This window comes from Notolabrus celidotus, chromosome 16 (genome assembly GCF_009762535.1).
Source record: "Notolabrus celidotus isolate fNotCel1 chromosome 16, fNotCel1.pri, whole genome shotgun sequence".
In the NCBI taxonomy this organism is placed as follows: domain Eukaryota; kingdom Metazoa; phylum Chordata; class Actinopteri; order Labriformes; family Labridae; genus Notolabrus; species Notolabrus celidotus.
This window is the reverse complement of record NC_048287.1, coordinates 21,887,860-21,954,030: the sequence shown is the minus strand read 5'-3', so window position 1 is coordinate 21,954,030 and position 66,171 is coordinate 21,887,860. Positions and strand designations below refer to the sequence as shown.

Below are 66,171 nucleotides of genomic sequence, written 5' to 3'. Positions count from 1 at the left end.
GTAATGGCCTCAATTTGGGTCGGGGATCATCCAGTGTCTTGATGGACCACCAATCGGATCCTCCAGCTCAGCGCCGGTGAATTTTTTTTGGGTCTACCACTTGACTTTTTTGTTCCATACCCCTCAGGATCTTTTAAGAAATTAAAAATGACTGTTTTACCGACCTCAGCAGCAATGGCGCACTGCAAGAGGCCTTGCTAATGTGGCTCAACATCCGACCATGTTCAACGAGAGAAAGCTTTTTTGCCTTTGCCATCAGGAGGTCATGACAGCGTGAATACCTGACAGAAACTGACATTGAATCCATATTTTTGCTCATGTTTATGCTTTTAAAGGCTGCGGTCTTAAACTTTTGATCTGCTGATGAACAGCCTATTTCAGTTGAATTGTTGTTTTCAATAAATTGCTTACTCAAATTTTTTTTTTCTCCCTCCCATTTCTTCTTTTTGTATTTTGAAGCTCTACTTAGAACCTTCTTAAGATCCAACAGTGCATAAATTCATGCAATTTTTCAACTGGTCTTACATTTTTGACCAGCACTGTATATGTATATGCTGGACAGGGTGCACAAGACCCCTCTGCTTTGCGTCCGGGTATTATCTCACCCTGTTGGGATTCTATTTCCCACAACTACCTGCTAACCATACATTATGTCTTACATGATATTCTGGAGTAATGAGACACACATATGTGTGTCTCATTACAACACATGTTAACTAGATTTAGCACCAAGCTCGCTGCTGTCAGGCTTAACTTTTAAATAGTAAGAGGTAATCTGAGCTCAATGCTAATTTCAGTATGCTTACATGCTTGCAACTCTGCTTACACACTTGCATTTTTATAATTGGTTAAAAAACAATTAGCTGATTTGCAACAAATACAGCTGAGTCCTAGATCTCATCAGTTTGTCAGGTAATTTGTTAATAGATTCCAGCACAGGACAACATAAATGGACGACCATGTGTGTTCAAGACAAAAAAGTTATGGTATCTTGAAAGGGCTTACAATACATACCCAGAAATACATAATCTATATCTGTATAACTGATCTATTTTTTACATGTTTGATGATGTATTAAAGAGTGAACACTTTGACTTGCTGGTGGGGCTAAATAAAAAGTTTAGGAATAATCAAAGTCATTTGAGTTTTTCCACTGGGGTGTATGAATGCCAGGAAAATGTTTAAGCATCATAAATGTAGGACATTTAAGGACTCAACACTAGAGAGCGATGCAAAGGCCATGTCCAAGTATTATTTTCTATTCATAAAATGCAGTCGGTATGCAGTCTGTCTGTTGACTCACTCACTTATGAATACTTTGAGCCTTTGTGCAGGTTCCCTCTGATTTTATTGTACAAAATGTCCAATACACTTCAACATTAAATCCATCTACATTCCATCAAAGTTAGTCATTAGCCGTCGTCTGTCCAGTCAACCCCTGCAGTTGGCATATAGACTGAAAGTAAGACAAGTGGAAATACCCTACTGGGAACCACTCTCAAGAGACCGCTGGCAATTAGCTATGACGCACAAACACAGCTGTAAGCTACCACATCTGGCTTTCTTTTTCATTCATAGCCCGTTTCTCATGGTAAAGGATCTTCCATCAACCCCAATCAGGAAGGAAAGGTGTTTGTGAAGGGAGATATCTGAAATCTACAGTCCTCCTCACCACTCCTGCTCCCTGTGCTGATTCCCTGAGTGGTCTGTGATTGCTTTAAATATATATTTATATTCAAGAGACGCTTGCCTCCCAGAAACAGACAAGCTGGTGGTTTCAACGTCTTAGAGTTTTGCTTTCAGATCTGCTACGCTCTGGAAAACAAGAGTATCGTTTAAGCTGAAGGACATGCTGTGCCACAGCTGAAAGCGCTGGATGGAGCTAATCTTTACTGCAGAAGTTTTGCTTCTCAGTTATGAGTTGAAACAAAGCACAACACATAAACTTAAACTGGGACCAATGCTATCAGGAAGACAAAAAAGATATATGCACATTTTGGGTTTGCAAGTTATTTAAATATTAAAAATCCTATGATTCAAATTTAGCTGGTTATGGAAAAGAATGCAATTTATACAGATAACTGTACACTACCTGCAAACTAACCAGAACATCAAAGAGAGAATAATTATTTATAGTATTTCTTATTGTCTGTTACTCCTGCCTCCTGCCTCAGGTTGGTGTCAGATGAGGTGAGAACACGCTGCCAAAATGTTCTGAATTCATTTTCCACAGTGAAAAATCCCTGGTAAGTGGGGTGCTAGTTTGGCTCAAAAGCCTACTTTTCTCTCTCCCTCTTCTGCCCTCTTAACAGGAACCAAGGGCTGAACCAGAGATTTGTCAAGATGTGTCCCCGTCATGAGTCTTGACCCCTCTATTTCTGACTTTTCAGGTACCTCAACCCCCTAATCCCTCCTTCCCTCGACCCCTACTCATTCCTCCTTTCCTCGACCCCTACTCATCCCTTCTTCCCTCGACCCCTACTCATCCCCCCTTCCCTTGACCCCTACTCATCCTTCCTTCCATCAACCCCTACTCACCCATCCTCATCTGCACCCCTACTCATCCCTCCTTCCATTGACCCCTACTCATCCCTCCTTCCATTGACCCCTACTCATTCATCCTTCCCTGGACCTCTACTCATCCCTCCTTTCCTCGACCCCTACTAATCCCCTCCTCCCTCAACGCCTTCTCATCCCTCCTTCTCTTGACCCCTACTCATCCCTCCTTCCCTAAACCCCTACTCATCCCTCCTTACCTGCACCCCTACTCATCCCTCCTTCCCTTAAACCCTACTCATTCATCCTTACTGCAACCCCTACTCATTCCTCCTTACCTCTACACCTACTCATCCCTCCTTCCCTAAACCTCTACTCATCCCTCCTTCCCTTAAACCCTACTAATCCATCCTTCCCTTAAACCCTACTCATCCCCTCCTTACTGCAACCACTACTCATTCCTCCTTACCTCGACCCCTACTCATCCTTCTTTCCCTTGACCCCTACTCATCCCTCCTTCCCTCAACCCCTACTCATTCCTCCTTACCTCGACCCCTACTTATCCCCATTCCCTCCACCCCCACTCATCCCTCCTTCCCTCAACCCCTACTCATTCCTCCTTACCTCGACCCCTACTTATCCCCATTCCCTCCACCCCTACTCATCCCTCCTTCCCTTAAACCCTACACATCCATCCTTCCCTTAAAACCTACTCATCCATCCTTCCTGCAACCCCTACTCATCCGTCCTTACCTTAACCTCTAAAAACTGTAATGTTGTGTTGTTTTGTTTTAGATGTTCAATGATGTGGTTTTTGTATATGTACTACAGTGGGTTCTGTTACAAATATAATTATATCGTAAGATGGCATGGTCTTGTTGGTGAATTAGATATAAAAGGCCCATTCTAAGCTTATAAAAACAAAAATATTGTTATGATAAGGTGATTTTACACTCTTTAAGCATACTTCTGAATTTTATATTCCATTTCCAACAAGTCTGTTCTGTTAAAAGCTGCTAAACACTACACACTGTACCTTTCAGCCCAACAACTTAATAATCAATGTTTTAAATTAAACACTATTATGTAAGGGAATTGGGGTACCTACGAAAATAAGTTCAGTCTGATGCACAAAAGTAAGTTGAAGTTTTCAGTTCAGTGTAACTCTCTTTTTATATCTCAGAATAAGTAACTTTCTGTTTAACTTGTGTGTAAAACCTGCTACTGTTTGTCTTGTCTCTGGTAGCTGATAAAAGTAAAGGTCAGCTTGCTGCAAGCATAGCTCATTGCCATTGGGGCCTCTAAAGAAAACAAAAACTTTGAGGTTGTTACTCCTAAAAAAACGGCCTCCACTGATTGTTGATTTATGAGCAGTTCTTTGAGTTCTTTCTGATGACATCTTGTTCTGTAGACACAGTCATCCTTGTTTATGTTTGGATTCATCCTCAAACTGATGTGATTGAAAGCCCTGAAACAGATACCAAACAAACCTCGAGATGAGACTGTTCTCTCTGTTTGGAAGCATCACTGCTGAAAGCTTGAGCTGTTTGTGGTGCACTGTACAGAACTTTGCTTTTATGGTGTCCACACCTGCATGTTAATGACAACATTACATAACAGTGCACAGGCATGGGACTGATGTTTCTCTTCCTCCAGTGAGTGAGCTGGCTGTACTTCAGTGTCGTTTTGCACAGTATGCTGCAGCTGAAAGACACCGACTAGTTCCAGATTTATCCATAAATCAATCCTGTAATTGTCAAACAGCCACTCTTTTCCATGCTCCTTTCTAGTTTCTCAGATGAAATGTCACCTTACACTGTCATACACATTTTAGGTGACAGCATGTCGTTAGCTTCAGCAAAGACAGACAGACTTTACTTCTGCTGCTCTCCTCAGTCTTTTCTTTGTTCTTTCTTGTATAATATTATGTGCTCAGCAGTGACTGCTTTTTCTGCAGAATTACTGTCAGTGTCAGGGCATCAGATGCAAGTTTCGCTGTACTCAGTAAAGCTTGTGTTAGTATTACAATGATCATGGAAATATCTTGTCAACAACAGGGCTGGGTCAATCAATCCATCAATCAATCAATCTTTATGTATAAAGCGCCAAATCACAATAAATGACCCAACATCAAGACAGGATAAGATCCAGTCCCATCTTACAGACAGGACTCAGTCTGATCTCATCTTAATCCACCATGAGCAGAGCACTTTGTAGCATTTAACGAGTTACAGCGACAAGGACAAACAGGCAGGAACCTCGACAAACCAGACTTATATTAGACAGACATCAGCTGGGGTTGGATAGAGGGAAAGAGGGAGATGAAGAGAGACATGATAGTGGTTGGATAGATAGTAGTTGTTGTAGTAGTTGGAGTCTGACACATCTACAGCAGCAGGCTATCTAAGGTAGGGATCCATAGGAACCTACGAGACAAGGGCGCTCATGTACTCGAGAAATGTCTATGGTTAGTAACTTTAATAGTACAGGAAGACTGAAAGTAAGTGAGAGAGTGGTGAAAGATAGGATCCCAGTGTGTCAGTTCCCCCAGCAGTCCAAGCCTACAGCAGCATAACTAAGAGCTGGTCCAAGTCTGAGCCAGCTCTAACTATGAGCTTTATCAAAAAGGAAAGTTTGAAGTCTACTCTTAAAAGTATAGAAGATGTCTGCTTCCCGGACTGTGACTGGTAGGTGATTCCAAAGGATGGGTGCCTGATAGCTGAAGGTTCGGCCTCCCATACCATTTTCAGAGACTTTTGGTAAGACGAGCAGGCCTGCTTGTTGGGAGCGTAGAGTTCTAAATAGCTTATTTGAAACAGGCTCCAAAATAGACTCTATTATAAAACATCCATCCCAACAGCAAGAAATAAAATGTTATCTCTTAAACTAATGTCCCTATTTGTTACAACTGAACAGCAGAAGTTATCTACCCTAACTCACTCGTTTAAATATTAAGGTTAAGAGTTATGAATAATTAAAGGCTTGGTCTCTTTGAATGAGGTGGATGCTATTTGCTGTCCTCTGGGTGTCACCTCAGCTGTTTCAAGTCACTGAACTCAACGTCTCTGTCGTCCTGCCTCTGGCTATTAATAGTATGTTTGTATTATCAGTAATATTGCACATTCTTGAGCTAATGTTACATATATTTCTGCTTTGTACCTCTAACTGTATCCTCTAATATTGATGTTGCTGCTGTTCTGTTTCATTGTCTCTTTCTGTTTCTCCCTCTATCTCACTTTTTTGTACCATCACCATGAGTCTGGGTCTACTCGAGGTTTTTGCCTCTTAAAAGTGAGTATATTCTTGTTGCTATTGCCATGGTGTATTAATGGTGAGTCTCTTTAAATAATAAGACAAAGATAATGGTCTACCTCTGCTGCTTTTGTGATGTGTCCTCAGATAACTTTGGTTCAGACTTGTTGCAGTGTTTATGGACACTGATGGGCTGGTTGATTGGTCTAAATATGGTTCCAAAAAAAAAAAGTCTGGGGTGCTGTGTTCACAACTTTTTGTCCTACCCTTAAGTAAAAAAAAAAAAAAAATCCTAGCAAAAGTAACATTGTAAGTTTCTTATACACAGTAAGCATCTGATGAGCATTAAATCCATATACCCGCTATTTAGACTTGAACACAGCAAAGTAAGAACACTTCTCTGTCTAGTATATTTTCCTGATGCTTTTTAAAATTTGAAAACTAACCTTGATGCTGTTTTACACTTTAAATTGTGTGTACTGCTGAAAACTATGAAGCAAACATTACTGCCTGTTCTTTCACTTCTCTTTGCAGCTCTCCAGGATTAGCATCCGTTGTTTCTATAGCAACGGCCTCCAATTAAGACACAGCTAGGACCTCGGTGTTACCGCCAGCAAGGTGCTAATTGAGACTGGGTTTCTCGTCTGAAAGGGTGGGGGTGCTGAGATGAGAAATTAACTATGTGTGTGTGTGTTAGAGGGTGGGGAGGGGTTCGTCATCGACTGCTTCAAGATGTTATTAGCATTGGGATGTGTTTTTAACAAACACACACATCAACATGTATTAATTATTCTGTGTATAATTGGATTTACTTTGTTAGAGGCTGATGTAGAGGAAGAAGCTGCATGCTTATAGATATGAGTTAATGTTTAATGATTGCAGCACCTTTATTGCTGCATAAAAACAGTTCTTTACGTGGGTGTATATTGTTTGTGTAATTGGTTGCTACTTGCAGTTTTTTAGTAAAGTTTGCAACGTTCATGTTGCAACTGATGTTAGTGTAAACGTTTGTGCATTCACACACGAGGAAAGTCTTGCACATTCTCTCATATTTTGCATTCTTAGTTTTATTCTGTGTCCCTCTCTGTAGCTGTCCATCCATTTTACAGACAATCTGTCTTCTTGCTCACTGATTGCATCCAACTGCAGGTCAAGACATGAAGAGAAACACAAATAATGAGGGGCCACAGTGACTCAGTAGTATATTTTTGGAGTCACATTTCAGAAGCTGCCAAATTAGATCCAACATTTGTGCTTGAATTGTCAACTGGGCAGACGTTGCAAAGATGACGTCTGATGCAATAAAGAAAATTAGCACAAAATGTCCCACAAAGTTATTATCTGAGGAGAAAAGAGAAAATGGTGCATATCTCATGAAGTAGTAAAAAAAAACAACATTTAATGCTGGGAAAAAATGGCATCGACAGTGAAGCACCATTTGCACACAAGCCAGTCTGCTCCTCCAGCTGACCCCACCAAATGAGCAGCGCTCCACAAATGGAGGATGTAAATCTTCTTTGCTTATAGCTTGCAGCTGAATTACAGCAGGCTGGTCCAATTAAAACAAAAAAGAGGTGATTTTATGGAGGAGAGAGAAAGCGTGAGAGCTTGCTTTGCAGACCGAGCAGGCAAAACTAAATTTAAACTGTTGAAACATTTGTCCTATTTTTAAAAGAGGCCATAATCATATTTTGGCCCTTGTCAAATGTGTTTGTTTTCTCATTACTCAACTTCATAGATCTCCTTTTTTTCTGTAATGATTCGCCTCCCTGAAAAGCATGAAAATAGAACAGAGGAGAATTGCACTTTTATCATCTTTAGAGATTGCTTTTTTTTGAACCTGCAAATCACGTCTATATTTAGAGAGTGAAATGTTGGCCTGAGGCTTTAATGTGGCGCAGGCTCTAAATCCATTACTCCATGTTTTGTTTCACTTTCTGCACATAGCAGTTTGTCTGATAGGAATTTTACTTTTGAACTTTTGTTTTGGAGGTCTTTTTTTTCCGTCTGTCTTTAGATAACGCTATCAGACGACATATACGTCTGACTCTGCAGGGGAAGTTTGAATCAGCCGATGGTAAAGATTATGAGATTTAAAGTTGTGTTTCACAGCCGATAAAAATAACCAAGGAGCACAGTCTTAATGTAATATAGATGTGTTTTATTAGAAATAAGTCACATTCATTTTGTGCTGTGAAAACTGTACATTTAAAGGAGGTCAAACAGAACAATAGAAACAAAGCTGTGACAAGAGAATACAAATGGGTCTTTGATACGATTAACTCGAGGTGTGAATCGGGTGGGACAGGGGAATTGGCTGGTAGCACATACTACTGAGTTATTGACAAGGTTATCAAAAACACACCATAACAGAAGACATGAGGTTCAATTACCCCTCGCTACACAGCGAAGAGTAATCACAAATATCCTGAAGCACAGATTAGAGATACCATTCATTCTATATAACGTCTGCTTTATAGAAGTACAATAATCTAACTGTCACATAGAGCTCCAAATATGGAGTCTTGTGCTAACAAATCTCTAGTGAATAAATTCCTTGAATTACTAATACAGATTTGTCATACAATATTCTCATAAAGCATCTATATGCTCCGTAAATATGAGGAAGATGGTACAAAAGTTTGGAAACATTTGTAAGAAAAAATACTGCCAAAATCATAGCATCAGTCTTGCTTGAGCATCAAGCGCCCATCATATTGCACTATTTCACACTGATGGCTGAAACACAAATGTGTTGAAGTCTCGAGGACCTGGCGCCGCTCTGGAAGTCACATCGGCGCCAGGAAGCCTCTGCTCGGTCCAAGAGTCCTGCAAGGCTGAGCAAAACATAAGGGCGATAATGACAAGGTCTCGCTGAACCCTTGAATCCTCATGTACAACATGGAAGAGCCTGCATCTTGTGCCAGCTAAGAGGAGGCACACACTCTTTGCACATTTCCAACCCAGCGTTTGTTTGTTTTTTTACCCAGAGTGCACTGCTCTTTCTGTGTGAGAGTCTGTGTTTTCCTGGTGCTGGTGTTTTGGTATCAAAGAGAAACCAGGTCATGTTTGTACGAGCGATCACCTCCATCATCACTCTGTGTGTTTGTCCCGATGCAGTCCATCGCAACACATTACAGACGCAGTCATTCCTCTTTCTGGAGCCTAATGTTGTTGTTGGCTGAAAAATAAACAATTTATCTTGTGCCTGACAGCAGAATGAAAATAAAGATTCATAATGACAATAACAATAATAATAATAATCATTGTAATAATAATAATAATAATAATAATAATAACCAGGGTGATAAAAGAAGTGAGAAGCACGATCAGCGTGATTTAGCCTGCACTCAGAGAGTGGAGTTATATTCTCAGAGTCTCATCAAAGAGTCTTTTTTAAGGCTTTTTGAAGCAGTTCCAAGTGAGAAGCAGAAAAATTAAAATAACCCACGGCTCGAAAAGCAAAAGCGTGTGTGCTCATCTAAAAGTGCAGAGTATCGGACTTCAAGCATGAAACTGACCCCCTTTTTTTTGTTCCTTTGCCTTGTCTTAGTTTGGAAGTGAACTTGGCCGTTCAAGGAGCAGCAAAGAGTTCCGGCTGCTCCTCCCAAAAAAGCAGGGAGGACACACCGTTAGTATATTATTTGATTTTTTCTCCACAGTTGAGTTGAAGGAAAAAAAGAAGCACAGACATGTCGACCACATCTTCTGAACCCGGCTGAAGGGTTCAGGAAACTCCCAGTGGAGCGTGAATGGAACCATTAACCAGTCCTGGTCCATGGAAACCACTATTTGCTCCACCAACCCATAGACCTTCAGAGCACTCAGACATGAGGTGCTTTAAGTCCACACAGAGAAGCTACATTAAACATTCCTTTAACACCACCTCACTCCTCCATCTTTCCTTCCCTTCCTGCTCTGGCTGAGGGTGTGAAGACATCGATTCTGGGACCAACTTCCTCCCTTTCTTGGTTTTCCCTTTCTTTTATCCATAACGGATCAAATTCTCCAACCAAAAACGGTGATCAAGGTGAAATCAGGTGGCTTCTCTAGCCCCCCTCCTCCCCCTCAGACCTCCGTCTGCAGGTCAATAATGTCCTGCCCCACCAAAGGGATGGTGGTGCTGCTCTTCTCCCACTCCACAGAGTGCAGCTCCAGAGGTGAAGCAGCCAGGGGTTCCAGGTCTTTCCGCACCCATGCAGGGGGCGACTGCGGGATCCCCCGGACTCCCTCCCAAGGTCTCTCCATCGGTGCCTGCTGCTTGTCCTGTGGGATGAAAAAGAGGAGCCACTTTAGCTCTGGTGCCACCCATCAGCCCTGAGCAATTCTGATTTAATCAAAATGAAATGGGTTTCATTACATCAGGGGTGATTTTCTAATAATGAAAGTCATTTTGTCATTCAGGGACATTAGTCCTCCTTGAGGCAAGTGTAATATCTGATGGTGTGTGTCGTCTACAGGCAGTAAAATTTGAGACTGTGAGGTTGTATATAAACACTCACACTGTGGTTCGTTTTGTCACTTCCTCCTGATGACACACTCCATCTCACAGACTGTAAGAAGGAAGGAAGAGAATACATCCTTATTCAAATGACCTCCAGGTTAACACAACCACAGCTCAATACACAGACCACTGGTTGTTTCATAAGGTCATTCTTACATCCCGGAAGCTGCCTCTGTTACATTTACCTTTTACTCTTTATCTTTTTAGCTCCTTTGAAACTCTCAGCTACTGAAATGGATGATGAGCAGATTATGACAAAAAGCTACCTTGCTGTCAGATGCAGGAGACTCTCTGTCTTTCTCAGCATGATGTAGCTTCCTGTTCAGGTCCTGGAACATGTTCTGGTGGCGTTTCTTTGTGTGCATGATTTTCTGGAGAAGACAGAAAAAAATTACTTTCAAGAAATGCTTGCAGGAATGCTTTTGATATCAATCATAATGCTTTGTAATGTTTGAAGTGGAGCGTATCAAAGTAATATTTACCTCAAAGTCCAACTCAGCATAACGAGACTTCTGTCTCTGCAAGAAAAACAAGGAAAGAAAGACAAAGAAGTCAGTTTAGGTGTAAGAAATAATGCATCAGAACGTGTGAGGTAAGTTTTCTGCAAAGGCTCCACTATTCTATCCCCTCTTACCTCCAAGGAGCTCATGGACAGGGTGGAGATGGTCTCACTCTTGGACATCATGGAGTTCATGGACTCAAAGGTGTTCTCCAGGCTGCTGTGTGTGATATGGGACTCGCTGGACATATTGTGGATGTTCTGGATGGGGGAGTCTCTCTCAGAGTACGACATGCTGACCTGATCAGCAGGGATTGACTTCATCCCGAATGCAGCCTGGGGTTCGGCGAAGGGTCCGCTGAGGTGCATCAGCCTGGCCTGTGGCAGCTGCTCCACGCTAATGTTGTATTTAGTGGGGTCGTCTTTGGGCTTGGTCCTCAGGGTGGAGGTGGTGTTGGGCATGAGGACGTAGCCGCTGCCGTCGGAGAGGCCGGCCTCTGCCTGTGCCCGAGCGAGATCGACGTCCAGCTGCTGGAAGAGCTCGCCCTCACAGACGTACACAGGTTTCCCGCAGGTTGGGTCGACTCCTACAGCCATACGGCTCTTCTCTCTCTTCAGGGTGAGGGTGTGGCTGGAGTACTCAGGGACGGCCTGCATGTGGCTCTTGTTGGGGTTGGATGGGAGGGTGTGGAAGTTGGAGCCCATGGGGAGAGGCAGCTGGGGAGGAGGCATCTTCTCTTCAGAGGAGCTCTTCATTCCTTTGGTGAAAAAATGTTACAAAGGGGGGTTAAAAAAATCAACAAAGAACTAGGCCATGCTCAAACATCGTTTTATATAAATGTTTTTGTGATTAGATGTTAACATGAGGCTGAGAAATTCAAATGAAAATGGAAAAATGGTTAAGAGTAAAAGTAAGAGGACCTTACCTTGTCTGTTTGAATCTCCATCTTTTTCATTATCAGACGGCTTATGAAAGAATAAAAAAACATTCTATTAGTACTTAATTTATGCACGTATTCATTCAGGGATATAATGCAGGAGGCACTCAAGACATTAAAACGGCAATAAGCCAAGAAATTTACCATATGCTGGGAGTGGCCATTGTGATGGGAGCTGCCAGAGTCTCCATTGCCGTCATCTTTGCGATCAACTACTCTACACTTTACTGCTTCTTGAACCTGAAATGCAAAGAAGAGGGAAAAATCAGCTCTTGTAACACGATTAAGAAAAAATGGCTCCCTTTTTAAGTTAACTTCCTGCTACTTTTAAGTCCTTTTCTTACCTCTCTACGCAGGATGCAGTGAACCATGACGATGATGAAGCCCTCCAGAGAGTCAAAGACGGCGAAGAGGATCTGGAAGAGGGCGGATCTGCGGTCAGTGATGGCGAGCACGGCAGACATCCAGGTGAGTGCTAGGAGGGGCAGAACCACGCAGGAGCTCCACAGCGACGCTCTGAGAGGAAAAAACACCAAAAGATTAGAGACAGGAAGCTCACAAAGGCCAAAATAGATTCTTATTCTCCACTGTTTTGACTCCTGTTGTTTGATTGTGAGGCTTGATATCACATCATCAGTACACCTGTAACAGCACTGATGCAGGCGATAAGCACAATACTCGGGAAGATCAATAAGACCTACCCGGCTCTCTCCTTCAGCTTCACGTCGGTGATGCCGTCCTTGGACACCAGTTTGTTGAAGACCAGAATACCAATGACCATATTCACCTGTTAGCAAGAAATACAATTAAAAAATGGATAAGACAATCTAATAACAGCTAATGCATTTACAAACAGACAAAGCACTGTGATGGATTGGGATGTCAAAGTACCAGAACAACAGCTGCAGCCGGGCCAACAAAGGAGTAGAGGAGTCCGCCCTCCAGAGACAGCCAGCAGCTACGAAAGAGAGAAAAAGGAATATTAATGCACAGGCTCAGAGAGGAGCTGTTCTGGATGATTGCAGGGAGAAAAAGAAGGTTTAAAAAAATGGCAGCAGGAGAGGAAACTTACTAGTTGACAGTGCCGTATCCCTTTGCTTTAGTGAAACCAACAGCCACAGCCACCACCAGTGCAGGGAGACCTGAAAGATGTGCAAGAAGGAGGGAAATGTTAGAAGCATAATAAGATGCATGAGAGGGGAGAAAGTGATGAAACAAAGGTGGGAAAAAAAAGGATAGAAATGAAGCAAAGTAAGGTGCTCTTACCCCAGCCCAAGCACAGGAAACGCTTGCGGATGATGCGGTTGCGCAGACGACCAGTGACAGCCATGTAGGACTGCCAAGCTTCAGTCAGCACCCAACAGAAAGAGGAGAGGAAAAAGAAGTGCAGGAGAGCGGCTACAAGAGTGCACACCACCTGTCAGAGCCCAGAAGGAAGCAAGGAAGAAGAGGAAAGAGGAGGTGTCAGTGGTGCTGCTGCCCTTAAATCCCCAAAAAGCAGTGAGTAAAGAGAGGTTGCACAGAGAAGCTATAAGAGAGGGGCTTACCTTGTTGCGAGCCTGAGTTTGTCCCACAAGAATGAGGGCATTGGAGCAGATGATGGAGAGGCAGAAGTTGATGAGGATGACGGAACGCTCTGAGCGGATGTACCTGGAAATGTGAAGAGTACGAAAAGATTTAGAGATGAACAGGTCGAGAAAAGAGAACACTTACTCTGATATCAAAGCCAGACACGGTTAGACTTTGCTGGTAGGGTTACTTACTTCCAAACAGAGACGTAGATGATGATAAGGAGCAGCAGGGTGAGCGAGGAGACCCCACAGCCGACGATGAGGGTCACAGACGGGAGCAGTGCCTTGTCCATGATCTACAGAGAGGACACAAGACCAAACATGCCTTTTAGAACCGACAACAAACATATCCATACGTATTCCTACACACACACAATCTCACATATGCGCGCACTCGCTAAAGCCTCCGGGCTCTGTGTGTGCTATCTGGAACAGCAGACAGCTCCCCGCAGGCGAACAGTTGAATGGCACAATCAGGCCACGGCTGAGGCAAGGTGACCCCACGGTGAGCGTGTCAGAAAGATGGAGCGGCAAACCAAACAAACGGTCAGGGTCAGTGCGTTTCTCCATCGAGCTTTAGAGTCAGCAAATGAGGCGAGGAGGATACAGCACATATATCTCCCTCACTGGAGCGAGGAGGGAGGGCTGTTCGATTCCCAGGAGCAGCTCAGGCTGTGTTCTGTCATTACTCTGAGCTTTAAATCATTGACAGACATCCTGAGCTCTATATTTTCTCTCTCTTTTTTTTTGTCCCGGCTGCTTTTTCTCTCTATGCTGGTGTTTTTGCAGCCCCTCGTCCATCCCTGCAGCGCCGAACAGGTGGACCATTATCACCTGTGCATTAATCTGCCGCCACCTGCCCTTCTGATCTTTTGACAGCAGCTTAGCGCCTGACACTGCCAGCGGCGCCAACCGTCCCCATGTTTCAAACCTGCCCTGGCACCGAACCTCAGGTGGAGGAAACAGAGAGAGGATCGTCTTTCCTGCTGCTCGTTCACCTGCAGGGCCTATGGGTCACTGCTGCACACACTAATCTCACCTCCTTGAGGTGTCACAAAGATGCCTGGTTAATAATGTGGGTTTTTCTTTCGTCTCACACCTTCCCATTAAATAAGATTCTGGAGTTATTCTCACATGTTAGATCAAGTCGTTATCATGGTAAAATGTGTGAGCTGGAGGAAAAGAGTTTGGGCTCAGCGTTAATGAATGGGGGATATTTTTGATAATGTGTTGAGGGGGAAATGGCGAGAAAGGGCTCCAACATGAGAGTGAGAAAAAGGCCTGAAATATAATCAATCTGCAGGGATTGAATTAGCGCAGGTAGAGGAGGAAGAACAGGCTCCACATTGGCCTTCATTTGATTTACGATGGTCGTAAATTCTCATATTGCAATCCTATGAGAAGCATGTGATTGCTATTGTGGATAGAGTCTCAGATTTTAAACAGTAGCCTTGAAGGATTGTTCCTGTGCGCTCCACATAAGCTTCTCTGGAATCAAAGCACAGCTGGTGGAGTCCGGGCCTACGGCAGCCAAACACTAATTCAGTGTGGCAAATTTGTTTCAAAATCTCTCCAACTACATCAGAAGCGCCGCAAAACAGATGGCAGATAACAGAACGGTGAGCTGTCTTTTCACTTTAGCATACACTGAATCAGGGGAGAGCAAAAAATAACAAGTGATACAGTATGTTCTGTTCCCTCGCTACCCCAATCTCAAGATCTGGGTTGATGCTTGCACCCCGGGGCCTCAGAGTGAGATCCAGACTGCCACTTTGACCTACATATGACGCCTGTCTTCTGCCCGTCCTCGATAAAATCACTTGTTCTCATTTTGAATGCATTAAATTAAGAAAAGATGCAGAGAAAGCCTGAACAATGACACCTTTTCTGCTGTTTGCAAAGCACTATTCTACCAAGGGCATCTGCTGCTCTGACTCTATGAGCATCCGCTGGATCATCATGCTTCTGACACACATGATGCTAAAGTACTCCTGAAATCAGACCACATCGAACCAGTGCTGCAGTATCTCTGTTTTTTTTTTTTCACATCTGCTGTCTCTCTCCCTCTCGCACAGCGAGCAGAGAGACGTTATTGAAAATGTCCACGGCACACATCAAAGGATGGATGCAGAGATGGACAAGGAGGAAGAGGAGGAGAAGGAGGGGGGACTGAGGTTTTTTTTTTGGGGGGGGGGCATCAATGCATGACCAGACGTCTGTCTCTCATTGGTCCACCTCGTTCTCTCTCGTTCTCTCTCTCTGGCATTTTCAGACTGGCTACTGTGGCCAAAGAGGAAAAGAAAAAGGAGAGAGAGGAGGAGGAAGAGGAATATGAGGAGGGGGGGGGGGTGGATGTAATCGAGAATTCAGAGATATTGGCAGACGGGATGATTGCCGCAGCTGCTTTTTTTTTTTTACTGTCGCGGGAGGTTGAAAGCAGCCTGTAACAAATCTATTAAGGAGCTGTTTAGACTGGCAACAGCAGGACGAATCAAATATGGGACGTAAACAACAGGTTGACTGGAAAGAGAAGAACCAGAGGCAGCAAAAAAAACACTGCAGTTATAAGCTGCTTTACTTGTGCACCATACACTAATTAAGATGTAAAAAAATGCACATTTTAAACACAAAATTCCTCCCACGAATCTTCATCTGTTGATTGCTTTTGTGTGCAGCAGTGATCAGACGAACAGCAGAGATAGACAGGCCATTTCCTCTGTCCTGAGGGGGGCTGCACAGAGAACAGAGGAAGGAGGAAGAGGAGGAGGAGGAGGAGGAAGGGGCTGTGTGTGTGTGCGCGCATCTATGTGTGTGTGTGTGTGTGTGCGTTTTCCCCTAAGCATCTCAGTTATCAAAAATCACACAGGCCGAGCTCGCGCTGCAGAAGCCGTTGCCACGGCAACTGGAGAGCGAGCAGCTTTGGAGGCAACACAGTCTACAGGGAGGAAAATTACACATTGTCTTTTGCGCATGAAATAGAGCGATGCGTTATGACAGATTTCGGTTATCAAAGCATCCGGAGCGTTCACAAGTTCCCCTGCACTCACTCTGCTCACTTAGATTGATATGCATTATTTAAAACATCAGGCACGATCGGAAATCTGCCGTAAAACCAGGTTACACAACGATTAGAAAGACACGATGAGTGATCGGGTTAACAAATTATAGTTAATGCTTTTGCATGAAGTTTAAATCATGCATAAACTGCACCAGCTCTGTTATATTGCTGCAATAATATTTATTTTGTCAATTACGCAAGCAAGTAAGCGTCCAATTAACACGCGCGTGCACGACCGTGTCATTTCAGAATCTAGTCGAAATTCCTTCACATCAACACGTTACTCGGTTATTCCACCATCAATAATAACATGTAGTCTGCCTGCAACCCTCCGATCACCTGCACGGAGACAAAGAGGTGCAGGCAGCAATCCGCTCGACAACAACAAGTACGATACGTCCACACTGCACCGCATTCACACACACACACACACACACACACACACACACACACACACACACTGCACGAAACATTAACGAAGAATGGTGCACAAAAAAAAAACCATACAATGTGAAAAGACAGAAGACTTACCGAATCAAAGTTGACGCGCGATAAAATGGCGAAGGTGGAGAGGCTGTCACACACGCATTTGGTTCTGAATGAATGAACGGGCACCGCTCTGCAGCTCCGCGCAGACCACGAGCCGAGCAGAGAGGAACTGCACGAGGAAGGAGGAGAGAAGAAGGCAGCGATGGGTTAGGAGAGGAGAGATCTGACAAATGTCTCATGTGCATGCCTCCTAATGAGATTTTTCTCACATAGCCGGAACCTCGTGCTGAAAAGAATAGATTCAGATGTATATGAATGCTTTAGACAGCATTAAGGTTTATATTTAAAACAGCATAGCACAAAAAACTGCACTACTTTTTTTTCACATTTTATATAACATTCAAATATTAGTTCTATGGTCACGTGTGTAAGAATAAATATTAGACTAGTTTATATCACCTGAAGGGCTCAGTATCACCTCAGAAAAGCCTTAATGATGCGTCACATGAGTGTGATTAACAGCCATCTGTGCCATGATTAATAGTCAGTGGCATTAATAAATCTTAGTATTGGCTTAATCTTTATCATTTCCACTAATGGCCAATCTTTCACTAATAAAACAAAAGCACAGGCAACATTTTTTCAGGGCGCTGGGGACAAAAGGACAAAGTGTTCCTTTCTTTGGAAAACAGGGAAGGAAGGGAATTTCAGGACAATCTGGAATTGGGATAGTGAGGATTGACGCCTAAAACTGAATCCTCTTTGTATTCATGCAATATAAAGCAACATCAAAGTGACCATATATGGGAGGATACAGGGTTGTGTTATGTTTTTTAGTGATTTATACTGTTCCAAGCTTGATCAGACAAAAACTGAACCAACAACAAACACAAAGTAAGATCAATAATGAGGCAGTCTTTCAAATGAGATGCATGCTACATGATAAATCAACTTCTTGAAATCTGGAAGAGCTAAGCTCATATTTTGTTTTGAGATAAAGAAATGGAAGATGTTTGTGTCTGAGCAGCATCAGCAGCAGATGCCAGAGAGCTCAGGGGAGGTTCGTGCAATGAGCAGCACCCTCAGGCTCTGACTGATGGGTGTATTCAGAGGGTTCATCATAGCCAGCAGGTCCAGGCTGGTGCTAGTCATGTCACAGAGGGAATGGCTGCTGGGCAAAATCAGCTGGGATGGTGCACATGATTGAGTTGTCATATCATGCAGATTGGTGTAATGTTGCAAACTAAGCAAATCAAGGATGCTTGGTCCTATTAATTATGAGCTGCACATGTGTCTGCATCCATCTGAAAGCTCATTGGTGGAAAGAAAATGTGGCACTTCCTGTCATTAGACATATGCAGCTCTGCAAACACACTTTAAACCCAAACTGCACTGTCTCCTTCTTGTGCAGATAGTACATCAACCGTCAGGAAACAGATCTCATTTGACTAGATTACATTTTCTCCTCCTCTTTTCGCTTATGCAATGACTCTACATGTTTGTGGCTAATGTGAAAGTGCATTTTCATTTCTTATCTGCCCTCCACCAGTGTACAAATCTATCTAAATGCAAATGGTCCACCTGCGTGTTCCTCAGGAGGAGCAGAGCGGGCCTGAGGCTGATTGATCCAGTAGGAGCTCTTTTCATAAGTCATTCAACAGCATCTTTAAAAAGTCCCACGCGCCGCAGCCATTAACCTCGACGCTGACATGTGAACATGACTTAAGAGGCGAGGGAGCAGGAGATGTCATTGTCTCTAGATTGACACTTTGAGGTGTGACCTAAAGGGAGGCTGCGGTGAATCTACTCACCGATGTATGTAATGAGGTTTGAAGCTTGGCCTGCGTGTTTTCCTGTCCTCGCAGTGAAGTGTCACTCAGCTAGAACAACTGACGCTCACTGAGACTGTCATTTCTTTACTCTGAGTACAGTTAAGTGTGTCAGACAGCAGAGCCAGGCCTGCTGCTTCTGGCTGGAGGACATTATTAGTCTCTCTTTTGTTGAGTGCGGGTTTAAGGGGGAGTTTGAATGTTCATATGCAGTGACAGATACATAACTGAAAGCGCTACAAGACTACAAGCAAAGAGATAAACAACAACAAGGCCACCCAGGACAGAAGAAATAGATGTGAGTGATGGCTGGAGAAGAGAGACAACTGTGGTCAACACTTACGTTTCGCTCTCGTCCCATGAGAGGCATGTCTCATTCATGGTGCCCTGCAAATAGAGAGAGAGAGAGGCAGATGGACGAGTCAGTAAGAGGAATCTCTGCAGAAAAAAGGGGGAAATGTGTAGGCTGGGATGGTGTACTGTAAACGTGTGAGATGCAACAGCTTGCTGACAGCCACCTACCCACATTTTCTCGCTCCCCTCCCCTGGAATACATGCGCAACCCCCCCCACCTAAAAACAGCTTCTTCTCAGCTGCAGAGACTTAATTACTGCGCATGACTCCTCATCAGCGTTGACTGACCGCTTGGTTCAGCAGCTGTGATCTTTTGCAACTCACACACGTTTTAGTAAAAGTCACAGTGTCGCTGGAAATGTCAACAAAATGTCAGGCTCTGTGCACCGGCCTTGCTGAGTAAACACCCGGAGGGGGAGCTGATGTATTTTTGTAAGGCTCCATTAGATTGGTTACCATTAGGGACTTACATTGTGGAGGTGGGGGAACTCGATCTCGACGGGGGATGACAGGAGGGTCGGGTTGGGCGAGACGATGACTGACACAACCTTAGAGTTAAGGAGGGTGGTGTTACTGTGGAGAGGGAGAAAATGTCACGGTCAGAGGCATTGTAGTTGAGTAGTCAAGGTTTTAAATTAGGTATTTATTGTCTTTTAATGATCAAAAATGAAGCTATCATATAGAGAAAGGGAGGATACATAAGCAGGGAGCCTTCTAATTAGGGGCGCCATCTTGTGGCAGCAACACAAAAATCCTGAAAGGCCATTTACATGCATATAAAAGACTTTTTTTTTTTCATACCTCTGAAAGGACAACAGAGAAGCAAGGTTTCTGTAGAGGACGATGCCAGTCACAAAAGCATCATTGCCATCTGGAAAGAACAACAAACCTGCTTAAATTCAAATTCACAAAAAACACTGGACACTGGTTTATCTTTAGAAATACGTCTGACTGATCTTACCAGCCTGCTCGATGGCAAGAGCATCCCGGGACACAGAGATCCTCTCCTCAGAGCTCCTGACCCAGTCCAGCATGCCCCTCCAGCCCTTCACAGGGAAGGTGAAGTTGGAGCTCGTGGTTGTGGGGCGCTTGTGGATGCTCAGGACTGAGAAGGACAGAGGTAAAAGAGGAGTTTCTGTTACTGAAAAGTCACTTTGCTTTCCTACTTTCTTTAGGGGTTGTTGAGGAAGTAACTAATGCCAAGGACATTTTGGTTGCATGTGTCATATATGTGTGTGACCAGAGTGATCATTCTGCACAAATTTCTGTGAGAATGTCACCATACTGTGCCCAAACAGTCAGAGAAGTCACAGAGAGTGATTCATTGTGAAGATTACAGTTACTCCCACACTATTTGGCTGATTGATAAGTTTGTGTGAAAGCCCTGTATGTGTTGTGCCAAATATACTTGCTTGAAGATGGCACATGTCACCGTACTTGACACTCTGTCAAAGTGATAAATTCTAGTGCTGCTGCTTATATGGACTCGGATTCACAACAAGATAAAGATTGATGCACTCTGGCTGGAGAGAGGACAAATCATCCCTGACTACTCGACATGAGCAGGGAGCAGCTGGCAGAGGAAATTAGGACTCACCTAAATTCTCGGTGACTTCATAAATGTCCTGGAAGCCGCTCATTTGCATACCGATCATGTTCACAAAGTCCTCAACGAGGCGGAGGAATGTCTTGATGTTGTCACCCATCTGGATGAAAACAAAAAGAGGAAAAAAAAGGTCAGAGGAGGGATAATAGGAAGAAAGGAGCAAGGGCACTAAATGCATTTTCATCATATGTACTTCACACTTTCATACATTTACGCCAATGCACAGTTTCCTGCTTTTATGTCAGTCCAGTTCATATTAAGTGCAATACAAGCAGAGAACACACTTCTTGCTGCTATGCAACCCCAGAACTTCCTTAAGGCCATAAATGGGCAGGCTGTTGATTCATACTCATGTTTTTTTGTCCTCCATCTCTCGCTGGGTGGAAGAGAGGGAGGGCTTGCGTGTCTCTGACGCAGAACTGCAGCGATGTGGGCGCAAAGGTGTGTGCTTGTATGCAATGTGTTGTCACTGTCCCCTTACAACTGCTGTCGGTATGTAGGATGGCAGGGAGACTCACAGATTGCAAAGTGGGCGGCAGTGATTCTCCCTGATTCCATCGCACACTCTCTCTTTCTCTTTCTCTTTCTCTCTCTCTCTCTCTCTCTCTCTCTCTCTCTCTCTCTCTCTCTCTCTCTCTCTCTCTCTCTCTTTTGCTGTCACCTTGAAGTGTTCACTTTGTCTTGTCGCAGTGGCCTTGGTAATTCACAATCTAGTTTTCAATTTGTGCACAAACATGTTGTTTACTCTCTGCGGTGATGGTCTGACTTTCCTATCTTTCTTAGGGAGCCAATTCTTCAGTCAATTTTGCAGGAATAATCCGTTTGTTTGTCATCAAATTGGGAAAAGATGCGACAACAGGTGCTCCAATGAATCAAATTTGTTCAAACCTGCCAATTAGTGCTGGAATCGAAGATAATGCACATATTTTCGACATATTTAGACATACTTTTGTTTGTTTTGACTGTTCTCAGAAAGTTTGAGCTCTTTGCGTCACACCCTTATTATATTCTAATTTAATATTCAGATGAGTAAAAGGGCATTTTGGGGTGCCAAGCTCGCAAGTCACTCATCCTCATTTTCATGTTTTTCATACAAACTAAAACACTGACAACTGGCTCCCTGAATTTATCCTGCACACACTCATCATCACAAGAACATTAGCACCACAGACCTATTTTCTTCTCTGCCCACATGCACACAACCACACACACATGCACACGCTCTCTTATCACGTACCAGTTGTGCCTCTTCCCATTTGTCATGATGTTCCTCCTTCAGAAGGTTGCTGATTGTCTGGACGTAGTTCTGCACATCATTAAAAGGAGGCAGAGGTGTAAGAAGACATTCAGTTTGATTCAGACACTATTTTTAGTTGGAGAGATATTATTTTTGAATATGTACCTTTTTAACACTTTGCAAGAGTAAGAGTAAGTTTTCATCTCACCTCAACGTCTGCGCTGCTCAGTCTCAGCCGGGTTCCCTTGTACAGCTCGGTGGTGTTTTTCAGGATCTCCATGCCGGCAATGAGGTCGCCGCTGTACCTGGCCCCTTCATCAGACGAGAATCTAAGGCGGGAAATCACCTCAGCAATCCCGTCCACACTCTGCCCCATCTGTGCTTTGGAGATGTAGTCCCTTGACTGCAGAGGAAGAGTGGAGAGGTTAATCTGTATCTTGACATTCACTTGTTTGACTTTACTTTGGGGAAATTAGCAAAGTGAGGACACAACAGATGGGGCATTAAAATTGAATTCAGGACTCACCAGTGTCTGAATGTTCTCGTAGTTCTTGGAGACGCACTTGACGTGAGATGGGTTCTCCCAGGAGGCGAGGCCTACAGCGTCCAAGGTGCACCGGCGCAGAGTTAGACCTGTTAAGATAAACCAGTACTTTTAGTTTGCATGTTTGAGGGCTGATGAAAAAGTTAAAGATATCCAAGAAAAGACACAAAGCATGTCAACATATTTCCTGTTGTTGTACCTGCGGCGTCAGCAGGGCAGGCGATGGCAGCCACGTCTCCAGCGGGGGTTTTCTTCCACACAATGTCTCCGGTGTTCTGCTCGGGGCAGATCTCATGGGGCTCTGTGAAGAAACAAGAGGCCCTCCTGCTTAACAAAATATATCTGATATGATACCCTTTGATGTCCCTGTAAAAATGATGATCTTATTGTAGTTTGTCCACTCTCATCCTCATGTGTTTGGATAACTTACCAGGGCATCTCTTCTCACTGCACCTCTTCTGCTCTCCCTTTTCACCGGGGCAGGGTTCTCCACCAAAGAAAGGCCCCTCACACACTCTCTGCCTCTGCTGGATGCCTCCACCACAAGTCTTGCTGCAGCTGCCCCAGGATGTCCATGTATGCCAGCGTCCATCAACTAAAGACAAAACATTTCACACCATGAACTCTGGGTTGAGAAACATCTACTCTATCTGTTCTTATTAGATAGAGTATCTTAAACTGCAGGTTTAGTTTCTTTTTTCTTTTACCGGGACATTCTTGCAAGAAGCAGTTGTTTGTCTCTTTCCAGCTGCCATGGCACTCAGATCCCCCGTAGGATGGCCCGTTGCACTCCCTTGTCCTCTGCATGGTGCCGTTGGAGCAGGAAGCAGAGCACACGCTCCAGGCAGACCACTCATTCCAGGATCCGTCCACTAGAGGGCGGCAGAGATACACGAGAGAGTTACAGGGACTGCAAGAACTGGACAGACCCTGACGCTACAGGCATCAGGCTACACTCACTGGTGCTGCAAACGTTTCATATGACCTATTTCAGCCGGGTTTGAGCGTAACAGAAAGTGGAGCTCTGTTATCTGCCTCCTAACCTCTGAAGAATGACTGTCCTGAAAACTAAGTTTGTGTCATAATGGACATTTTGAGGATTGTTTAGTGAACTTGACTTTGCTGAAGAGACTGTTATTAACTTAAAAAGGTCAGTTATTTGGATCTTTATGTGCTCCTTTTCAGGCATTTTTAATGAAGTGCATATAGACATAAATGAGAGGGAATAATGATCCACCTCAGGGAAGCAATTTTAATATTCCAGATTAAGCTTTGGCAATATAGAAGGCTTTAAAAGACAATTTTTTTTTGCAATTTTTGCAATTAAAAGCTGCTTCGTAAGATGGGAAAACCAACTAAATAGAGTACCAGAAGTAAGATTAGTCAAGAATGAAAAATTCTATCATGCTAAAGGGCTATTAAAGCTGACTCAATTTTCTAAGCCTTTCAATTTTGAATTAAATGTGTAATCATCTTTCGCTAATGACTTTGCCTAACAGCACAGCTCCTGTTCTCTTGGACATTAAGATTGATTCAGCTGGAACATGGAGACATCTGCTGATGGCAATACGTAATTGCAAAGAGACTGAGTCACATTGGATTTAAAAAAAGATCTCACCCCCCCATTTTTTTTTGCAGTCACATGTGTAATGAAGTACTCAGCCCAAACTAAGTGTCCAAAAGTGTAAAAAGCTACACGTACAAGTTGCATGTGAGACCTGAAAGTGAGTTTCAGCACATGAGTAGGTGGCAGAAAGGGAAAGAAGTGATGCACTGAGTGACCATGAGTACGGTGTGAGTCACCGGCAGTTGTTGTACTGACTAATGCCCACAGAAGCTTTTTTTTTCCTGTGGATGCGTCACACTTAATGTCAACCTGCCATTGCAACTGATGTTTAGCGACAGTGGGGATGCTGATAAGTGGTTTAATTACCTTGCATATATGAATCAGTCAGCTAAAGGGTCAAGTGGTTCAGTCTGAGCCATTTGTCAAGGATTTTAAAGTGAAGATCTTGTTTTTATTTTGTTTTCCAGTGCCTCTTCTTTCTAATGTTTCAAATCAGTCTTATTTGATTTCCTTGTCTCACCTGGACAGACAGCGATGTTGCAGAACTTGGTTTGTTTTGTTGGGCCGCGGCAAGGCTCTCCTCCATTCTGGGGCAGCTTGCATGTGCGGGTACGATCACGATAACCCCGACCGCAGGTAGATGAGCACAGGCTCCAGGGGGTCCACTCATCCCAAGCTCCATCGACTGTTCACAGAGAACACAGAGGGATATTTAATGAAATACTTTGCTTAAATTGTGCAGGTGGTGTTGAATGCTGTTCAGGTTGTGCATGAAACGCACTACAGGTACATTTTGTCTCCAGTAGGTGGGGTAGTCCTACACAATATCCCTTAGACAAAGCACTAAATGTAAGAGCTGTTGGGGATGATTTGATATTGAAATGAAGCGTTTATTCCCCTGTGAAATCTGAGTGTGTGAAAGCTCAAACAAGCCTCTCTTACTTGTCTGCCTCTGCAGTCCCTTAGTGACTGATGCTTTCAGGCAAAATTGCTTTTTGTGCTTCAAAAGTTCAAAGTCTCCCAAATGTTTCCCTCTCCTTCTGTCTCACTCACATTACAGAGGAGTAAGCAGGCACTCACCGGGGCAGACAGCTGTGTTGTTGCAGGGTCGGTTCTCACGCAGGGGTCCGGTGCACTGGGTGGTGTAGGAGGAAGTAGCACAGATGCGGGTACGGCCCTGCCAGCCCTCTCCACAGGTGACTGAGCAAGAACTCCAGGTGGACCACTCATCTGTTTTGGCATCTACTATGAAAATAATGATGATTTAGAGTCACAGCAAACCTGGACCTCAACAGCTGGAAAGATTAAGATCATACTTTTGTGCACTATGCTCCACCTTTGGCTTCCATTTTTACATTATTGCGTAGATGTACAGTACATATGCAAAATCTGCATAGTTTGCAGATAACAAGCCCTGACTTTATTTCAGTGCATGCAATGCATACCTGTTTGTGTAGCAACAACTCCATGATTGGCGTCATCAGTATTGTCTCTCTTCAAACCAATAAGACCAGCACGCAGACCCTGGCTCCTGTTGCGCTCTTTGCCTGAGATAATTCGAGAATTACATGATTATAGCACTGAACCTGAGACACCTGCAGCTCCAGACTAAACCACTTAATCACAGGTGGGCTTACCAATGCATGACTGAGGGTTGCAGGCCCGTCCTTCTTCAACTGTTCCCTCACACACACTGTCCTCGGGCTGGCATGCTCGGCTGCGCACCTGGACTCCGCCACCGCACTCCTGGCTGCAGGGTGACCAGCGACCCCATCCGGCCCAGCCCTCTGCAGAAACACATAAGAATAGAGGAGATATGAAGCATGTTGGAATACTGTTGATCATTGCACAAAAGGATGTCTCATATATAAGAACAGGAAGTGAGTAATATTTATTGCATGTGCAGAGAATGAGCAAGGACAAGTCTTTGTGAGCGCTCCAGCCTGATGGATGTTCCATCTTAAACGGTAACTGTTTGCTTTAACAGCTTGGTGTGAGCCACGGTGGAGAGGTTTAAATGTGTGAAGCTAACAGGAGTGCAGCACTTTGGTTTCCGCCATCAACTGACTGTGAGGTCTTTGTGTTCCTTTCAGTCAACCCTCCCTCTCCACCCTTAACCCAACACCCAGACAAAGCCTGGATCTGTCTGTCTGTCTCCCCCTAAAACCTCCTCACCTCGATTAGTCCTAACATGCTTGGCTGACACAAAATGGACAGATACTAATGTGTGCCCTCAAGGCAGCCTTGCCAATAAAGCTTGGAGAAGCACTGACAAATTCCTCTAACACCTTTGATTTACTTCTCATTACTTTGTGGCAGAGGAGTGCACATCCTCTGCTCGCTCTGCAGACATGGATCATTACCTTTAGCAAGTCCTGATGGCAGGGCTGCAGACCACCTGCAGGGCTGTGGGAGCTCTAACCCTTTACAACACTACCCCTTAAATTAACAGGTCTAGTCTTATGGATTACAAAACATTACAATCCACTGGACAGGTACACACTGTTTTTGTTTGTTACTACTGAGGTCAGGGAAAGGATAATCCTACCTTTCTTATGTCATCTTTTACATTTTAAAAAACTTACTGATAATCTCAGCATCACGTCCGTTGTCTTTAGGAACAGGAATGCACTTCTCAACGTAGACACCGCCCCTGTAACAGCTTCCTGGCTTCCTCTTGGGGGCCTCCCAGCACTGGCAAGGTGTGTTCATGATGCCACAGGGATAATCATGGGTGCTGCTGGACAGGCACTCGATCAGCCACTGGCACAGCATCTGACAGGCGGGCATGCTTGGGTTCCTCTTCCCTACAACCAGAAACTCAGCCTTGAACTCGTTGACATCACTCTGCTCCTGCACTTCCTCCAGAGCATTCCTCGGGGCCACTCTACGGAGCTGCAGGAACTGCTTGCTTGACTCCAGGTAGGTAACAGTGGTGGACGCATCACACAGCCTCACAACTTCATCGAAGCTCTCCATACCCAGGTAGGTGCGGGAGGTCTCGATGAAGGAATCAAACTGGAAGGTCTTGATCTGGCGAGGCACGCAGGATTCAACAGGCTTGGTGATTTTCATGTAGACAGTGTAGCGGCGGGGATCAGGATTCTGCAGGGTCCAAGAGCAAGGCGTGGATTGCAGGGTGGTCGTAGAAGAGAAAACACCAAAGAAGCGGTTCTGCTCCAAGGTGGCACAGGTGGCGGAGGCGGGGCCAGAGGGAGTGCAGGAGGTCAAACCGAAGTAGAGCAGCACAATGGCCACACAGGGGCCGGTGAGAGCTGACCACGCCATTTGGGCCGGCTTAGATAGGTGATGTTTTTGTTCTTGCTTCTTTGATTGATGTCTTGTACGAGGTTACTTTTATGACTTCTTTGTTGCAAGTTTCTGCACTTTTTCAATCTTCTGACTTCAGTTGATCCCAAAGAAGAAGTGTTGGATTTGAGGGATTTAGTGTATCAGACAATCTGTCAGGTCTGTACCACAAGGGAGCTGTCGAGAAACAGAGAAGGGAAAAAGAGACGACACTCTGTCAGTATACTTAAACATCTAAATAATCAGAACACCAGATGCCCATTTGCAGGATAAGAGCTGTCTCCACATGAAACACAGATTAACACCGTATTCATGTGATGCATCTTAATTAGAACCCTTGTTGACCTAACATTCATGCATCAGGAATTTGCCTCTGATCAGTATCATGGTGTTTCAGGGCAGATTCAATGATCCAAAATGCCCAGCTCTCAGGGACATAATTGCTCTTGCTCTGCAATTACAGTCCTTCACAGCCGGCATGTATCTCAGAGCTCTTGCTTTTTCCTCCCACACACTGCACTGAACTGCGATTCATGTGCGTCAGTCTGACGTCCATACAAGCATTGCCACTGGCAACCACAGACGCCTATTAGTTCTATTATTTGTGCAATGCACTCCTTCTATTGAGTGGAAAACAAGAGGAATGGTTTGTCTGTGTCCAGGGCGAGGTGTGATTACGTACGCTGCTGAGGCATTTAAAGAATCGCTCTGGGGATACTTCCGACTTTACATACCGCAGGAAAAACTAAAAGAGATATGCATCTGGAGTGACAATTGACAGCCACAAATTACTGATGCAAATGCATGCATGGTAAATACAAAACATCTCTAAATCTAAATCAAATAATAAAATTTTTCAGAGGTGTTGCATGCATTCAAATGCACCCAAAGACATTTTAGCTTTAATGAGGTTGCTCATCTTGCAAACATACATCATGACTTCTCCACTAATTGAGACTCTGGCCATTGCAGAATGCCTTGAGAAAGTGTGCAGAATCAATATCAAGGCTTCTGCATAAAACACAACCTGGCTGAAATGGTGCTCCATGGAGCAGAGAAGGAGGACACTGTTGCTCAGCAACATCTTTCACATGAATTCTGGGTTATTTTTCTTTCTTCTCAGGTTCTCTCCCTATTCTTTCCTTTGTCACTGTTTGATGTCAGTACAACAGACCACTGGCATCATGCACTGTTAATTAGTTCACACAATCATGAAAAGGATGTCTGTATAAAAGAAGTCTTCAAACTTAGAAACAAACGCCTGATTGTTTAACTGTTAAAGATGAGTTAATCATAAAGAAATGGGCAGTGCAGGGACACAACAGAAATAATGATGCCTATAGCGACATTCATTGTGAGAAGCACCTGCACTTTTCAGGCGGAGTACTCATAATTACCTACCTCACATCTCCTTTCACATCTCTCTGCCTCCCTCTAACCCTCCCCTCTCCTCTTTCTGAGCAACCCAGCAAAGACCTCTGCTTTGTGTAGGTGGGAGTTTCTCTCCCGCCTCCTAAACAACCGGAAGCTCCATGAATGGGCATCTGATGAGGTACACAGCGAGAAAAAAAAAGGTCCAGCTGTCTTAGCAGAACTCTACTCTTTCTCACCCCTCCCTCCCAAGCCTTTCTGTTCTTTTCTCTCGCTTGTCCGTTTGCTGTAGTCAACAACATTTGTGCAATGCGAGCACCCTGAAGAGTGGGACATTTGTTGTTATGGAGATGGGCTTTATTTCCTTTGCAGATCACAGTGAATCTGCAAAATGACCATCAGGGACATGCTGTATTTATGCTGGAGTACACAGTTATGTAGAACCTTGTGTCATTGCAGTGAGCTTCACATAAATCAAATTGGAAGTTAAACAAAGGAGAACATATTTCAACTGCAATGCATTAAAGGGATGTGCAAGCATTTAATTAGCTGTGAGTAGTCAGAGTCTGCAGACAGAGCAACCTGCATGGCTTTCTAAACCCAGAAGCTGTTAAGAGGATAGATTACTCAGACATGTGCCTATCAGATGCATACATCTTAGAGACTGATAAAGTAGTCTCATAATTTCCAGCTAGACTAACTTCAACATATTCCAAATAATAAAGGTGTGCCTTCAAATCTGTCCAAAATCAGTGACACATGTTAGACAAGTGATCACAATTGCCAGTGCTAGACTTGAAAGCTGGTATAAGTCGTCTCTCTTCCACAAACTGTTCATGCTTCCTCTTTTGCTGTTCCCGGTGCAGAAACGTGCACATGTGTGCAGGAAAACTGGACCCCTTTGTACTTTTGTGACAAAATCAACCTGACAGCAAAAAGAACAAGCAGCAGTGTACAGAAAATCACTGGAGATTGCTGTCAGCAACTCACAGGTTGAGACTGAGGCAAGTTTTAGGCTTTCAGGGTAGACAGATATTTTTTACAGAGCTATCATTTGTCATGGTGTTTGGTGAGTTCTCTGATGAAGGAGACTTTCCTTTTTTAAACAAGATGAGCCGATACAACAAAGACTGTTAACTGAGTGCTGTGCAAGTTAATCAAAGCAGACATTGTTTCATTTGAACGTGAACAAGGAGTTTGCACATTAATGCAAATGCTGAAGACATGAGAGCAAAAGATTCCTCATGAAATAGCAAATGCATGGTAGGAAGCTTTGGTTTGCACTATGCTGGTCGTAATATTGTAAAATCTTGCAAAGCAAATCATGCAATCTGAGAGGTGCAAGCAGGAAGAAAGTTGCAGCTAACAACCTGTTGCCCCTATTCAACTTCTTGCTGCTGCGGCAACACTTAGTGCTATACACTGATAGTAGACTTTACGCGGTGCTTTGAGCAGGAAGTTTCAAAGCACTGGAGTGAAACTGATCAGCTGCTGGAATAAATGCAGAAAGCAGTGCAATAGATTAAGTTTGCTCGAACATTTCAGCAGAGCAGAAGCCGGCTGAGAGACTTGAGAGAGTTTCAGCACCACGGACAGCGACAGTACTGAAACTCAGCAGCTGTAGGACAACGTGCGTACATCCTTCAGTCAGCGTATCTTCTAACGAAAAGTGGCATAGAATATATAACTCAGAAAACACACATCAATCAACGAAAGTAAAAAGAAAGGTCTCCACTTACTTGTAAAAACTCTCTCTGAAGTCTCGTCAGCGACTCTCTATCCAGTCTGTACCCGGGTAGCAGCTGCTGACTTGAAGACTCACTCGACTCGAACTCTTCAGATCTTCCCTCTGGTTCTTCACTTTCTCCGTGAAAAGTTGCGTCAGGTCCAAGCCCGACCTGAACCCAGACGGGTCGACCCCAAGTTTCAGTGCAGTCCACTCTCACAAGCAAAGAAAATATAAAGCGACTCTTACCAAACTCCAAAGAGTTTACTACCAACTTAGTTTAGCTGCTATATCCAGAGAAACTGGCGTATAGCGGAGTGACAAATCGGTTAAAATTGGAGCTCCAGAAGACAGTCCGTAGAACCAAAACGCTGTTCTCGTTTGTCTCTTCGTTCAAAAGCTCCAGGAAAAATGTTGGTACTTCTACTCCCGGCTTCGGAGTCTTCCTGCTTGTGGTCTAAGCACTGCAAGTGGGTCCAGTCTCAGTGTAGCTCGTGGCCTGCTCTTGGAGGTATATATCCAACCCCGCCCCCCCTTGCGCAGAGCCGGAGTCAGTGCGTGGATGGCGTACTGAAGTGAATGAGACAGCAACCAAGACGGAGGGGAGGGAGAGAGTGTGCGGGGGAGACGTGCCTGTGTGTGCGTGTGTGCGCGTGGAAAGTGTGAGAGTGAGTGTGTCAGCGCACAGAGGAAGGAGGGAGCGACTGAAAGAGAGGGGAGGGGTCTGTGCAGAGAGACAGAGACAAACGATTATTAACACCAAACTACGTAGATATGAACGCAGAGCCAAAGGTACCGGAAAGAGGATCAGCAGAGTCAGTGTGCATGCACGCGGGGATGACAGACAGGAATGAATAACTGAATATTAACATTTCACATAGGGGTTAAGGAAGTGGAAACGTGGACTTTAATCAATTATGTCGCTTTATTATGATAAATAATGAGTTGATTAATAAATCAATTCATAATTTTCGTGTCCAAAGAGTGTCATTTATGTTGAATGCATTGTGTGCATGTAAATGGATTATGTCCTTTGTAGCGGTAATTAAAAAGGCAATCACTCATATTAAAAACAGCACGTGGGGCGTTCAGTTAACTCAGCTGTGCAGAGAGCATGAGGCGCGCGCACTGTTCCGGTGCTGCTGTCATAGTAACAGTATCTCCACACACAGCCAATTAAAAGTTGAAGCGAGGGGCAGACAGTGCAGTAATGCAGGAGAGGGAACACACAGCTGGCGCACGCTCACTCACTCGTTCTCCCTGTCTATGTGCATGTCTCACAAAAACACACACTCTCACATACACAAACACACGCATGCACACAGGAATAGGCGTCACCCCTCCCTCCCTCTCTCCCCCCCCCCCCCTCTCTCTCTCTCTCTCTCTCTCTCTCTCTCTCTCTCTCTCTGTCTCTCTCCCTCTTTCTCTCTCTCTGGGGATGTGGGTGGATCAGGGTAGTTCTCGAAAAAGTGTGAAAGGGATAACCTAACGTGGGTGTCTGCCTGTTGCTGTATTGCTGGCACTGTTCCTCTTCTAATCGAGCTGTTAGAGAGGAGGAGGAGAGAGAGAGAGAGAGAGAGAGAGAGAGAGAGAGAGAGAGAGAGAGAGAGAGAGAGAGAGAGAGAGAGAGAGAGAGAAAGAGAGATACTTAATAAAAACTGTTCTAACAGCGTGAGCCGGGAAGCAAAAAAAAAAAAAGCAGCAGAGCTGATTACAAGGGAGCATCATCATCATTTTCTTCCCTCTATGTGTCCCCCTCCTCAAGTAAAACAGAGCATCGTAGTGGTAGGAGTGAGGAGTCATGCTGGGATGTGATGTGTTGTGGTGCCTTGGGAATTTTTAGATCCCACTCCTTGTAGGAAACTACTGTATCTTTACCAAGCAACATTACAAAGTAATTTCCTCCTCCTTAATTAGTTTGCCTGACACATTCAAGGTAATTTCTGATACAGATTTAGATTATGTATTCATTCAGGACAGGGGATAACTCGACCTTATGCCTCATGGGGTTAAGATGACCTACAGGACTGATGTTTCTCTGTGTATGCAATCTGGAAAAAAAATGCTCTATTTTTAAACTAGGTTCCAAATTTAAACACAGAAAATAAATTCGTACTGCTTTTACAAAGCCACAGATGTGTCCTGATACCTGGTTTCTTTAAAGAATAAAAGCCTTTAATTGTGTTCATGAGGGAAAAAGGTGCAAGACATGCTTCTCAGTTGGTGTAAAAGTCATTATCAGGGACTTCAAAGTTGCACTACGGTGCTTCAGACTTGCTATATTCTTCATAAGTTAATGATACCTTTAGTTCCCTTTGAACCTAGATAGATGATTGGTTTAATCAAACAGAATGTAGAACTATGCTTTTCTTTGAGATTATCATTTTCTATCACAAATTTTATTACCTTGACTGAGCAAAGTCGACCTTTAAAAATGTGAAACAGTTAGAGGATCAAGGGAAATAAAAAGCTAATTTAATCCAGATTTGTTTTATTTTCTCAGTGCTCCTGTCTTTAAATTAAAAGTTATTGATTATTGGCTATATTTCCAACATATATTTGGAAGATATTGCCTTATGCTTTGGGATATTTTTGTGGCCCTTTTTAAAAAATCTAGTTTCTTGTGTTTTACCTTCTAAAAATGATCAAAGGCTTATTTTGTTCAATCTTTGAAGCACTGAGATACAACATTTTTTCCTTTAATAGTTCACAACCTTGTCTTTTAGAGGTGTACTGTTAATGAAACTGTCAGTATTATCTTTTAAAACAAAAAAAGCTTCTCCCTTATACATGATATGATGCATGTATAAAATCACCTCTTAAAAAAAACAGCTCTTTCATGTTCCTTCATTGCCGTTCTGGCAGTCTTGATATTTAGTTGTACAGAGAACAAAGCCCAAATCCCCTCAGCGAGTCACCCTTAATTTATTTTCAAGTTACGAAATGCAGCAAGCTTGTAGTTGTTGTTTGGACTGTAGTAAACAAGCTGCCTTATGACGCTGGCAGTATGAGCGACAAGGACAGAGTTAGTATTAGTTCACACTTGTGTACACTGTCAGCGCTACATGTGTCACTATATTACAACTTCCTGTGCATCACAACAAAATAAGTCATATCACACAGTCGTTGAGCTGCTGGTCACGCAGCAAGAGTAGTCCCACACATGACTACTCTGTCATTATGTAGATCATATCCATTGTGATACTTTGTGTAGATGCAGTATACACAATGAACAAGATGTACAGACATTCTAATCCTTTAAAGTACATTTGAGCCCTGTTATTTACCCACATTCACTATGTTGAAGTGAGAAATGTAGAGGTGACCTTTTCTGGTAGTGAAGAGGATGTTTCATGCTATCTGCTGAGCTGCTTTGATCTTTAACTGTAGACTAAAGTATGAAAAACTTCAATGCATTGACTTATTGTACAAACATTTGATCATTTCTACATAACAGCTGAGAGAAAAACGTGCATAAATCTGAAAAAAAAAACATGAATAATGTGGCTAATAGCAGCTTAAAAATCTGTAACAGCATGAATGGACAAATATTCAGGAATTCCTCAGGGATCAGTATTCGGTCCAACTCTTTTTTTCTTAACATAAATGATACATTCAGGACAACAGAAACACAGCAATTAGGGGGACACTGATATATTTTGTTCTGGAAAGAATTAGCAGAAGCTGTTGGAGCAATTAACAACAAAAATAAAAGAATAAAAGCGATTGTTTGAGTTTAATAAATATAGACATTAAAAAATATGAGTGGTTTGTAAAATACTCTGAAATAATACTAAAAATAAAAATAAATGATGTAGGGCCGATATTACAAACCAAGCTATTGAGAATATTCTCTTCCCTGCAAGAAAAACTCTTCTAAGCTCTTATTCAAGTCCTTCTTTTTGTCCCTGTTAATGCACTAAGCTTCTTAATTGGTTCGACCAGAAAACAGAAAACTGTCAGTGATCTCTTTTAAGTATTTTCTTTAAAAAAAAAACTTTTATTGTAGATGCTACCTTGATATTAACACATTTTAAGTTTTAATATTCTTTTAGTTTATTTTCCTATGTTTTTTCCCAAAAGTATTAATGGACAGTTTCTCTGAAAAACTACGGATGATCTTGATTAAGATCGGTTTCATTTGTCACCCTTATGAGCCCTTTGTAAATTAAATTTTGTTCTCTTTAAATAAAGGTTATTAAAGGTGCAGTATGTAGAATTTAGTGGCATTTAGCAGAACAGCCTTGGAACAAACAAGAATTAGAAGAAGAACAGGAGAGTGGTTGTTCTGTGCCAAACGGTTTGCATTGACAGAAGTTTTGATTGTAAAAAAACTTGACAAATGGAGGATCATACTTATGATGCACCACAGAAGCTTCTTGTTCTCAAAGGCCACCAAAGGATAGGATGAGATGGAAGCTTTTCAGTCCAGAATATGCCACGAGATATCACTTAATATTCCCATTTCTACACACTTTAAATGTTCTTATTATTCATGAATGCCTTCCTTCTCTTAAAGAAGTTTAACCTACCACTAATGCAACTGTGATTGCTTGCACACGTGTATGCATAGATCCTATATTGGAACAGTTAACAAATTAGATTTGGCTTGTCATTTCCCTTATGTGTCTGCAAGATGGAATGCTGTTCCATCTCACAGCAGGGTAACATATAAAAGCAAATATCTAAATATATCTAAAACAACCCCCCACCATACAAAGTAAAGAAATAAAATCCCTTTAAATACACTAAACATACAATAAAACATCTTAGTTCAAATCTGAGCATTAATCTACCTACAAACAGCTGATGATTAAGTTTTTGTTTTTGCTTTGCCAGAGCTGATTGAAGAGGCAGGCGTGGGCAGCTGCGGGCACAGTTATATAAACAAATGCCCATATAAGTGAATGTGAGACAACAAAGTTTGAGGAATCACTGCTGCACCTCTGCACCTTTATCGCCCCCCGCACACTCTCGTATCCAGGACAGCCCTCTCACTGCACAGGTATTTCAGAGGCAACATGAAGCACCCTTAGGCCCTTAAAAAGGTTTCACATTCAAAGAGAGGCAAATCCCTGTTTGTATGTGAATCACAGGATGTAGGTTCCTCTCTCAGGTGGGAGTGAGTTTTCTGGGATTATTTGATTTTTGGTGTAAAATCTGCATTAGGCTTTCTTTTACTGCTATTTTAACCACCATGACTGTATGTTTCGCCATTATTTCAGAGAGTTTTGTCAATATGCTTGTGCTGTATGACTCATTGAGAACGCTTTGTTCTGAGGTCTGAGTGATAACAATCAATCTCTCATATCTGATTTTTGATCAGTGCAGCATGTACTTCTTGCAGCTATGAGGGTTTCCGGGCTCTAGATGGTGCTGTTTTTCAGATGCATCTGGCTTCCCTGAGTGTTGTGGCTGCACAGTTTTCTGTCATGATGAGACCTGCAGAGAGGGAGAGAGAAGACGTCATGTACAATTAAAATGTTGGTGCAAAATCCCTGTTACTAATCATGCACAATCATATAGCATCATGGCACTTCTCATAGTGTAGAAAGTCTTTAGAGAATGGATGAGAAAGCTGAATAACCGGGATGTAGTAATTAACTTGCAGAACCTCCGAAGAATAGATTTTCACTTTGGGTTAGATTTTGGATTGAGTGTTGCACACTCTGATCTGTGCATGTGAAAGTGTACTTGTACCTGCCCCTCTTGCACTCTCACAGGATTACAGAAACACCTGATGAGACTCAGTAATGACAATATGATGTAACTATTAGGCAAACTAAGGCTTGTCCTCATGTATTTCCATTTTAAATATCTGTCATTTTCCTCACGGTGGAACATCCGGTGTACCCTACAGGTGCTTGTATAACTCAGAGTCAGCTGTATCAGTGGGCTGAACCATGGAATCCAAGCAGAATGAGCTGCCTCTTGAAATGTGTGTGTCATGCTGCACACCTGCTGCCTGGAAGAGAGAGAAAGAGATGTCACAGAAAGAGTGGCTTAGAGTTCATTTAATTTTTACCTTATGTTGCTAGCTCCTTCCCTTTGCTGCTGGTTGCAGCAGTATAAAAGCAGAAATAGGGCAGACACAGTTACAGGGAAGAAATGGTCAGGTTGATGCTCCTCCAATTACCATGACCTGTGCCTGCAAATCTCTGCTAACAAACAAGGTAGTGCTTCAGACTGCTAAAGAGCTCTCAGTCTCTAGAAAACATTGATGAAAAGAAGCAGCTGTTCCTCCTTTCTCTTAAGCTTCTGAATCACCTGGAAAAGGCAAAGAAAACTGGATTTATTGTTTGTTCATTGTTAGAATCATCAAGTGTGCAGCAATATCCAGACACATCATACTTACCGAAGATGACTGCTTTTCAAGGCTCTGTTTAAAAAAATTGGGTGCTGTCATCTTGTTCTTTTGGGGCCACATGGAGCTCTGTGTAGATTAACAAGTTACAATGTTAGCAAGCCACAATCAAAAAGGTAGCCATGACCTTTAGCATACTCAACCTAAATGTGTGTTTTACTCAAAATGACATCTAAATAATCATCATGTTGTATTATAAGACTTGAAACTAACTATTTTTAAGTTAAAAGGGAAATTTTACAACCAAGAAGTAGGTTAATTTGACTTGTGCACTATCAGAGTCTCACCCTGCTGGCCATTGGGAACAATAAAGGTTTAAAAAGCATCTTCACTTCTAAGATCTGATACTACAGTACGTCCACTTCTTCTGTGCAGTATAAAACACACATTGTTTCCTCTTTAATCATCCTGATTAACATTCTTAGAATTCTAAGAGTGTGACTTAATTTGTATTGTTTTAAGTACTTGATTCTGATTGGTCCAAGCTCCACAGCAACAGTCTGTTATTTCTTGATAGCAGACCTTTGTTACGACAAACAAAATGTTGTTAGGATGCAGCTCCAAGACTCCAGCAGACAGACTGTTATTATTAAGAGCGTCAAATTAGTTCTATCTTAAATCCTAATTAATGGCTGAAATAATCCATATTACACATTGTTAATTACATGCATGAAATTCCCTTATTTTGCATTTCCAAACTGTTTTCGATTTCATATTAACAATGTAAAGCAATACTTACCGGTGTCTTGACTTGATTTGATCCATAGATGTGTGGCGATTCAGACGCTCCGACATAGTGCTCTGCCTGCTTTTGTGATGTACTTGCATGCTAACATCAGTCTGATTAGCTGCACCTGTATGCTTAGTTTTAGGTGGAAGCTAAAACTTGAAGTATATGGTAATATTTCAACTTAGTTTGACACAAAGTGTGAGCCTCATAGCCAACAGCTATGTGTTCCCGACCGGGAGTCATGTCAGTCATGTCCTTATTTGGGCAAAAACTCGAAATCTTAATATCTTCTGAACCGTAGCGTTAGAAAAAAATTCACCCCCGGTACAGTGTGTGCCGATAGAGAGATTAGCTTCGTAGAGCCAAGCCGTTTTTTGAACCAGGCTGTAAACATGTTTATTAATGCTGCAAAGATCGTCTTTTTTGAATTGGTGTCTATGTGGTTTCCGATGTTTCTGCAGCCAGCCTCAAGCAGATTCTCAATGTATTGCAGTTTATAACACTTTCGCATGGGCTTCATCGTTTCAGACCGGAGGTTCCCGCTTGGTTTAACCAGACAACTGAGCCATCGAGGAGTTTTTTAAAGTGAAATGTGCCATTCAAAAGTGCAGTGGTGTTGTTTTATTCATCACGGTGGCAGGAAACAGGTAGAAGCTGCAGCAGCTTAATTAAGGTGTGCTGAAAGGGACAAAATAGTAAGCTATTTAAAATTCTAAGCATGCTACTTTCAAATCAATGACAGCACTAATTACTATCAGGGATGCACCAAAAATTCGGCCACCGAAAATGGAGCAAGCAAAAAAAGCGGCCCGTACGCGCTTGTCTGGATAAGGGCCAACATGTCGGCATCCGCTATTCCTTTAATTGCAGCACTAAAGTGTCTTCTAAGCAAAAAGGTTGAGACGGACCAGAGAGTGAAAACAATGAAAAGTACACTTTTAGAGTCTGTCAGCACACGTTTCACTGAGATCTATTCGGATCCTCTGCACTTCATTGTGACTGTACTTGATCTGCACAATAAAGATAAAGCATTGTGCACAAGAATTGATCCAGGCCGCAATGGATGCGGAGAATCCGCTTGCCTTGCTTTTACTGAGACTAGTACACAGTCATAGCCATAAATCCAATGGTACTAATAATTGGCACGATCATTTTTTTTGGTGATTCGTTTTTTTCGGCCTTGGTTTCCTCATTTTTCGGTTTTGGCTAAAAGTTTTCATTTCGGTGCATCCCTAATTACTATATCAATGCACAGTAACACATCATGGATTTGTTGTTTTGTTATGGTTTATTATAAAAAAGAAGAGAGATGGAAACAGCTGAGAAAAGACAGCATAGTTTAAATACACCCAGCGTCTCAGGGTGAGACAAGAGTCCTGTCAGGGTTCCAATCCACTGAAACAACCCGCTTACTTCACATTATTCATACATAATAAATGCAAGACTCCTCATTATGCAAATATTAACACAGCGTCCAGTCCCTCTCTTTAAGTTTCTGCAGCAGAACCTGATTTTAGTTCCTACTGACAACAAAACTTGTAGCTTGTGGACTGCCAGGGTTTGATCTTTTCTTGTATTACGTGTTGATATGCATCCACAGTGCTCATTAACAGCAGAATCTCTCCATGTCTTAACCCAAGCATGAAGTAGAATTGAATCAAATCCTCTAAGTGAACCATATTCATCGAGTTCTCCGTTCTCCTAACAATTTTCCTATCTAAACATGGGTTTAACAACAAAAAGTATCACGTTATAACGTGTTACCTCAATATCACAAAATAACGTGATAATTCAGTATCACGAAATAACGTGATAATTCAGTATCACAAATTCACATGATAATTCAGTATCACGTTATAACGTAAAACTTATCACGTTATAACGTAAAACTTATCACGTTATGACGTAAAACTAATCACGTTATAACGTAAAACTTATCACGTGATAACGTGATTCTGATAAAAAAAATGTTTTTAGGCATGGCAGCAATACGCTTCCGTAGATATGTGTCGTGTTTTGTGTGAACTAAAACACAAGAACAGAATTTGCAGTGGGAACTTTCTTCCTTCAACTAGTCTACTTTGCATGGAGCTGCTAAATTGTGTTTTTCAAATGTGTCTTTTAAGTGACACCTGTTGCTGGCTCACTGTATCGTATTTGGCAATTTTGCTGTAAAATCATAAACACAATGAACCACTGCTTAATTTCTAAGTTCCTCCTTATTTCCTTCCCGCTTGCCTTTATGGAACTCTTCCTCCTCTTCACCCACAGTCACCTGGCTTCATGGGCAGCAGGAATCACCGTAATAGGTGGATGAGTATTATTGGGAGTACAGTCTGGCCTGTCTCTTCACTCAAGTATAAGAACCCCCCTGAAAGCGAAGAGCAGAACGTAACGAGAGGTCACCAAATTATATTATTTATCTTGCATTAACACAAAAAAAGCCACTGCACAGAATAGAACAGACTTATTCACAAATGTAAGCTGAAGTGGTCGTTCATAACGTGGGAAAAAACTTTTAGCAACAAAATGGGGACCTCCTGATAATCAAAGAGGAGAGAGTGGGAAAATTATGTTTTGTAAGTCTCTCCCAATTATCCTGCGACACCTTCCACCTTTTATCACAGTCACACTGCTCTCATCGTGTTTTCCTCTTCAGTTCTTGCTTTTCTCAGAGCTCCTTCATCCCCCGTGTAGTGATTGGCAAATGGGGGAAAGCTCAGACGTTGAGTGGATATGATTAAAAACTAATCTGATGTGTGAGGTGGCTCATCTTGGAGCCACACATTAATCTCTGCAGAAAACATCACACATTCGCTCGCTTCTTTAAATCCTTAAATTAAGTGAAAGTCTGTGAGTCAATTTTGTGGGAAAAATATGCTTACATATAAAAAAAAACGACTCTCCTGGACCCATCATGATGGACACTTAACACACCCACCTCTGCCACAAGTATGTCTATTTCTATTACTCCCATTCTGAATTGGACTTTTCTGTTATTCATTTTTTAAGTGCATTTTTTGTTTCTTTTTGATATAGAATATTTTTGTATTTTAAAGTTACTTCTAAATTCAATTAATGTATGTCCTTTTTTAAAGACTAAAATTTGTGCAGAGGAAACGTGATGGTTGCTTGGCACTTATATTCCTAAGAAGACATATAAAGAGCTGCTTCAGAGCACACTTTTTACCCTTTATCTCACAATTTTAGTGCCATGTAAAGATTTATCCACAAAGTCTGTCTGATTAGCTCAATTAAAATTCCATGACGTATGTTACATCGGCATAATTAACCCCAGCACCTGATTATATACGTTGTTCATTTCATTGCGACAAGACATAAAAAAAACACTAACACTACACACTCACAGCAAGACTTTCTCAAAGAACTCAAAGCTTAGATGGCCTTGAATTTTCTTTTAAGCTCAATGAGAGCGAGACAGAAGTCCTTGAATCTGGACCCATGGAGGCTAGACTGACCCCAGTATGGACCTTGAACCTTTCCTAAAACCCTTTGTTAAAATGATGGGGATTATGGGGATTATCAGGGATCAAGATTTCAAAATGGACAAACTATAGACTGTATGAAACATGGCATAGTTCTCTGTGAGACCCGGTCACCCCTTGGTTTCTGGACAGACACAGTAGCGGGCGCCATAATAGAAATACTGACTCCTCCTAACTTTTGCTCAACTTATAAATGGAGAGGTGGAGCTGGACTGAGCTTTTAGCCTCCTTGAAACCACCTGTCAGACAAATTAGCCAGGCCCCTAATTATGCTAATTAAGTTGAATTCTTACCATTTATATCATATGAAGGGATGCTTTATAAAAAAAATCACCCCTGAATTTTTGCTCATAAATAAATCAGCTGCAAGCCAAGAAATGTTTTATTGCACCAGGTTCTTAACTTGTTTCATTTAGCTGTAAAAGTGGGCATTTTAACATGAGACCTTATGAAGATTCCCTAGCTTTTGCAGCCAGCCTCAAGTGGACACTTGAGGAACTGCAGTTTGTTGTACTTTTGAATTGGCTTCATTTCTAATCTTTGGCGGTTGCTGCTTGAAATAAACAGATACATTCTGTTGTGAAAGCAAGCTTTGCCCAACTTGCACTTTATCCTGAGTCAAATCCTTTTAATCTTTTGATTATTTTGAAAAGGTCATGCATGCTTATATCATCACCTGTCTTGATATTTGCCATGCCTTTTGTCTCTGGTGTGAGCCCAGCCTCTTTATCTCATCTGCAGTTTATTCAGAAGGCTGCAGCTTGTCTTTTGATGGGAAAACTTAAACCAAAGCACATTCCCCATATTTTAGCTCCCCCTCAATGACTCCCTGTGTGTTTTAGGATTGACTTATTAATGTTTAAATCATGACATAGGCCAGCTCCATCTTCTCTAACCTTTTGAAACCACATCCTCCAGCAAGGACTCTCATTGAGTAGTTACTTCTGGCTATCTCAAGGTCAAAGTTGAAGGTCAGGGCTGACCCAGCTCTTCCAGTTGCAGCTCTAAAGCTCTGTCACCATGTTTGGCTGTCCCCATCACTTCCTGTTTTTCTATTGAAACCTCAAATGCACTTTTACTCCTTTCATTCAAAAACATTATTTGGGGAGGACAGGACGTATTCACACATCAGGCCTTGTGCCCTAACCATTAAAACATTTATTTATCTCAAAATGTGTTCCTCTTTAAAATCACACATACAGCTGATTCTCAGCAGGACTGACAGTGTGACGGGGTGTCACTCTTGTAATCAAAGTCCCACAGGTCTCATCAGCTGGTCATATACTCTACCATGGTCTCCGTTTCCCATTTATCCCTATGTCTACAGAACATCCTGGGTGGGAACATGATTATTTTAGTGATCGATACAGACATGAAGAAGAAAAAGCCCTCAAATGCTGCCATTTGAGTTGAGGCAGGAAATTGATTTTGTCTAAAGCAACATCAACAGAGTTCTTCTGTCTGAATTCTCTGACTCTTTCATAAGAGCAGGAATAAGGCCACTTGACCTGGTGAAGAAGGTGGGCGGATGAGGTGCAGGTCTTGCAGGAAAAAAAAAGTTGATTTTGCAGAAAAAAAAGCAACAAGACAGTCAAAATTTTCTTACAGATTTATGTTTGTGTTTGAAGATGAGATGCAAAGAACACAAAGCCTCTCCTAATCCAGCAGAGGCCTCCCTGCTGTTCATCACTTTCAACAAAGACAACAACAACAGCAAGCTAACAGCACGTACTGTTCTCAGTTATCATCCTGTCTGTAAAAGGGCCAAAATTCATTACAATCCACAGGGCAGGTGGTGTAATTTAAATAAACAACTGAGACAGAGCGGTGTAGGCATGAATCAGTGACTCAGAGGACTTTTTCTCTGCACTGAGTGCCAGAGGAAGGCCTCGCAACAACAGGTTCCTGAGGAAGAAAACTCACTCACATGGCAGCCGGAAAGACTCACATGGTGTTACCTGTGGGCAGACGGTAATTCCAAAACAAGCGGAGCGAGCAGAAAGAATCTGGACAATGATGAGCGCGGTTAGCCTTGAGGCGTTGAGTCATTTCCTTAGTTTCTTGAAAGGAGTGACATAAATTTGGGGAATCAAAAACTTGTAACAAAGAAATTGTTGCGAGTACTCAACAGATAACAGGAGGAAAAAAAACATATTACTGTTTGTCTTCTACCTCAACAATAAACAAAGGGGAAACCGCTGTCAGACAGTAAATAGTACGGAGCCCCTAAAATGACATGTGCAGAAATTTTTTTTTGGAAAGTATCTTGTGCGCAAAAGATACTTTCTAGTGAGCACCAGATACTTTCTTGTGAGCACCAGATACTTTCATGTGAGCACCAGATACTTTCTTGTGAGCACCAGATACTTTCTCGTGCACACGAGAAAGTATCTCGTGCACTAAACTGCTATAATTCCTTTAATTTGAACATTATACTGAAGAACTGATTTAGCTTTGGTAGTCTTTGGTAGTCTTTGGCAAATCAAAGTGAACTTCCTTTGTAACAAAGGATCAAACATAGTCCTCATTCAATAACTGCCTAAATGCGGGATGGTCTCGGTGCGCTCTGGTCTCTCGGTGCGCCCTGGTCTCGGTGCGCTCTGGTCTCGGTGCGCCCAGGTCTCGGTGCGCTCTGGTCTCGGGCATGGCTAAAGGGATCGCTTCACAACCACATACCCTGGAATCTACACTATGATTGGCTGCATAGGAGTGAGACATCTGATTGGTTACAGACATTGCCCTGCAGTCTTAAAAATTCCATTCACAAATGCAGTGAGGTTCACAAATTACAAACAGTTCATAAATGCAGACTGAACAGTCCCTATATAAATGTAACAAGATACAAGGCAGCCCAAGGTTGAAATAAAGCTCAACTAACTGCTGTACTGTCATTTTCAGATCGAAACTGGTTGATCTCCAGTGCTAACTTGGTATCGTGGGTGGAGAAATTATCTGGTACTCACAAGAAAGTATCTGGTGCTCACAAGAAAGTATCTGGTGCTCACGTGAAAGTATCTGGTGCTCATGAGAAAGTATCTTGTGCGCACGAGAAAGTGTCTTGTGCGCACGAGATACTTTCCAAAAAAAAATTTCTGCACATGTCACTTTAGGGGCTCCGTAGTGTAGGAAGTCACACAAAGAAATAAAGAAGTCAAAAAAACAACTCTGAAAGTTCTTTAGACAGAACTGGGCTAGCTGTTTCTGCCTTCCATGGATGTAGTTCTGGTAAACAGTGACTGTCCCAAGGCTATGATGCCCTACTAACCGAATGTAAACAAGCACAGATGACAGATGGCATCTTGTACAGCGCAGCTTGGCAGTATTATGATTTAGAACAGGGAGTATGTGGGCTGTGTTGGTTAACGTAACCTGAGCAATGCATTACCAGCACAGGGGTTGGATGTTAGCCTGCATGGAGGACCAAAGGCTGGTGGTGCTAGCTCTGCTAACCTTAGACAGACTCAGTAAACCTCTTTGGCATCAGAGACCATGTGACCTGTGTTTGAACTTTTGAATAAATGATGCTCTACTTTGACTTTTTTTGTTTGTTTTTCTTTCCGATGCACCAGTCAGCTTTTCAGAATTTAAATGAACTGTTAACACAATAAAGGAAATAGTCACTTCTCAACGATGCATCACTCACTGTGACTATTTGCCATGGCAGAAGTAAAACAGTTTTTTCTGTACTGTGGTGTAAATCATCTGGTCTGACTCCTACCCCCTCAGTAATACGTGATATATCAGGAACAAATTAATTCTATTTTTAAAATATGTTCTCAGGCAAGAAAAAAAAACTGTCTTGGCAGAGCTTTCTAGCCATAGGCTTGAAATATAAGATAAACACTCCTAGATCTGAGGTGTGAAACTAAAGTCATCAGCAGCCTACGCAGTGACACCTGCCTTTGGGTGATTATATCTGTACCTCAAATAAAAAAATTAACGCCAACTCCATCAAAAGCTGTCAGTTTTCTCAAAGTAAGGTAAAAATAGCCGTATGACAGATCTCTGTGTTTATTAAAAGGCCATAAATACATCTAAAAGTTTCCAGCAATGAACGCAAGGGGATTTAGATAACATATGTAGTAATGTGTTAGTGCATTGTTGTTTATTATTCAATTTGTAATTGAATTCTTCCATTGGGAGAAAAGCCTTAGGAGGACACATGTCCCAGTTTGGTAACATTTTGGTAACAGTAGCACAAAATGTCTCCAGGCATACAAACAGAAAAGAGACAAGCTGTCCGGGATCATCTGGGATTACATTTATTCCTTTCAAAATAAAAGCCCTACAGAGTAAAACTGTGAGGCTGTATAAAGGATAAGTGGCTATTTTCACATTTGTAAGAACACATTTGTATTTCTTTTGCAATGTAAAACAGATCATATTCTTCATGCCTTGGCACTGGGTTCTGTTGCATTTAAACTGTTTTCTGATGCTAACCTCTGTGCTACAGTAAAACAGCTATCATTTCAGGGGATAAATCTTGCAACAGTGAAATCTTTAGCTGAACCTGCTTACTTTTTTATTTATTCGTTAATTTGGTTCATTTAGACCAGATTGATACCACCCTCATCTGATAAATATGAACATAATGCAAGTAGTTGATTAGCCTAGCTAAATCTTGATCCTGTATTGACCAGATCTAAGTTGATATCTCGGTCCCTTCAGGTGAATATCCTGACCCTACAAATTCATATTTAGATGAATGAATTTCTATTGTCCTCCCAAAAGCTATATTGTTGTTACAGTTACAACTTGGTCCCACTTTTTATTCTCACCATACTGTCTCAATTGTACAAGTTTTTGATAATGTTTGCACACAATTCTAATCTTATTTGTTTATTCTATCATGATGAAGCATCCAAAATCCTAGGGCACCCTCATCACCATAAGGCTGCCAGGCAACCACCAAGACTTCTCTTGCTCAGGCCAGATGGTGGATCTGAACTCCACAGACTCTAGGAAGTCACCTCTTCAAGCCAAGAAATGAGACACAAGGGATGACCACATGGTAAAACAATAAGTTTTGCAATCCTAATTGCAAGTTTTCACTGTCATGCATTGCAAAAAATGTATTATTTCAGCATTTGCATATCCAACGTCAGGCTCAAACTTGAAATACGCAATTACGTCTTTATTGCACTCTGATTCAATGGCATATTATTGTAATTCAGCATCCTAATGCAGGTGCATGACACATAGAAGGCAAACAAAAGGCCAAAGCAGGCTCATTCTCTGTTAGAAGGGCTTTTTAATGAATGTGGGAAGAACAATGCAGTGATCTGAAGAGAGGAAAAGGGTCTACATCACGGAGTGCAAGGAGTAATATAATGCACAGTCATTCTGCTGTTATAACCTCAGTGGAATTGGTAGATGTCAAAATGTGAACACCATTTCTTGCTTTGCAGGTTTGCTCCAAAGATTATTTTTTTTTATTGCAGTGCTTTTATTTCTTTATTCTCTGGCTGTCTCGCTCTGCTTGCTCTCCCTCTCTGTCTTGCACACATGCGAGGAATGGGAGTGTAGGAGTCTGAATGATGACTCATCTGTTGCACACCTCATCGTTCCTTGACCATATTTGGGCTGCCCGGAAATCCTCTTTTTTCTTCTCTGTGCTTCTGCTGTGAAGAGGAGCAGGCGATGCAGCGACAACATGAGCTCTTTTCTACTTTCTCTTTTCTTCAGAACAAGGAGCTCTAATCGAAGCAGTGAGGTGTTTTCATCATCACAAGGACAAATATTGAGCCTGTTTTACATGGGTACCTTGAGGTTTTCTTTAGTCAGGGAACATATTCAGATTCTTTGAACCATGAATCAGGCATTGATTTGTGCATTCACAAACCCGTGCTCCCTCTCTGACATAAAACACACGGAAATACAAACCCAATATGCCAAATAGGAAACACTCATCAGGCAGATAGGAGAAAAACAGGTTGTTCATGCTCTCAGAGTTTCACTTTTCTTATGAAGGATCAAGAAGATGTGCCAACCTGATTTCTACATGCATTCACATGTTACAAAAAGAAAAATAATTTAAGCCATGAATGCTTGAAGACGTCCTCTCGTGACATCTGTCCTACTCAGATGTCACGTAAGCATCACACCTTTGGGTGTTTATATTTGGTGTATATCAGTGTTTTCACGTTGGAGGGCACTGTGTCAGAATGACGTTTTCATAAGATTCTCGCTGTTTGAATGGCGTGTCTGCAGGTTTGCCCTACTTCCTGCAGCTCATCTGCTCTCGCTGCTTTCAAATATCCTGAACATGCTGCCAGCAGAGAGGAGCCGCTGCTGTGACAACCTGCAGTGACACACGGCAGCTTCAGACCAGTGCACATCAAAAAGTTAGCATTGACATATGTAGGAATGAAGAGCAACAGGGTCACAATAAAGTTTGCATTTTGGTGTAATTTGTGTAATATTTCATGGTCTTTCAAAGTCAGACAAATAATCCTTACAGATCTGTTACACTATGCTGCTTTCAAATACCTGGTAACCCCTCCAAGAAGTTATCATGTTGTGACCAAGTGGCAACCTTCGGTCTAAAAATATGAGTCCAATGAGGAAGCGTTAAAAACTGCAGTTCATCGAGGATCCACTTGAGGCTGGCTCCGGAAGTACAGGAAACCACATACACATGAATGGGAAAAAGACGATCTTTGCAGCAAAAATAAACATGTTTACAGCCTGGTACAAAAGACGACTGTAGTCTGGATATCTCATTTCTCGATTGGCTCTCACTGTGAGGGGGGTGAATTTTTTTCGAACACTGCAATTTTGAAGATATTGAGATTACTAGTCTTCCAATGAGAGGCACAGCTGACTGCAGGAACACTGTAGCTGTTGGCTAGGAGGCTCAAACTCTGCCTCTTTACTTCACACTGGCTCCACAGCAGCAATATGGCTGCCACCGCCGATTTGCCTCAAACAGTGTTTCAGAAACAGATGGGTGACGTCACGGATACTACGCCATATTTTATACAGTCTATGGTTGTGACTAAGCAAATCCATTCTTCTCTGTGACTTTTCATGTACGTCACCCCATCACTTCTTTGATGGTGAAAACTGATCCCCTTAGGTCTGCAATTTTGTCCCAAACATTGTATGATTATTGTGACTTCAACATCTGTAGAAAACTTCATTTTTGGAGCAACACAAAATTTGTATTCTTTGGTGATGTTCTTTACTTCCATTAAATTTTGTTTGTCATTTTTTAAATTGAGCAGAAGTAATACAAGCAGACAATTAGCTCGCTGGCTTCCAAAGATAGTTTGGCCTAGTTGCCAACAGTTGGTGTGTAAGGTGTTATACACAAAATAAAGGCAAAAACATTTCACCTTTTTCAAAAAGCTGCCACGAAATAAGGCATTTTGGAGGGTTGGACCTGTGGCAGAGCTGTTTCAAATATCAAAATGGATGGTTCTATGCCTATAAATGTGTTCCGGCTCAGTGCTTTGTTAGGTTTTCTTGTGTGGTTCCCTTTTTTGTAACAGTAATAAGACAAGCTGGAGGTGAAATATGTTGAGGGTTCTGAGCCTACAGAGTGTTGTATGATGGTTAAAAAGGCCCCTGAGGAAGCGACATTTTTAAATTGAGCAACATACATTAAATTGACTTGATTTACATGTTTGTGTGTCAGTGCTTATATTGGAAAAGGCTGCATCCCCCACCGTCTGCCTGCACAGGAATACAATCTGGCTGTGAATCTCCATATAAGTCCAGTTTGTCTTTCTCTTAAATGTTTTGGTCAGTCTCCAGGACAGGGATTAAGCCCAGTTTTAGAGTAAAGTCACTTTTTGAACCATATTAACTCAAACAGGCTTTTTCGGTATAGGAATCAGAAGGAAAAGATTGACCCTTGTCTTAAATTAACTCCATTGATTTCTCAAACATAACAGTTTCTCGAAGACTAATTAGAGGTTTAAATGAAATCTTGAAACTGGCAGATTTATGCTGTCCATTACTGGAGGCACATGGATTATTAAAGAAGACCAATTAAGGGCGCTGGTGGCTTAGCGGTCTAAGCACCCCACATACAGAGGCTATAGTCCTCGTCGCAGGGGTCACCGGTTTAATTCCCGGCCGTGACCATTACCTGCATGTCTTCCGCCGCTCTCTACTCCCCACATGTCCTTTCTCTTCAGCTGACCTATAAAATAAAGGCAAAAAGCCCCAAAATATAACTTAAAAAAAAAAAAGAAGACCAAATATAACAAGTATAAAAGTCCCTTTTGAAAAGACTCATCCATAATGACATCTTTTCAAAGTGTCCTTTTATTTCTATTTATTTAGAATATTTTCAACTGCCAGTCCTGAGTGTTCACTGAAGCTGGCTCCAAAAGCCAACTCTGTCAGAGCTCATACTAAAAGCCCACATTGAGAGAAGAAGAGAACTCAGAACTCAGAAGGTTGCTGCTCAGACAGAGTTCATACAACATCTGAAAGCTGCTGTTGGTAGTCACAGAGTAAACATCTGTTCAGAGAGAGGGACTTCGAATGTCAACACTATCCCTCCCAACCAGATTTCCTCTTAGCCCCCCTAAACACAAATCGGCATGTGCAGTCATGATAGTGCCGAACTCAAAACCAATCTTAGGACGTAGTAGGGGCTGTCCCTTAACCAATCAGGACAGAGGATTGTAGATTAGCTATGATTGGTCCGTCATAATGGGACGAGGGGAATAATAACATTGCTTGATACAAAGGTAATTGGAAAACGCAGAGATTTCACAATAGTCTCAAATTACTCCACTTACCAATGAGTACAGATAGGCATTATGGCCTTTTCTCCAGGCCCAGCAGAAAACAAGTAACGTTTTTTACACCATTCCTACCAACAGTAGCTTTAAAGTGATCAGGATACAGAGGCTGCTCGACACAGACTTTACTTAATCCTTACATTTTTGCATTATATGAAATAAAGCCTTCCACTAAAGCATGAAGACTTGAGCCTGAAATCAGACTCATCAGTCCCTCATGTATCACATTTAGTCATCTGATTGTATTGCGTCTGTGTGATAAAAATATGATTTCCCTTGGCTGTGTGACTTGCAGAACCCACTCCCAGACACTGGTGTGAAGTGGGAGGACACAGAAGACTGCTGAAGCCAAACTATTTATTCCCCAACCATGTTCCTGTTTGGTCTTTCTCATTCCCTGCTCACCTACTGCTGCAATTTGATGTCATTATCTTCTCCTGCTCAGCTGGGTTTATGGTTATCGTGACTTGTACTGTCTGCATAATTGATCTGACAGCTCCACAATGCCTCACTAAGAAGGAGTGTCTACGCAGGACTTATATTTTTACAAAGACAAAAATAAACTTATGCATCCAGCTGCATGTAAAAAAAGCTTTGTTAAAAAAGAAAAAGCAAACACTCTTAAGTTTCCTCTAAATCCTTCAAGGTTTCGTTTGCATGTGTTCACACAAAGTTTGTTTTTAAGCTTTTACCATCTGTTTGTGAAGGAACAACCTTAAGAAGTATAAATTAAGTGCTGTATGACTAAGATGTAAAAGTAAGGTTGAACGTATTCAATTGATTACCTCTGGATGGCTGAACCAAGGTCAGATTAGTCACAGTGAACCTGAAAAGCCAGCAGCTCTCCATAATGTTCAACAGTCTTATAACTGGCTATTTACATGAGCAAAACAAACAGCTCTCCTGATGGCACAAAGTGGTGGCAATTCAATTATTCTGTATATTTATTCTCAGAGGAAGAAGACATACTCCTTGAAGTAGGCGCCACTGATAACATGTTTTAGTGTTGGAGGAGACGCGAAGCCAGGTAAACAACTAAACTGTCAGGACATCAAAACAGTATTTGTTATGCAAAACTCTCAAGTTAACAGACATTAGGAGGGCTGGAGATAGAAAAACAAGGGTTCTGTATTACATCAGCAAGCACTTGATCTGAAAATGTTGCAGGGCAGAGTTTATAATTCTAATGAAGGACTTTTTGACAATCATGAGTCTCTAGTTGTTCCTCTTTCTCAGCATGCTGTCTCTGAATCAATGGGGACCAAGCCCAATGCGTAGTGGGAGACTGCAATTGAATAATAAGCTTCTAAATAGAAAAAAGAAAATACCTACTTTATATTCTCCCTTGAATACCCTGTTGAAGATAATGAAATGTTGAGAGAGAAATGTGCTTTTGCAAATTAAAATTTAGGGCTGATGCTTTAAAAAAAACGAGACACGTCATAGTCCTTTGAAACGCCTTGGTGCTCATTGGTTTCACTGTACTATCTGTTGAAATCAGAATAATTGCATTATTAGGCTGCTGTTCCTCAGTTTCAATACAGCTTTTCATTATTCAATCATGTCATGATACATTAAGAACCAATTTGAAAGCAATGCAGACGGAGCCTGCACATAGACAAGAGAAAGTGAAACAGAAAAAGAGCACATGCATTATTTCCCTTTTTATCTGAAGCATGAACATGAATGTGATTTAAAGAAGTGGAGCTTTAATTGTCAAATGAAACCTGTGGTCACTTTTATCTAGCAGGTGATGAGGGTACATATTTGATATTTGAAAAATATTGCTGTTGGGTTCAAACTGACCCCAGCTCAAAGTTCCCATTATTGCAACAATCAGTGCACTTTTGTGCCCGGAATAATAGGAATTTCTATCACATGAGAAAACCATTACTCTACTATTACCATTAAATAAGAAACAAGTTGCTTCAATGGGCCCAAACTGCAGAGGCCACACCACAATCATCTAAAGGAGGGACATTACATCTGAAGCATATTGCAGCATCACAGCTGTTAGAGCCATATGTGTATTAATATTATGTGTGGACTGTTTTACTTTGTTTGATGCACTTGAGTACACACTATGTGGCGGGTGTGTCAAGCCAGGTGTAGAAGGCTTAGGCTGTTTCCGAAACCGCCTACTATACTAGCAGTACGTACTGATATTTGGCCAAAATTCAGTATGTAGTAAGTAATATGTGAACAAGAGCAAAATCTGCAGTATGCCAAAACTCCCCGGATGTCTACTGATTCGAGAAAATTCCTTAGTATGCATCGGACCAGTCTGCCTCGCATACTGTTTCCCACAATGCACAGCGCTCGTTCCTCTTTTTCTTTTTCTTTCTTTTTTGATGGGAGAAACTCAGTTTTGGGGCAATGTGAAAGTTATTGAATTCCATACAAACCACTTCTCAACTTTATAAATCATTCACTAGCAAGGACCACGCCACACAACGATATAAGTTGAACATTTAATGAATTAGTTGTGCGTGGTGTGCCCAGCAGAAGGAGACTCAGGATGGGGGTTCCGTCTCAGCGTTATCCTGCCGGAGCTGATCTTGACCCAGGTTGTACCTGGAAGTAGACAGGGCATAGAAGGAGCGAGCACGAGATGAGTAGGAGAGGACAAGGAAATAGGTTAAGGGCAGGAGAGTAAGGTGAGGGAGGGTGGGTTGAAGAATCACGGACAAGCAGTTGGAGTAGGCTGGCTACGTTTAAGAAGGCTTGTCAGGTGATTGAGGGTGTGGTTTAGGCGTGGTCCTGCTCCCGAATCTAAGTTAACACCTTAACTTCATTTCACTAGCAAGGACCACGCCACACAACGATATAAGTTGAACATTTAATGAATTAGTTGTGCGTGGTGTGCCCAGCAGAAGGAGACTCAGGATGGGGGTTCCGTCTCAGCGTTATCCTGCCGGAGCTGATCTTGACCCCCAAAAGAGTTGAATTAGATGGAGCTCAGTTGAGCGTGAGCTTGACACGATCGTTGAGACTGTTGCGGATGTATGAGTGATATGTTTGAGATGACCAAAGCCCTAGGATCTGTATGGCTATGTCTGAGTTGCCTGACCAGGCTGCTGTGGACACTGCAGCAATGCGGAATGAAAGGGCAGGACAGTGCTTGGAGGTTATGCCACTTTGTTCAGGTTTCAGTGATGAAGAGTGGGTCGTGAGGAGATGCAATAGCGACATACCGAGAGCTGATGTATTTAGTAAGTGGTTCGTACGGGCTAAGATTGGAGTTGAAACTAGGGATGTACATTTTAAGTATTTTCCGTGATCGATTTTTGGAAATGTTAACGATCAATTATCGATGAATTGATAAAACATTATTATTCTTACGTCAAAAACAATGCCAAATAGGTTGTTTTCCCCTAAATTGTATTTTCTACGGCAACAAAATGCATATAAATGACGGAATGGAATACTGGCACATGTGTGACGCGCAGAATATCAAAGATCAGGCTCATTCGAATAGTGCTTGGAGCGAGGCCGTTGAGGAAGCTTCATGTGAGATGAGAGAGGTTCACTAGCTGTGGAGATAGCTGAATATTGTTGCTGAAAACAATGGGACTGGTATGGGATGCGGATCGGATTCTGGGGCCAAAGTCTGAATTTCTGAAAAGAGAATGAGAGTGCATAAGCGATGGTGTTGAGATAACCAGGATTCTGATCTACTCTGAGAATGAACTGATGGTGGGCTGAGATTAATGCGGTTCTGCGCAGAAACGGCATAGTGACTGGGGAGTGTGACGGCCCTGGCTGATGATTTTGACGACTGCCGTGTTATCAGAGTGTATGAGTATTGACTTTCTTAACCATTCGGGACCCCAAAATATGGACGCAATGGTGATGAGAAACAGGTCATCAAAGCGGATGAAGGAGACTGGGATGCGGAATCGAAGGACGTTAGCCCTGGAGGCCAGGTGGCAGCGAACCAACGTCCCCTGAAACAACCGCCGAAGCTAAGTTTGCGTGATATGGGAACGGCCCCAGATTGCGTGAGGGGGTTGGAGAGGAAGATTGAGCCCCAGGAACGATGCAGATTGCGTAGTGGAGGGAAAACGGAAGCCATATCGCCATGAGCGGCGGAAAGAGGGGAAGAGGACGGGATGAAGGGATGAGGGGATGAAGGGATGAGGGGATGAGGGGATGAGGGGATGAGGGGATGAGGGGATGAGGAGACGAGGGGATGAGGAGATGAGGGGATGAGGAGATGAGGGGATGAGGGGATGAGGGGGTGAGGGGATGAAGGGGTGAGGGGATGAGGGGATGAAGGGATGAGGGGATGAAGGGATGAGGGGATGAGGGGACGTATGTACAAGGAGATTGTGTGCAGCCTGCGGACACAGGAATGTAGAGAAACGGTGATAGTCCAAGAAAAGTAGGACACAGAGGGAGCAGGCACAGGGACGACACAACCCCATCTCACTCCAGATGGCGTAATGTAGGTGAGACAGGTGAGATGCAGTTAACAGCAGAAGCTGGCCGGATGGGTAGTGCCGCTGTGGCGAGAACGAAGGCGTCGACAGAGTGCAAGAAAACATTTGGGTATTGGGGAAGGGAGGGGGTGGGGATGGGGAGGGAGGGGTGAAAGGAGAGGTCAGTAGGAAAAGAGGGGGTCGAGGATAGCCAGTTCCATTTAACTGTGAAGGGGCTCCTGATGGAGCCGAGGAGCTGGCTATGGTGGGAAGAGGGGGAACAGAAGCCGTATTGCTGTGGGTGGCTGAAGGAAGGGTAGAGGAAGGGATGATGGGATGAAAGGATGCATGTGCAAGGGGAGTTTGTGAAGCCTGCGGACACGGGATGTAAAGAAGGCTGTGATAGCCCGAGAGAAGTCAGACACAGAGGGAGCAGGCACAGGGGGAGATACAACCTGATCCCCACCAGGGGGAGCCGATGATGCCGGTAGAGGCTGTGGGAGCGGCTGAGGCCTGACGTCACGCCTGACGTCACGCCTGACGTCGCTGGCGGTAGTAGGCCCAGGTGAGGAAGCAGGAAGCGCGGGAAGTTCGGTTTATGACGCTGTGGCGTCAATGAATGAAGAGTACGAATGGAACGATCCGACCATGTTGTCATTGCCGTGGAAGAGAACGCCTTTCGAGGTTGCGGAAGCGTCGCAAGCAAGCGACGGTCCAGTTCCAGCGGTCGGACTCCTGTGGAGAACGTGGAGCCGGTCGCGAGGAAGGGGGCGCATCGCCCCGTGATGGATTACCGGTGACGGAGCAGTGGGAAGGACGTGGAGAGGACAGGTACGGTCTGCTTCGGCGGAGCCTGGGGCGCCTCCGGTCCGCGGCTCTCCCTGGCGATGAGGATGAAGCCTGTGCACCTCTTGGAGAAGGCGACACCTTGTTCGGGAAGCATGAATGGGTACGACGTGGCCGCGGCATGCTGAACCGGAGCGCAGGCGGCTCCGCTGCGACTACCGGCTGTGGTGTGACTGCCCGTCTCCGAGAGAGGGATACTCTGCATGGAAGGTTAACCGCAAAGATCAACGCCGGAGCCGTACAGAGGAAGCTCCATGGTGAGTTTGTTGCTTTTTCCTTTGCCCCGAAATCTGAGCGGTGATGCCTGAAGCACGGTCCGTCCGGCTTTGAAGAATCACGGACAAGCAGTTGGAGTAGGCTGGCTACGTTTAAGAAGGCTTGTCAGGTGATTGAGGGTGTGGTTTAGGCGTGGTCCTGCTCCCGAATCTAAGTTAACACCTTAACTTCATTAAGTGGATGCTAAAGAAGCAGTTTCTCTATCGGCTTCGCCGTTGTTTACTTCCGCTGTTTGAAACCCCGCTGTTTGTACATTTTCTGCATTTTTTGTCTTTTGCCTTTTAATTTTGTCTGTGCCCTCCACAGGTGGTGAGGGCGCTAGTAGGCCTACTTAAGTTAATGCGCATGGCACAGAGGGGAAAGGAGACAGGTCACGGCACATACCTTCTTTGACCGCAGGAGAAAAGACTCCTGACATTCCCCCAGATTAACTCTAATACGAAAAGATTGATTTCATTTTGTTTATTTGTTGTTTCTTCCTTTTTTGCAATAAACCTCCCAAGAAACTTTGAATCAGCGTTCACTGGGTATTTTGATTTCTTACTACAACATGCGCGTGTGAAGTCAATGGCCGTACCCCCTGGTTACAGGACAGACCAGATTTTTTAAAGTTTTTGCTATTTCAACCCAATTAGTGGCAGGTGAGCTGCCTACCGGGTAGCAAACAGTTTTTGAACGCCGTTGTCATTATCTTCGTAATCGTTTCGTGCACTATAGCTTTATGCCTGTCAATTCTGCAAGTTCATAGTGGATGTAAGTGTGGATTGATCCGCTGAGCCTTTATTGTGTGTCGATGTGAAATAAACCCGTTGATGTCAATGCACGGAGTTTGGACATCATTCATTCATCCTGCACGAGGACACACATCAACTCTGAGTCCCAGTAAAGCAGCCCCTCAGTGGCTTATAGGTCTTGTTTTTATTGGCGAAAGCAAGCCACTACAACAGCAATGAAATCCTGCCATCGCTATGCCTTTATATTTACACAATGCACCTGAAACTGCAGTCATATTATTTACCCATATTTATTTATTTATTTATTATATTGCTTAATCTGTCAAAGTGATTAATATAATGTTGATTCATGCTGTATATATTACAACTTCACCACAGTTCCTACCTTTGTGAACTTCTCTGTGAACAGTTATTATGTAACAGGATCAGAGAGGTGTTAATTTAATTTTACAGTAATGTCTGTGGTTGTACAAAAGTCAGTAGAGGAGGTGTACTGGAAGCTATTACATTGTCTGTCCACCCACATTTACACACAGGTGGGAACTAAATTTTAGAAAACTCTTTTAACATAATGCCAGAGAGCTTACTTTGCAACTCGATAGCTCTCTTACTCCCTGACTGGTTCATTTAATTGCTTCCTTGCTCAGAGATTCTCTCAGAGAGTGGGTGTCGCCAAGGCCACCAAACCCAGAACCACTACGACAGCATCTTAAAACGTGCAAAGACGCAAATTAGCTTCAGCAGCCAGGTGCTGCTCACCGTGACAGTCTAGGTCAAAAGGTATCATCGACTCGTGGAGATGTGCGTCAGAGCTTACATCAATGGCTGAAGACTTGGCCTGTAAATCCCAGCAGAACACCTCAAGGGATTTTTGATATGTTGCTTCACTCTGTTGCTCATGTGAGAATCTACAGAACTAGCTGTTTAAAAATGGAGAAAGTCACCTTGAGAGAGAGGCTCAAAATCTGAATTATTTTAAAGCTCCACATTGCTGACCAACAAAGGCATGACGGGGATGTCAGTGACAAGGGTGTAATTTTTAAAGTTATATTTTGGAGGCTTTTACACCTTTATCAGAGAGGAGAGGACAGTGGATAGAGCAGGAAAGCTGGGAAAGAGAGTCGGAGAATGACATGCGGGAAGGCTGCTGTAGGCTGGAATTGAACCAGGACGACCCGCTTTGCCACAGTGTCAACAGGCAGAGGCGAAACATGCCTCCTTTCCATGGATTTAGTAGATCTGTTTGTCACTGGAAACACTTCACTGTCAATGAATAAATCACAGTTCCTAAGTGGTTTTGACCAATCAGAAGCAAGACAACACAGCTGGATACTAAAGTGGTGAAAGTTTCTCATTTTGTCATCTTATGTGTTTCCTAAAGGTCTGAGTATTCCCGTTACATCAGTGTTTATTGTGTTTATGCAACACATTGTATGTTTCATAATAAGTTATTAAGTCATATTTGTTTATTTGCAATCAGACACACGCAGAGTAGACGCTCAAAATCTCAGCCTAACATGATTATAAAAATATCTTAATCCTCTCAAACTGTGCAGGACACAGGATTGATCACCAGACTGTCTACAGGTGGGTCAATATCAAACCATCTATTGCTTAAATATCATTCTCACAGTTTCTCCGAGAGATATCTGTGTGCTGTTTTCACTGAAATCTTGACCAATGCAGTATCAGAATCTGCTGGTCCCTGGGGTTGCGTCAGGTTCCTGCTGACCATGTTTGTATTCTAGTTGTCATGCTCACCATATATAATCTGATACATATTAACCGGTAAACTATACTATATAAAAACAGGTATTTGTTTGTGCAGTTATGTTTGTTCTTACATCTAAAACAAGAGGCATGGGTTGTTTCTCATGTGTTTCAGAGGAATCAGTGTTCCAATCAAGAAGCTGTTGTCTGCTCCCACTGGGAACAAAGAACATTTCTCTCAGCTCAGTCAGGGGTCAAATATTTTTGGACCTGCTGAAGAGGCTCATGGCCCACTTCAGAAATCAAGTCCTTCATCAAAACATAAATAAAAATAGTTCTGTTTATGAATTATTTGATCTGTAGCAAAGACTGTAAATGTTTTGGATGAGACTGATCGGTCATATACAAACACAGAGAACCTATATAAGCCTGAAAATCAACATGGGTTTATCCAAGATAAGAAAAATGAGAAAAGAAAAGTCTAATGTGAAAAATGCTTTGCTTTAGTCTTTACACCTACATGTATGAAGGAGGACAGACAAAACACAGCAGGGTGGCTTGATTCCAGTGCTTCTCCTGCCTCCCAACTGATTGATCTGTTTCCTCGGGTCCTCCACGTGCAGCGTTTCCTCGCGTCTTAGCTCCGCCCGTAGAGGATTTAAAAGGGAGAGACTCAAGGTAGAGACACGAGAACAGAGGGGGCATATTTGCCAATTGAGAAATGTTTCCCTCTACAGCGTTGCACTGCAGCGATGTCAGATACTGGTGACGAGCTGCACAGCTGTCTCACCTGTCTAACCCACAGGTGGAAACATCAAGGGAACCCTTCATTTCAAACTATATTAAAAGCTTCAACATTTCACATGTAGATGGATATATTAGTCATGATGAAGTGTCACAAAGAAACCTTTGTTCACTGAAATGTAAATTGTTAAATCTGATTGATTAGTATTACTATGGTTGTTAATTTCCTTCTTAAGAGTCTTCTTATGTACGAATGCATCAGTGTTATTCGGTATGATTATTGGGGCTACTTTAATTTACATTAATGTGATCAGCACAATACAAATGTGTGTCCATCTTATTATTATGGGGCGTTCACACCAAATGCGAATCTGTATAAGTTCACCATCCGCGATCAATGATTTATATATTCTCGTTACTCTCTCTTGTTGAATCAATCAATCAATCAATCAATCAATCAATCAATCAATCAATCAATCAATCAATCAATCAATCAATCAATCAATCAATCAATCTTTATTTATACTCCAGAGATCATTGAGGGACAACCCTCATTTACAATGATATTTAGAAAACAACCACAAACAAGCAACAATGCATCAAGAGCAAGAGTATCAAAGTCATCAAATAGGATAATTCTTTTTTTTTTTTTTTTTTTTTTGGATATAAAAACAATTAAAAGATCAAATAAAATATAACAAATAAAAGGAGGTGTTGGGGATTGACTATAAAAGCACTAAAATAAGGGGGGCTGGTGGTTAAAATGATACAATAAATATACACAGGTTAACCTAGCTAAAACAGTTGCAGAGCTGGGTTGAAAGGTTAAAAATTAAGATTTTGAATTGTCCAAAGGTTAAAAGTGCATTTAATTCAAGACGCTGCTGCAACTTGTTCCAGGAGTCAGGAGCAGAGAAACAAAAATCAGTTTTTCCAAGTTCTGACCGAACTCGATGAACATGCAAAAGTAGCTGGTTTGATGTGCAAGTCTGATAAAAATGGTCTGGGTATTTAAGAAGTTCAGTGAGGTATGGTGGTAATTTTCCTAAAACAGCTTTATAGATAAAAAGATTCCAATGGATATTGCGTATTTCATGGAGAGAGGGCCAGCCAACCTTATTGTACAGAATGCAATGATGTGTGTGAAAGGGGTCACCTGTAATAAACCGTAACGCAGAGTGATAAATGGAGTCAAGGCGTTTGAGGGTTGAGGATGGTGCGTTTTTGTAGATTACGTCCCCATAATCCAAGACTGACATAAAATCAGCCTCCGCTCTCCGGGTATTCAGAGAGACGATTCCTTCAGCATGTCCGACCTGTTAATGCACTGATGGAGGGCGTCTCACGTGCAATCTGAACCTTCTCCTACCAGTGTTCAAAAGTTGCTGCCAATGTCACTCTATGCTATTTCAGTTGAGGATCGTAGCCAAACACTACATCATCAACAAGTTTCTTCCTCCTTGGATCTCCTATTGTGATAACGTCATGTCAATTGAAAGATTTCCAAATGCAAAACCCCACAATGTGTTGTCTTACATGACCGTTTTGCATCATCAACCACCTGTTTTTCCTTCACTTGGCTGTTGTTGTTTTTTTTGCAGTATGTAAATGGAAAATCCTTCCATCACTGCCCAAAAATAACAATATTACCATCCTGAGGGTTGTTGTTCAGACAAGCAGTGACGGAAAAGTCTGCCCCATGACACTGTGTGTGCTGATGAAACACCACAGCAGGGAGTTTATGATGATTTAGTTTACACCCCCTCCTACAAGGCTCAAGCCTGCCTGTCACTGTCCATCCCCGCCAAAAAGCCACTGATGATACACCGCATGGCGCTGATCACTTGGTCCACGTGGTGTGTGACTGATAACTCGGCCAAAAGCCCAGGACAGGACACTGGCGGCTGGCAGGTTCCTGATACAAGGAACAACTAACTTAGTATTCCTCTCTGTGGAAGCACCATGTGGGTTGAATCATCAGTGGGTTTGGCACATAATGGCAGGGCCTCCCACCCACATACTATGATGAATGGTCCCAATATGGACATATTTGTGCAGACAGAACGTCGCAAGGAGTCACCCTGTGTCTTTCCTACACACCATGATGCTTTTGTATTCACGCAAACATGTGGGACAAAAGGGACTTACATATTACCAAGGGTTGTAAGCAGGATGTAAAACCTTTGCATACGGCTTATACTAGAAGTCTGGAGCAAATGGAGCAACTCATTTGTTAGACATTTAAGCAGAGATTTCAAATTCATCTAACCAACTAGTAAGAGCAATATCAGAAAACAGTCGACATTGGGCAAGGTTTGCCCAGAGTGGCGAACACCAGAAGAGCTAGCACCACAGGCATTTGGTCCTCATGCAGGTTAATAACCACATGCCTGTGTTGGTGACGTATTGCTCCGGTCAAGAGGTAATATGCCAGTTGTGCCAAAGCCCATACATAACTCTATCTCTATTTTCTACATCAAAATACTGCCAAACTACAAGCTCTCCGTCACCTGTGTTTATTTTAGGGCTGTCAATCGATTAAAATATTTAATCACAATTAACCGTTTGATGTCCATCATTTTTTTATCTGTTCTAAGGGGAGGGTAATGATGTTTAAGTGCTCAGTCGACTAAACTTGCACATCCATATGAAATATTACACACGTAAAGCATGCAGTAAACAAAAGCAATTTAGATTTTCAAGGGGTGTAAACGAAGGAAAAGTTCAACCCTATTGTGTCAGCCTTCTTTTCACAGATTTAAATGATACCACTTTCATACCCATATGAAGCCAGCCTGCTAGCTTACTGCACAGAAAGAGCTGGCTGTATTGTTTTTGCAGCTAATTCTTTCTAACATATCAACACAGAAATTTTTTTTTGTGACTTTACATCCATAATAGTGTGGCAGACACACATTTTAGGTTGCAAATTTATGTTTAAATCAACTACAAAGGCCTTACACTAAAATTATCACACTTGGACGATTGGCAGCCACCTTTTGATCAAGGTATGTTGACCTTAATCTTATTCTCTTCAAGGAAAGGAACCTGATGCATGCAAACGCACCTACCTGCACACCCACACTTGTGCACACCTCCATACTTGTCCTATCTACAAAATTCACCCACATCCACTCATGCAACCTACCACACTAACTGAGTACAAAGCAAAGTCAAACAAACACTACAGCGGAGATTCAGATTAAGAGGCCATTGCTTGAGAGACTTGGACTTGATTCAGTTGTTTTTACTCGGACAAGAACCAGTTGGACTGAGCTTAACATGTAATCTGTTTAATCCTTTCGGCTTCTTCCATAGCTGGCTGCCCTTATGTGCTCTGTCTCTTATTGCTGCTCGGTCACTGTTTTCCCTGTGTCCATTGCACAACCCTCTCTCTCCAGAATCATTATTGAAGTGTGGATGGAGGCTGATTCCTCCAAGTAGGCTGCAGTTCTGTTATACAAGGGGTCATCGAGTTTGCTGGGAGCATTGGGATAGAGATTGAATAAAAAATGCAGACACTACAAACAGGTTATAGCAGGAGTTTTGTTGTGTCCTTTAAAAAACAGGCCTCTTTAAAATGTTTATTTCTCAAACTGAGCCTAATTTCAACATTCATCTCATGTAGTTCCTGTGTTACAATATAATTGATGTGCCAAATAACCTCAGGACCAATAATTCAGATAATTACTTTCTTTTTCTAAGGAGACGAAGATGTATAAATCAATGGATTTTGGACTTTGCCAGGGCGACTGCCTCAGCTTTCAACAAGATTACCTGTAATGATGCTTTTGTGGGCTCGAATTACAGGCCGTCATGCTGTTATCAGAACCTGTACTGACATGATATCTGGTTATCTACTCGCCCCCAGACTCGTGACTTTGGTCTTTTTGTAATGCCCACATGCTCCTTTTGTAATGGAGTTGTTTATTTCCGCACAGGAACCACGATTCTCTTTTCGAAGGGAAGTACATTTCTGATAATGGGCTTGAAACAGTCTTAGATTTCAGTGTTTCTTCAAGGCTTGGGCTGTACTGACATTTACTCCAAGGCCTATGTTTTACTTTACAGATATTATTCTCCTTGTGTTAATTTTGGCCTCTAGTCTTTCAAATGACACAACCAATTAGAGTGTGCAATGACAGCTTGAATGGTTCCTGTCCTATCTGCTGTATTTTCCACATTTGCTATAATTGCACCACCAACCTTTGAGCCCCACTATGAGAAGTTTGACTCTTTCAGTGTGATGTGATTTGACCTCTACAATTAGCAAAACAAGTCTCACCTAACAGGAGCTAACGAGGGAAAAGACATGCAGTGCTAGAAACCCCATGATGATTAAAATTTGACCAGAGCCTGATTCATTTTCATCTGCCACCATAGTGACTCACTCTCAGCGTGCAATTCCATTTCTGATTAAAGGATAATGTCATCTTGATGTACTTCGGTTCAAAATGAGTCCAGCTTAACACAGAGAACCAACCAGAACAAAGAATTCAAATCATAGACGGTTGAACGTTTTGATAATTGGCTTTATTAAACTCTAAATGATTCAGATGTGTTAGTCAATGGACTGATATAATCTCCACATGCTTTAGGTGCAAGGCTTATATTACAACATTTGTTTCTGTTTTTTTAAATACTCTGGGGAGGGCTAAAAACATGCTAAATTCAGTTATAATATATTGTCTGTGGTTCCCAGAGTGGGGGTTGGGACCCCCCAGGTGGTCGCGAAATTCCTTAAAAAAAACAAAAAAACTACAATTGCTTATTTTATCCATAATTTTAAAATATAAATGAAAATAAAGTTAAATGTTAAATAAAATCATTCAGATAAAAACATGTCTATCTGTTTTCCACTTTTCTTTGTTGCCACATGACCCCTGAAGTGATCAAGCCTGATAAATGATGGTATCAGTGGCAGCAGGTTAATTTACAACAGAACAGGAAAAACAGCAACATGTGCACATCTAAATATCTTAGGCCTTTTTTTTTGTTCTATTTCATCTGTTATTGGATTTTTCTATTAGTGTATTCAGACAACAGTGAGGACCATTTAACCACCTTGAGGGACAGGGGGGTCAGCAGTGTCCCGCACCGCCATTTTGGGGGGGGTCATAGGCTGAAAAGTTTGAGAACCCCTGCATTAACACATGAAATTCTTCATAATAGGAGGAATTTAATGTTAAACCACTACCTAAAGAACCACTGGCAGGGGTTCACTCTTGACCAAGCTGTCCACACATTCATCCTTCTGGAAAGTTCCCCTCTAATTGTATCAGAGAGATCACACTTCCCTCAGATGTGGGTGTAGAAAACATGTCTTAGCAATTGGAGATAAACTGCACCCACTGTGCAGTGCATTGAATGCACAGTTTGACGACTACTTTCCTCATCTGCTATCACCAGCAGTAAACTACAGACTGTGACATTATGAGAACATGATGAGTCAATCCATTAACAACTGTTGGGAGAATTCGTTTGTGCCTGCCAAATCATCATGTAATACGTCTGTGATTGTCTAACTACTCACAATGGATCTGACTGTGTCAAATGTATCACGAAAGACGTTTTAATCAATGAGGGAGAAGTGCAGTCAGTTTAGGCAGAACATATTACACCTTTAAAAATGGTGTCCTGGTGCTTTTTCGATTTTTCTTCCTGTATTAGCTGAAATTCAACGTTTTTATCAGTATCAAAGTGTGTCATTTGCTGTTCCCTAATTCCATCCTGCATACTTGGTGTAACAGCATACTGTTATGCAACTTGCAAAACGTGTACACAAAGAAGCAGTTTTTTTTTTTTTTTACAAAGCATTAACATTTTTCATCTAATATTTTCCCTAAAGATTGTCAACCTGTACCAAACACGTTTCTGTTTGACTGTGCTTCGCTGTGGGCAATTTGGTGCTTTCCAAGGGATGAAAGAAAAACATGTACACTGACAGTATCTGACCTACAGGACTGTTCATGAACACTAACTGTAAAATCCAGAATACAAATCGCAGAGGGGGGCAGAGGGAAAAGGTGTTAACTGTGTTCCTAAGGGAAGATGTCCAGTGCATTCAGCAATGTGAGGTTTCTATGCAGATGTGTACCATCTGTTGTCGCTCCCCTGCCAGCTACACATAAGAAGTTGAGCACGGAGCATTGATAGTTATGGAGCACAGACGGGCCCACTGCCCCCAACCATTCTGCTGAGAATTGTGGTGGAAAATGACTGAGTTTCATGTTCTGTGTAAGAGTGATAGAAACTGTTGCAGGTGCACTTTCTCCAAAGGTCCCAGACGGGAGGTATGATGGAAACTGGTGCTGGTGCGGAGTTTCTCTAAAGCCGCAGACAGGAGGTTTCCTGTACTCCCATCCTAGCTTTCTCACGTAGCTTGCTTATCCTGTTATGCTCTCTCATGTGTCCAGTTTTTCATATGCCACACGTGCTTTTACTGGTTCATATACTCTGTTTTCATGCACTTTCAGGGAAGGAAGCCTGACTTCGACTGAGAGAAGTTCACTCGTTGTCACTGCTTTCTCCATCTTTGAAAAGAGTGTTGATAATAAAGACTTGATAAAAGACAACCATTTGTTTCTCCCTAAGTTTATCTCATCGCTGACATTACCTGAACAAAAAATTGCCATTACAAAATCACACCTCCCTCTCTGCTGGTCACTTTTTGCCTTAAATTGAGGAGTCATTTCAATCAAACCACCGCTTCACAAGTTTTATTAACTTCATGTTATACTACTGTTTTCTTTAAATGCATGATTATGACCCCAGGAGAGAGAAAGGGGCTAAAAAGTGGTGCCACTAGACTGGTCCACCTGGCTGTTTCCAGCATGCTTTTCACATAGATGCTTGCTTCTTTGAGTGCTGTCTTCTAGATAAAGTACTCTATCTCTGTATATTGGTCGCACCAGTGTAAAGAAGACAATTCACTTTTTGGGTGATGCGCAGACATTAAAATGGTCTTATACACCAAATTGTATTGTAATTTGTGTCATTTTCATTGTACACTTAAAAAACGGCAGGAAGTTGGGACTCTTGAGTACTGAATGCACATATACACAATGTATACTCAACATATTGGAGTCATTAGAAGAATAAAACATCTGTTACCAAGAAAAATCCTCCTAAATCTATATTACACTATGATCTAATCTTATATCTCTTACTGCAACATTCTTTGGTCTAGCAACTTTAAGAGGAAACGTAATGGTATTTGGTCCCTGCAGTAACGTTTCATTAAAATAATCACATTTTCCAATTGGTTTAGTGAATCTACTCCCCTGTTTCAGTCATTACGAATCCTCCCAATCTTTTATCTCAACTATTTAAGAGATAATATTTTTGTCCTGCAATATATTCACAACTTACCCCCTTGCAAAATAAATTTCAGTTTAACTCTCTTTACCAAACAAAGTCAGCAAACAAACTTCATCCAGCTTTTTCAGGTTGGCTTTTTCTCAGTTTTCCATCAGATACAGAGGACCTTACTTTTGGAGCAGTTTATCCAGTCATGTTACAAGCAGCACAAACGTCAACTCATTCAGGAAATAAACCTTGCACTTTCTGTTAGGCCAGTTAAGCAATGCAACATGATAATGATTCAATCCTGAATGTAGTCCACATTTACATAAACATACTCTCCCTACTTTCTTAACATTTTTCTTTTCTTTTCTTTTCGTTTTACCATTGCTTTTAATACTAGTCCTTCTTATTAACCATTCTGTTTTG

The 66,171-nt window shown here is 42.4% G+C and overlaps 1 protein-coding gene across 1 annotated transcript; it reads right to left on the bottom strand.

Annotated features, from left to right (window-relative positions):
- Nucleotides 1–7,888: 7,888 nt before the first annotated feature.
- LOC117827584 (adhesion G protein-coupled receptor B1-like) lies at nucleotides 7,889–27,232 on the bottom strand. The gene is made up of 31 exons (XM_034704182.1): nucleotides 26,530–27,232; nucleotides 25,582–25,731; nucleotides 25,390–25,491; nucleotides 25,025–25,189; nucleotides 24,465–24,629; nucleotides 23,085–23,249; nucleotides 22,808–22,972; nucleotides 22,577–22,678; nucleotides 22,360–22,466; nucleotides 22,042–22,236; nucleotides 21,834–21,902; nucleotides 20,588–20,696; nucleotides 19,952–20,095; nucleotides 19,792–19,861; nucleotides 19,461–19,563; nucleotides 18,980–19,023; nucleotides 16,850–16,976; nucleotides 13,453–13,556; nucleotides 13,237–13,339; nucleotides 12,956–13,106; nucleotides 12,762–12,831; nucleotides 12,581–12,647; nucleotides 12,391–12,476; nucleotides 12,034–12,205; nucleotides 11,834–11,929; nucleotides 11,678–11,717; nucleotides 10,887–11,509; nucleotides 10,735–10,770; nucleotides 10,519–10,623; nucleotides 10,251–10,301; nucleotides 7,889–10,014 (listed from the first exon to the last, which is right to left on the bottom strand). The coding sequence occupies exons 1-31, from the start codon at nucleotides 27,230–27,232 to the stop codon at nucleotides 9,817–9,819; spliced, it is 4,587 nt and encodes a 1,528-aa protein (XP_034560073.1). The 3' UTR covers nucleotides 7,889–9,816.
- Nucleotides 27,233–66,171: the final 38,939 nt, after the last annotated feature.

Bases quoted from the DNA above. Each gene is read 5' to 3' on its own strand.
- LOC117827584 (XM_034704182.1), bottom strand. From the start codon at position 27,232: ATGGCGTGGTCAGCTCTCACCGGCCCCTGTGTGGCCATTGTGCTGCTC. The intron at 12,206-12,390 runs GTAGGTCTTATT...TTTTCCTCTCAG, and splicing joins AAGCTGAAGGAGAGAGCCGG to AGCGTCGCTGTGGAGCTCCT. The intron at 11,718-11,833 runs GTAAATTTCTTG...TTCTTTCATAAG, and splicing joins ATGGCCACTCCCAGCATATG to CCGTCTGATAATGAAAAAGA.